At 34.6% G+C, this 72089-nt stretch overlaps 2 protein-coding genes across 2 annotated transcripts; both read right to left on the reverse strand.

The window, feature by feature from the left end:
• Positions 1 to 17269: 17269 nt before the first annotated feature.
• On the reverse strand, positions 17270 to 18790 carry LOC115879581. The gene has a single exon (XM_030896476.1). The coding sequence runs from the start codon at positions 18788 to 18790 to the stop codon at positions 17270 to 17272; it is 1521 nt and encodes a 506-aa protein (XP_030752336.1).
• A 735-nt stretch (positions 18791 to 19525) lies between these two features.
• Positions 19526 to 22788, reverse strand: LOC115879582. The gene is made up of 4 exons (XM_030896477.1): positions 22597 to 22788; positions 21183 to 21530; positions 19956 to 20096; positions 19526 to 19716 (listed from the first exon to the last, which is right to left on the reverse strand). Exons 1-4 carry the CDS (start codon positions 22766 to 22768, stop codon positions 19526 to 19528), a joined length of 852 nt encoding a protein of 283 aa, XP_030752337.1. The 5' UTR covers positions 22769 to 22788.
• Between the last annotated feature and the right edge of the window lie 49301 nt (positions 22789 to 72089).

Below are 72089 nucleotides of genomic sequence, written 5' to 3' on the forward strand. Positions count from 1 at the left end.
TGTAGTTTTGCCCTGATATAGCCATCACGTGCCTCTGGTCCACAAACTGTGATCTAAAGTTAACTTCTCCTTTAACTACAATATTTTTGCCTGCCTGTTGGCAATGCTTCTTCAAAGATATTCTCTTGGCTGCTGCAAACTGGAAATGCCACTGATTGGGCGGCTTTACACAAACCTCTATGGCTTTTTTCCAGTCGAAAATATAATAGTCCTTTTCAAGATCAAGTACGGTTGCATTCTCAGACAATATTTCTCGGTATTCCCTTGGATGAATGATCACCTCCTTTTTTTTTGGCTCTTCCGAAAACTCTGTCAGACGGCAGAAACGAATGCCCTACGATGGGAAATATCACGTGAATCTCTTGAACTGAAGATTCTGTTGAGTAAAGCCAATGCATAAGCATACCAATCATAATAGAGTTTTTGTTTTGTCCAGGGCATCCATCGCAAAACAGCTTAATACAGGTAACTTCAGCCAGATTTAGAGCGGACAATTTGTGATTAACTCTTGTTTCCGAGCTTAAATTATCAACCTGCTGCTTGATTGTAACAAGATCACTCAACATACTATGTATAGATTCGAGGCAGTCTGAACAGAGAGGGGAAAGTAGCCTGTTTTGATTAGTCAAGACTCTGATTTCATTTGACGAAATTTTTCTGCAATTTCTACAGAACACCGTTTTGCAATGATCACAGGGGGCACCAAACAGTTCCTTATTCTTTCTGCTCTTAGAAGTGTCTGTAAAATAACATTTTCATTTTGAGCAAGAAAGCTCATTTGAGGTTAGGTCCACTTTCGAAGCCATTTATTTCACTATCAGAATAGATTTTGAGCAAGTTTTTTGATTTAGGTAAAATAAACACTCTTCAACAGATTTTGATATATTGTAGCAATAATGTGCGAAAATTTGTAAAGAAATTGACTAAAATTCACGGACGCAAAATCAACACATGTGTCGAATTTGAGGTTCAAAAAAATGTCCTACCACTGTCAACCACTTTTGTACACCCTGTAGGTGTTGTCCGTGAGAAAGATTTCGACTGTTATATTTTCCGTGTGAAGATTTTGATCCAATTATTGGCACTTTAAGATCTTAAGATACCTTAAAGTGCCGAAATTGGAATTCCGAGAAGCACTGTCCTGGCTGCGTCGTCAGGGCGGGGCTACTCTGTGCTGGGTGTCAGGCCACAGCAATGTGTGTGGGCAATCAGGAAGCAGACAGACTCTCCAAAGACGGGGCCAGGGGAGAGGCCGTGGCAGATGACCCACCACTGGTGACGATCAATACACTGACATCGGGAACTTTCCAAAAAGCAGGAAATGCTTTAACGCAAAGAAAGAATGAGAGGAAGGTTTGGTACAACAATAATAGGGGTATCGCAATGGGCCCAAGGCCTCCGAGTGAGGGATCAAACATGATCCCAAACCCCAGCAACCTAACCTATCTTAACCTGATGATCTTTTAGACTTGCTCATGCTTAGCTTTTGGCAGCGTATAGCTTTGGGTGTTATTGATCAACATGGGTTACTTGACCCATGTTGACCAATTCATTCAACAGAAGATAAACTGTCTGGCTGAGTATAGCTCCTTAAAATACATGCCCCCATTGCAACCAACCTAATTAAACTCTCTCCTTTTAGTATTCTGTCGGCTGTCACATTTAGTATTTCTTTTGTATATTTTAATACTCTATTGCTCTTCCGTTTGTATTATTTAAGGGTTCATACTATGGTGTCCCTTATATGGACGAAAAAATGTTTTATTTCGAAAATGCAAATGCCGCCCCCTAATTCATTTTGAACTACCTAGACCTTCCCAAATACAGAATTTTATCTTCCTCCGTCAACATTAACCCATGCCTACAGGGTTGCGAAGTTTTTAAAAATTGTTGTTTTTAACTTATACCGTTATGTAGTTAAATCAATTAAAACATTTTAATTTTAAAAATTAATAATTAAATAGAAAGTCACTTTTTAGGGATTTATTTATTAAGAGAAGAAAAAGTTACAGATCAGAAACAATATTATATATTTTGAGGGACTTAAATAACTCGAGCGACGAACTCTATTTATAAAAATTTTATTTTCAAAAACTACTACAAACTAACAGCGTATTGGTTGGCAAAAGAATGACAAAGACTAAAATAGTTTCTTACAGAGAGGTTTAATCAAGACTGATGATTAAAGTATTGTTGCACTGTTATTTCCTAAATTTACTTTGCAAAGTGGCCAGAGATCAAGGTTTTTACTTAAATAAGCTAAAGTTTTTTGGGTCAGGCAAAATATTGGTAAATAATTAGATTATAGATCTTTTAAAAAATTTGAAGACAGGCAAGTGATATATGGCACAGGAAAGTGAAAATTAACTTTAAATATTTATAAAAATGCATGATAAGTGAAGTTGATATGTGACTTTTAAAGTACCATTGAAAGAAAGAAAGAAAGAAAGAAATTGCTTTATTGTCATAAAAAAATTTTACAATTTTGTTGACAAAGCTTAAAAAAAAAAGAATATAAAAAACATACAAAACTTCACTTAACAATAGAAAAACATATAAAACTAACAGCAAACATACAAAACTAAAACAATACTTTATACGATTATAGAAATTTATTTAATTAAATATTATTTAATTAAATATAAATAAAATATAAACATACATGTAAATAAACAACTGTATATAATGTCAATACTAAATTTAAATGGATAGAAAACAAAATCATTTCTTAAATTTAGTGAATGTGTGTTAAATTTAGAACCCTAGATACTAATAAAAAAATCGTTAACCGCGTAAAAGGCTTTCTCCAGTAAGTATGATCTCAAGGCTCTGCGAAATGCAGGAAAGGATGAAATGGAATTAATTTCAGATGGCAGATGATTGTGCATTTTTTTTGCATTGTACAATATGGAACTCTTTACTAACTCAGAGTGAGGGGTTGGCAGATACATGTTATGCTCTGCGTTCCTAATTGATAGCCATGAACTGGTCTCTAGAGAAATACTCGATACGTGCTTGCGAACTAGGCAGACGGATTCGAGTATGAATAGGGAAGGAAGAGTTAATATTTTATATCTTTTAAACAAGTCCCGGCAGTGAGCACGACTGGTTAGCCTCAGTGAATATCGCACAGCTCTCTTTTGTAATTTGAAGATACGCTCAAATTGAGTCGCACAACACGCACCCCAGAATGGAAGTGCGTATCGGAGATGCGACTCAAAAAGGGCATAATAGACTGTCCTAGATGTTGACAAATTAAGCACATTAGCAACTGATCTAAGTGCGAAACAGGCAGAACTTAATTTTTTAGCTAAAGCATCGATGTGCAAATCCCATTTTAAATAGTTGTCCACAACAAGGCCTAAAAATTTCACAGAATCAACGACGTCAATGGTGGTATTATCAAGTTGAAAAGGTAGCAACGTACTTTTATATGATAAGACTTTAGTTTTAGAGACGTTGAGACACAGATAATTAGAATCGCACCATGTTTTTATGTTGATTAAGTCACTGGAAATGGTTCTATGAAGTGCCGTGGTGTCCGGGCTGCTCCATGTGAAACAAGTATCATCCGCGAAGAGACAGATTTTACCACTGATGTCCAGACTAGCAATATCGTTGATAAACAACAGAAACAAAATAGGACCTAGCACTGAGCCCTGAGGTACTCCGCATTCTATTGGCTTGCAAGAAGACACAGTCTTATCAACCCTCACACGCTGGTTTCTGTTGTTAAGGTAGGACTTAAACCATTCAAGAGGCGTTCCCCTGATACCATAGTACTGCAATTTGTTAGTTAGGATGTTATGATTAACACAATCGAAAGCTTTCGAGAAATCACAGAAAATTGTTGCTGTAACGAGACGGTTGTTCAGACTGGAGTATACATTATTAAACAGCGAAAACATAGCGTCATTTGTACATTTGTTACTCAAGAACCCAAACTGAAAGTGGGTGAGTATTTTGTATTTTAGAAGAAATGATACAAGCCTCTTTTTAACCAGTCTCTCCATGATCTTCGATAACGTGGGAAGGAGTGCAATTGGACGATAGTTGGAAGCTTGCTCTTTATCACCTCCTTTATGCAAAGGAATAATTATCGCCGACTTAAGGCAATTTGGAAAAGCACCATCTTCAAATGACATGTTAATTAAGGCTGAAAGATGGTTTAATGTACATTCCGGCATACTAGAGAACATTTTAAGAGTAAGTCCGTCAGTCCCTGCTGAAGATTTATTTTTAATATCATTTAATGTATTGCGAAGCTCTGCCAACCCCACAGGCGTAAGGAAGAAACTGTGCAAATTAACATTATAGTCAGAGAGAAATGATAGAGGATCAAGGGAGGGTGAGATAGTATTCACTATATTCTTCGCCACATTTACAAAGTAATTGTTTAGGTCCTCAGGTGAAGTTGAGGTTATGTTGGACGAAGAAACCTTACTCCCTCAAGTCATTCACAATCGACCATGTTTCTTTTGGCAATATTACCGGACTCAGTCAACCTCCTATTGTAATAGATGTCCTTGGCGGCTTTTATAGTCTTATGGTAAATTTTCCTGTAAAGTTTCACGTACTCGTGAAAGAAGACACTATCCGAGAATTTTTTAGGTGAGATAAAGAGCGCATGTTTTTGCAGATGTACTAGGCCCTTAATAGTCCAGGGTTTATGATGTTTAATTTTGACAGGCCTGAGAGGAAAGGCTTTGGATGCCAGACCAGATAATGTTTGTGTAAATCTGGAAACTTCAGTGTCTACATCACCAGAGATGACATGCCAATCTGTTGTTAGACAAAGCTGCTTAAAATTTATAAAGTTTTTTTCCGAAAAAATACGTCCTAATTTACGAAAAGTGTTTCTACTCTCGGATTTTATGGAAAATTTTGTTAATACTCCTTCATGATCAGAGAAGCCTGAGTTCAACACAGTACAGTCAACCAATTCTGGATCAAAGGATGACACGACATAGTCTATAGTACTAGAACAAGTTCTAGTGATTCTTGTTGGTGCATTAACATGCATTACTACACCAAAAGTCTCGAAGATAGACTGGAGAGATTCCCGAGCATCACACACACTGGAGAAGTCAATATTAAGGTCACCACACAAGATCAACCTGCTATTCACAGGCAGGGACTCTAGCAAACTCAGTAATTTCTGAAAGAACATATGCATATCTGCGTCAGGTGTTCTATAAATACAAACAATATAGAGGTCATAAGCAATGTGGTAGATGATAGAAAATTCAAACATTTTCTCGGCTAATAAGTGATCAAATTTTGTTATTGCCGTAAGGTTTTTGTTGGTAGACATTATCATAGTACCTCCATGAGATAAATTACTTCTATTAAATCTAGCTATTGTTGTGTAATTTTTCACAAACACGGGCTCATCGGTATTTAACCAATGTTCCGTTATGGCAATGATTTCAGGAAATTTGAGCTGTTCCAATAAAAGAAATAATTCATCTGTTTTGTGTCTTAAGGACTGAACATTGATAAGAAAAATACCTAGCTTGCTATCGTCCGATTTATCAGAGGGTGCTTGATCCTCTGTTCGCGTCAAATGAATTAAAAATTTTTATTTTTAGATGGAGAGCCACTGGAAAAATACTTGCTGTGGCTTTCCCTAGACTTCTGAAGGTGAAATAGCTTCTCTGATGAGAAAAAGGTCCTGAAGGCGGAGAGATCTGCCTCAACCTCAGCCACGCCAATGCCATACGCGTCGTGGAAGCGATAAAACAACTTGCGCAGGGAGTCCATGTCGCATGGGAGACCTTCCGATGCTAGCGCCAACTTGATGCTGGTGTTGGTGTGTCCCTCAAAACACGCACTGGGGGGTTGGTCATGGAGGTACGCAAGGAATAGCCTGACAGCTTTCAATATCGAAGGGTCCCTTAGTCTCGCCAACAAATAACGTCCATTGGCCGTGTCCGATTCACGCGATAACCGCACAATAGGTGGAGTCATTGGGTCCAAACTCAGCACCTCACCTTCCCTTGGATGCTTATTGATAATATTTTTCGCCTCCTGCTGCCCAAAGGACTTACTCGCAGCTATAGCCTCCCTGTCTGAACCAATTTTAACGTATTTGACCTCCTTGGCTAGATCTGTAGGTAAATTGGAAGATTGTGGAAGGCTTCGTTTCTCCAAAGTGGAAATCTTAGGCTGTTGAAATCCCATGGCAGAAGATCTTGATTTTTGCGGCGATACCTCCGAGGGAGTCAAAGATGGTTGGACATTGCTATTGACTACTTCAATTCCTGGGGGCCACATACTTATATCAAGCAGCCGCTCTAGGTGCCTTATATTCTGCACTCCAACTTTGAATTTTGAGAGTGAACTGTCCTCACTATTAAGCATAGGAAAGCAACGAATAAAGTCCGAAGTTCCAAGTTTATCCTTGATATAGTGAGCCAGTTGGTTTGCCGTAAAGGGAGATGGGATATTGGACACAACGACATAATGCCAGGCTTTTCTAATGGAGGGTTTGTGAGGTGGGGGAGTACTGACTTTAGAAGAAGTGACACCCACTGAGGCTTGGCAATCTGTCTGAGTCGAAGTTGACTTTTTTATTGCTGGTGGGCTACTCCTATTATTTTGCTTGCCTTGGGCAGCAAACTTTTCTATTGTGGTTGCCATCTGATTTACGCTCCTACGCAGCTCACTGACTTCCTTCAAAAGATCTACCTTTGAAGAGTCATGAACCTGGACCCTAACAGACTCATCCTGAAAGTCCATAAAAATGGATGATAGGTTGAGTATTTCTTGTTTTATTTCACTGATCGAATGAAATAAAGATTGTTGACCATTTTCCGAAATTTTGGAGTGGTGGCAGTGAATATCATCCATTTTTTTGTATAAAGACTTCCATTTGGAGTCATGATAACTCAATATGTCATAGATTTCAGATATGACTGGAAGCAGGTCGTTGTTCCTTTTTAAACAGGTTCCCAGACCTTCAACCGTTTCTAGAGGGATCTGTGATTTCTGAAGCTGTGAAACTTTGTCATGGAGATACTTCATCGTGGGAGAATCACAAACATTGCAGAAAAACCTAATATTTTTGAACTTTTGCTGGTGGATCACTTTTGTGGTTGTCTTGTCCAGCCCAGTACAGGTCATACAAAAGTTGCGGCGGCACTCCCCACTACAACGAAGTCTATATTTGTCCTTTTCCGAGATGGTTTTTTGGCACGAATCACACTTAAAATCTGCCATTTGGAAGTGTAAAGGAACAGCAAAATCGGAAAATATTAAATTAAACAAGACAGTATAGTTCAATAATAAAAACAGTGTCAATGTCAACGAAGGTAGGTCACGTTTAAAAAAATATCTATATAAAAATAATTATATAAAATAAAGCAGAAACGCACGTTCAGCGAAAACTAGCGAACTGAACCGGGTCGGGTCAAGACCGAATAACAACACATGACAAATCCAAACAAAACAAAACAAAACAAACGTTCAATACCGGCGGTCCACAAACGAAACGAAAGCACGACCGTCTCGTATGACTGTTCGATCTGAACTGATGTAACTTGAATGTAAGCAAATTTGGTTGCTCTTATAAAATCAATGCCTCATTTTTTTCAATGTCAGTGTCTGTTATCGTAAATAGTGAAATATTTGGGCATCGATCCTGCATAGCACCGCAAAACTGTGTCAAGTTCGAAACTTCATGTTCCGAGGCCACTACCACTATCTGCTGTTCTTTGGCAAGTAGCCCCAACACCATCTGGCGCATTCTTACCGTGGCTATCTTCATGGTAATTCCAAGACCAACTGATAAAATCGGACCATATTTGGGATATTTTTCATGCCAGTACATGAGCTTATTTCGATATTGAGTCACCGGACCATCGCGTCGCTGAGGAAATGGATATTTTCTATGCATGCTGGGAATTCTTTTAAGACTGGTTGAAAGTGGGCCCAAATAGTAAACTTTGTGTAACAAATTGGTTGAAACCGTGCAATAGGACCTTTTAGAATTTTGCAGGTAGACAACAACACTATGAAGTGATATTTGCATTGGAGATCCCTCAAAGTGGTATGACTGAATCTCCTCGTTGTATTTTGTTCAATAATGCTCTGAAAAATCCATATGCACGACTACGTTTTTTTCAGTACGCGATTCCTTTAAACTTTTCATGGAGTGATATTGTAGTACGATATTTTTTTCATGGCCGAAAAGAGTTTTAATTCTGGGAGGCACAATCTCCTTAAAATTTTGGGGGGGGGGGAGATATTTCTTAATGAGGTCCGTCTTTACCTCCTCCTTCACCCCATTTACCAAAAGCTTTACGTAACGTGGAACTAACACCTCAAGAATAGGTTCAGAAAAGTTCTTCTCTTGAATCTCATCTCCTTCGAGAATAGAAATGATGTTTGTTTTTGGCCCTGTGTCAGGTGTTAAGGTGTCTGTAAAAACCAAGAAAAACAAGGAAATATAATATCCAAACACCCCAGGTTTTGCTAGGGAAAACTCGAAAAGGACTTTTTGCACCCATTTTATGGTAGTATGAGTCACTCTAGACTCAGGCTAACCTTAAAATACTTTACCACTTTAGATAAGTACAATTGTTACACATGTAAACAACTTTAAGCACATGAACCCATGTCACTCTAGACACAAGTAAAATTTTAACATGCTATATGTGTGCCACTCTAGGTACAGACCAACAAGGGAAAAACCCAGGAAACAATAATAATAACAATATTTCACAAAAAAAACAATTTCCCTTACCAGTACCTCCAGGAATAATATCATTCTTCTGAAAATTATCCCCGATTCGTGGTTCATCTTGACTCACAAACAAACTTTCATCTACCTTCTCCGTCGCCATAATCAAACTTGCTGTTGCTTCCACCGCTTCCTGTGTATTCACAATCACTAAAACTAGGCGAATAGGCCGGCGAAGACGAACGCGATGCTTTTGTTTGTGTTCAATCGCATCCAGTGTTCGCATTACTGATTAAAGCATAAATTTAATCTCAGCACCATTCACATCTGTCTTACCAGAACTTCTTGATCTTTTCTTCCCTTCGCCTGACATTTTACACGATAAACAATTTTTCAATTGACTTACGTAGTCATCCTCCTGTCCTTTTGTTATTTTTTTTTTTTGATTCTCAGCATTCCATGTTTTTTTATAGTTGATCACCTTATTATTGGTTTTCCACACTTTTCTTTCTTTCACAATAGGACTCAATAGGATTTCTTTCAGAATAGGAATCAACCTATTTGAAATTGCTTTTCCTTGTCTTGTCTTAAGATATTTTTACATTAAGCTACAGTTGCTTTAGATTATAAATAATTATTTAGAAAAAGCAGTTTGTAAAATATTATCCTTTTTAGGTTCCTCGTACAGAAGAAAAGTGGAAAACATTTCCTTGGAGTTTGACAAAAAGTGGAATTTTTCATATATTATCGGAGCTTTAGATGGAAAACATATTTCTATTCCGGCACTTCCAAACGAAGGTTTCTACTACTTTAACTTATTTACTTACTTACTGCCATTACTCGCTGACGAGTATTTGACACACATCAGAAGAGGTTACGCAAGGCGTTTTCTTTCATGACCTTTTCTGTGACTGAAAAGCCCGATGCATGATTTTATCTCTCTTCCGCACTCCGGACATTCAAAAATCTCATCACTTTGTTGCCTCTTTACTTTTTGGTTGTCGTTGTTAACTAAGTTTACAATTCTCCTCCATTGCGTTCTATCGTATGTTCCTTCCTCTCACTGATGCTGCATACTTATCCCCTTTAAGTTTTCATGGAAAACATCCTGGTATATTTTGAGTTGTCCATCCGTTCTACAAGTTCACCGTAAAGAAGAGATTTCGGTAGGCGGTTTTCTTGCATCCTGCTTATGTGGCCAACCATCTTAAGCGAGATTCAATCATGACTTCAGCGCTCTCGCAGCTTGCTTTTTCAAGGACTGATACGTTTGAGACATGGTTGTAAAAAAAATTATTAGCACGTAACTGGTGAGGTTGGGTTACAGAAACCCAGACTTTGTTAAAGCTCTCGTATGTTGCCAAATGAAAATAAATTGGATATATTTCAATGATAATCATTAAAGTGAGTATTACTTTAGCTACCAAGGTGTTGTAGATTGCAAGAAAGGTTGGTTAGTAGAGTTCAATTGATGATTTAATGAGAAAATCACATAACAATAGACATGTAGTTAAAAAATCGTAATTTATTTACAACAAAAAAATTATCAAATAAAAAACAGGTTTTATCTTGTATTCTAGATTATATAAAACAAAAAAAATATTCTTACTCTTTGAAATGCTCTATGAAAATAAAATTTCAAGTTTTATTGGACACATTCTCGGCACATAGGTACTATACAACTTCCGCATATTGGTGTCTGGCGCAAACCACAGGTTTTCTTTGTTTTCCGATCCAAGCCAACCGGACACTTCCTGCATCTCACTTGCTTGTTCAAGTCATGTCTGGTTTCTACTGGAAGTGGTTTCTGCAATATTCTGCCAATGTTCAAGCGTAATTCGCGAGGTAGACCTTTATTTAGGAGCCGTTGATTGAGATAAGGCTCCACAAGTTCTTTAGCAAGCATTTTAATGTATTGTAGTCGGGAAACTTTTGGATTTTCTGGGTATGCAGTGAAAATAACATAGCCGTTTACCATGCTAACATTCAACAAGGTGTAGGATATTGCTAGCAGCCAACGTCGGGTACGACGGCCTTGTGGAGTAAACTGTACACTTCTCATCTAATGCATCAACACCACCTTTCGTGGTATTATAGAAAGCAATTATTTCTGGCTTTTGCGTCTCGGGATCAATAACCTGAGTTTTTTGGAACGAATGATACAAGAGTCATATGCTTGATGAATCCGTAAAGAACATCTATTTTTTTTTTTCATTAGTTTGAAGGCAAAAATTCTTTTGGAACCTCTTTTTTATTCTTACGCAGTGTCCCCACAAATGTCAAGTCTCTTTAAGCAAGCTCCTGAACAAGACCAATCGAAGAAAACCAATTATCTGCTGTCACGTTCCGGTTAGTACCGACAATCGGTCGAGTCAGCTGTAATACAGCCTGTGTTGGTTTGGGTAAATTTTGTTCATTTTCGGACAGAGTTCTGCCATCACTGTCTTTTCCGGAATAAATATACGCATTTAGTAAATAATGTGTTTTCGCGTCAGTCAATGCCATAATTTTTGTTCCATATTTCCTTGGTTTATTCGGATTATACATGCGAAAGCGACATCGACCGCGAAATCCTAATAATATTTCGTCAATACAGGCATACTCCCCAATGGAATAGCACTTACCACAGTTTTCTATAAACTTCTGGAATACCCATGAAATGGCGGCTGTAGAATCTTTCTTTTTTCTCTCGTCTCTATCTTAGGCATCGTCAAATCACAGACCCATCAATAAAACATAAACCCTTTTGAGTGACATCGTACAACCAAAAATATCTCGCCCAGTACCATCTGTGGCAAACATAGCTTCGAGATCCTCATTATTTGATTTGAAGATAGCCGTAAACATGAGAATTCCCAAAAATGCTTTGAACTCCACCAAATCAGTATCTCTTTAGTCAGTACGACTTTTATCGGACAAAGTTTCTCGAATCATTGCCAGTTTCTGATTGGTTCGAAGTATTATTTCATTCAAAATTTCTGTACTGAATAAAAGTTCCCATGAAGACTGCGGTCTGCAAAAATTACCATGACCTTTTGCAGGACCAATTCGTCCTGGAAGGTGGGAGATAATGTAACGTTTTTAGTTCATTACATGTCTTTGATTATGATATATGATGTCTGGGCACAACCCTGTTATTGTTTGGCACAACCCTTATTGTTTGACACAACCCTGGTATCGCTCTGTGGGAGCGCGCGCTGTCAACATCGCTTCTGTCAATTCTCTGTGATCTAACTTCACTTTTGGTTGGACCGTTTGGCCTCTTAGACGCCATTAGTCCCAGTGTTGAGAAATGGTGGTCATTTAAATCTGGCTGTATTATCTGAATCAGCTGCCATTTCGAAGCTACAGGTAAAGCTGAGTTATTTTCCTTTTAGATTCGATATTATTAGTGAATATTTTTAGGGTAGAGTTACGGATGTCCCAACTTGTATTTGTATTTGGCTGGCACGTTGGCGTCCCTTTGCTTTTGTCCTCCAGAATGTCATTTGGAAGAAAGGACAGATTGTTTATTATTTATTGAGCCCTCGGAAGTATTTCGAGGTAGGTTCATTTTGTTTATTAGACGGTGTTTGATTTTAAACAAGAGTTTCGTGTTCTTAGGGTCTTACGGACGGACATTGTCTTACGGACAAGTGTCCAAGGTATGGACTATTTTTCAAGGTCCTAGTAGTGTTCTCTTGTGCCACTATCTTATGGACGGATGTCCCATGGACAAGTGTCCCCAGTAGGATTGATTTGTCTTACACATAGAGTGCCCCAGCGTGGATGTGGCTTGAGCCCCGTGCTGCTTCACCCCCATTTCTAAGCCTGGATCGCCGACAGACAGTACAGAGATGCTAGACCTCCTCGCCTGCTACTGTTTGAAGCAGGGTTACATAAAAGAACAGCTAAGTGTATATTTAAGTTCTAGTTTTGCATTTAACATCTAAAATGTTTTCAGTCTTAAACAGTAACGTACATTTTAAACAATAGCGTACAGACTATATTTAGTGGTTAGATTATTAAGGATATTTATGTCGATGCAGTAGTAAAAGTGTGATTTAGATTTTAGATTTCATAATATCACGCATTGTAATAGTATTACTTTCTATAGACATTATTATTACGCTATACTAACAGATGAATAACGAGATAGATTCTAGAATCTAAGGTTGCAACACATCTGATTTAACACCGTATAAATTTAACAATTTAAATAAAGTAATGCTACTTTTCCTATATTTTCTATAACGTTACACGCATTGTATTTTCTTTATAGTCTTTTCATAGAACGTATTTAATATTATTTACATATATAGTTTTACTCAACAAGTAACCACTATAATAATTATTTAAATTGTACAATGCTATTTACCATCAGAATTCATCACGAATAAATATAGTCATTAGTTTTAAGTATTATACAACTGTGTTTTCTTTCTCTGTACATGCCTGGCGCCCAATATCTATATATCTTTTGTTTATTATTATTGATTCATTTTCTCTCTAATGAAATACCTTATCCACGACTGCTCTCCGATGAAAAGCTGCCGTTCGCAGTGGTGGTTGTTTAAAAAACGCTTGTGTTTTCTGGTGCGAACATTTGAAGACGGTGCTTCTTTTGCCCATACAAAACCACTTCGGTACTTTACCTGCTTCCGTAGGCGTTTTTTTTTCAGTGGTTCATCATCATCTGACAAAGATTGGTCATCCGATTGGTAGTTTGGGAACGATGATGTAAGGCTTGATGGACGGCCAATGTATTCGTCTACATTGTGTAAAGAAACCGGAATGTCCTCATTCTCTGATGCTTCCTGGTCAGATTCACTCACGTGGTCACTTTCAAAATTTTTGTCTATAATATCTCCCTCATCACCACTATACACACTTTCATTGTTATCCAGCATTTTCATAGCCCATTCCTCAAATCCTGGGTCAGTTGGCTTCATGGACTGTCTCTTGGACGCCATTATATACACCAAAAAAGGCAATGACCGCTATAACAACTGTAACGTTACTGGTGAGGACGGGTGAAAAATACCCTAAATATAAAATAATTATAACATATACCCTAATAATATATACCCTACCTAAGCCTTCTTAGCTCCATCTACGGTAACGTGGATGAAGCAAGCATGTATAAAATAATTGTCCGTAAACAAGTAACTAATGGGCCAAGGTCGCACACGCACGCGATGAGGGAACTACTGACTGAAAGGTACATATGCGGAGAGCGCCTTCGCGCATGTTATTTTTTGTCGGTGGCGCTCTAAAGTTTTGCCCGGGTATTCTGCACCCGACATCACCAGTTACGGGTTAATGTGCTCGTGTGCCGGTGGTACTGCACCCAGGTTTCGCTTCCATATAACGTGGTGATTGTTACTGTTCGATACACTGCAAGTTTCGTTTTTGTGCTTAAGTCATGATTGTAGAAAACCCTGTCTTTTAATTTCGAGAATGCTCTTGAGGCGCTTCTAATTCTGTGCTGAATTTCAGAGCCGATATTTGCCTTTTCGGAAATCAAACTGTCGAGGTAATTAAATTCCGATCATCACTATTGGAATACTTTAACTACAAAGGTTTTCACAGTATCGTCCTCTTGGCTCTCGTAGATGCAACTTATAAATTTATTTATGTTGATTGTGGGGCCAGTGGAAGAATTTCTGATGGTGGTATATACAAAAACAGCTCCTTGTACTATGTCATAAATGTAAATAATAATCTATAATAATGGCATGTTGTGCTTTACACAACTATTTGCGTCCAGAGACGTTTGTGAACTGCGAAAGCAATACAATAAAAAAAATCAAATAATATCCGTAAAACAAACGAGCAAAAAAACAAATCAGGTTAACATTAACATTAAATGAAACATTATCAATAATAATTATACGATCGCCACCTAATCGCAAAACAAACAAGCAAAAAAACAAAATAACATGCAAAACGTCAGTTTTACTGATTCCGACATTGAATATCTGGTAGATCAAAGCCTCCAAACTGAAATCTGGACAGATTCCGTATTATCCCAAAAATATGTTGTGCTAATCCTAATGATTCGTTCCACTTACGCTGTTTTGCTCCTAATTGATCTTGTTTGATTTTGCCATTGTTGCAGTGATTGTACGAGGCACAGTTGGTGTATTATAAACACGTACACCGAAGACTGAAGGCCTAGATTTGCCTTGTATTATTCAACGAGTCCGTCAACATTTTGGACTTACACTTTGCGATGGTATCTTTCATGCGTTCATTCAGATTAAAACTTTTTAGGGCCATTTCAAAATCTTTAACGTGGGTTAACATGGTCATGTTAATAATTAATCGATTTATTGCTCCTTCGAAGAGGAATGCTACCAATGAGAAACGGTCGGTAATAATACTGAAACGCGATGTTTAGGAAGTAATTCCTTAGAGTCATGAGTCATGAATGTTAAGTTTGGTCATGTAATCTTCCGCAGTGTTAACACTAGACCAGAACATTTGTTAATAGAAATAACGTTTGTATTTAAATTGGAAAAACGTGGCCTTTTTAGTCGATGCATATTTCTGGAAAGTTAATTTAGCTACATTCAATTCAGTAGGAGATCGGATTATAGTTTTTTCAGTGAAGTCATAATTTTTAAAAGAAGAATGTATTTCATTTACGTAAGCGGCGTTTAAAAAGAAAGATGATCTCGGTGGTTTGATTTCATAAGGACTGTCAGAAATATTTGTAGAATATATATTCGTCTGATTATTCGAGAATGCTCTAGTGTTAGGTTCTTTAGAAGCAGACATTTTGCATCCAAAAAATCTTTCAAGTTAGCATACTCGACGTGTTCTAATGCCTGATGTAAATACTTATATCGTTGAACATGAGTATTTTGAACTTGATCCATTAGTAGAATTAAATACCTTTTCTATTCAAGATGTTCTCCTTCAGCTGGTTTCATAATTACAACATGTGTACGTCGGAACTTAATAAAATCTGGGACTAAATGATTAGAAATGGCTTCTGTCATTTCATGGATGGCAATGTTTACTGCACTTTGGCTCATTCCAAAGTTATACTCTTCTCCTATCATTCTTTGATAGGAGCCGGTGGCATAAAACTGAAGTGCCACAAATATTCGCTTTGTAACTATTATTCCACGCGCCGTTGTTCTTCTTCTAAGGTACGGCATTAGCCTCTCAATTAGATTTCTCACTAATCTTTTACTGAGTCGAAATAATTCGATGCACCTTGGTTCTGGTAAAGAGAAGGGATTGTGCGTCTCTCTTAAATTCCTCCGCACCGCAATCAAACGCCTGTTATTGCTGGCCGTTTCTCTAATTTCACTTTACAATTCTTCTCCTTACAATGGGTAACATTTTTAGAATAAACAGAAAAAGTCTTGGATATTAAAGATATTCACACACGATAATCTACTGCCTATATGATAAATTAATAGGGGAGCGGGGCGCAATGGCGCTCACCTAAGCAAAAATATGGTTTTTGTCAAAAATAAGAGAATGTTGAAAATTGGTTTGAGTAAAGAATAGTATTGTTTTAACATTTAGTTAAAAAAAATTCTCAAATAACGTTCTTTGCGAATTAGAACACAAAAAAATAATTAGTGCTTTGAGCGCAATTACCCACCCTAGTGGGGTAATACCGATCACTCGTTTTAGCCACCTGTAATGGAAATTAAACAGCTGCTGGTATTGTTTTTTTTTATTGAACAAATAAACTAAAACGCCAATAAACAAAAAATTAAGTAAAAAACAAAAAAGAAACCTTAATAATAATAATAGCTCCCGTATATAGCGTTTAACGCCTTGGGAGTGGCAAGGTACAGCTTGCTATACTAGAGCCGTTCGGTATACAAGGAAGGTAATGTGGCTGGCACTACGCTTCAACCGCCTATTATTACCTCAGGATTGTGAATCCCAAGTACTCATTTAAGGCTGAGTCGACCTAGGTAGGGGAGACCGGTGTCTGCCTGGTGATAGTAACAAAATTTGATTTTTGATTTTTCGTGGCTTAATCTTACTATTTGAAAACTGGATTTAACTGTTTTAGGAAAGTGCATAATGTTAAGAATAGCATCTTCGAATGCAAACTTATAAAATATTTACTGGTATAAAACTACAAAGCCATTTTAGGGACCTTGACAGATGTTACAATCGCCACCTACCTGGTGTCAAAAGTAACAAGGGCGGTGTTAATTGTAACAATGTTATTTGAATTGTACAAAAAACAAAACCATTAAAAATGCTTAAAAAATTAATTTATTTGTTTTACCGAAAATCAACTTTTTTATATCAAAGTAATTATTGGAACTTAAACTTAATCTAAAGTGTTAAATAATTGTTACACATTAGTCGGAGTCATCATCTGAGTTACAATTTCTGCAAATGTAGAATGGACTTTTGTCTGTGCAGTTTAAATGAGCCCACTGGTGGCAGCTTCTGCATTGCAACCAATCCCCATTGCTTACAGAATATGCTCCACAACACACTAAACAGAAAGTTTCATTATCATCAGAAGAATCTGATGTGGAGGAGTCTTTTGTTGGCTTCTTAATTATTGTCATTCTTTTTTTCGCAGTTTTTTGAGTTTTGGAACCTCCTCTTTTGGAATTATCTTGAACAATTTTGCGTTTTGCTGGATTTTTTTTTCTTTAGATTTTCTTCTTCAATTAAGTTCTTTTCTGGCGTATCGTTCAAGATTGCAGTTTTTCTTGTCATTCGGCCCCCTTTTTTTGGTTTAAAAAGATCTGCTTTAGGTAAAGGTTTTAGAATATCGGGTGTAATGAATATTGTAGATTGTGGTTGTGGTGAAGGAGTAGTTTCTCTATTTGTAAATGATAATGTTGGTTTATTTTTTGGTTCAATGGTAGTCCTTGGTGTTCCTGGTTGTGGAGACTGAATTAATGAACCTGGTTGGGGATCAGTTGATGGGTTTGGTTGGGGCGAAGAGGCATCCCGAGTGGTTGATGGGCCTGGTTGGGGCGAAGGGGTGTCTCTATCAGTTGTTGGTCCGGGTTCTGTTTGGTGGGTATTAAGTGGTCTGTCAGTAACAGTGGATGGTAGAAAATCGGAATCTGAAAATATTTCACGATTAAAAGGCCAAATTCCAGTGCACGCGAAACCAGCTTGGATATTTGATGGCGTAGTGGCCAAAGGAAGGGACGCTGTAACTATTGATGGTAAATCGTAGATGGTCATTCGTTTTCCAGGATTATTTTTCATCCACTGATCAGCAGCATTGTTGAAATATTTCTTAAAGGGACCATACACACCTCGATTTAAAGGTTGTAGTCGGTGGGAGGTGTGTGGTGGGAAAGACAATAGCGTTATGAAATTTGCTCTGCAATAATCAATTAAGTTGATTGATACATGTGACGAGTGATTATCCAATAACATCAGGACTCTGTTTGATTCGTTGGGCTTAGCATGGTTCACGATGTGTTTCATGAAGTCAATAAACTCACGTTCCTGCATCCATCCCGACTTATTGCCTGCCCCAACAGAACCAATAGGCCCATCTCTAATAAAATGATCCTTAAAATGTATGCGAGGAAATACAAACATTGCTGGAATTACTTTTCCAATAGCGTTTACAGCAACGCAGAGGGTTCCACGCTCTTGCGATGCTACTGATCCGACTTGTTTCGTTCCTTTTTTGGCAATTACCTTTGACGGCTTCTGAACAGTGGAGACACCAGTTTCGTCAATATTGTAAATATTTTGTGGCTCAAAACTATATCTTTCCAAGACAGTTGCCAGTTTATTAAAAAAGTTTGAAACGTTCTCCCTATTAAAATTCATGGCTCGTGCGAGGCTGGTAGCTTGAGGGGTGCGCAACGTTAATCCCGGATTTCTTCTGAGAAAAGTTGTGAGCCAATCTTCACTAGCCAGTTCTGCATCATTACATTTTTGAGGATAAGGAAGCCGGTTAGCAGATGCAAACTGAAATGCAAGTTTTCGGAGATCCTTTGTAGTTAATCCAAAATATAAATTAACAGATTTTTCGCAGTATTCGATTAGCTGGGACTCCTGTTGAACAGTAAACACCCTATTGTATGGGCTGTATCCTACTTTAGGCTGTAAGTTGTTACGTAGAGCATTCACATAGCGACTTAACGAGACATGGCACATTCCATAATCTTTTGCTGTTTTTCAGACTGATGATTGTCAATCACCTTTCTGGCAGCTTCTTCATAAATAACTTTGGGTATCAGTCCCCTTTCAGTCTTTCTAGGTCTTGGTTTTACCATTTTTAATGTTAAACTGTAAAAATAATATATTATTTAGCAAAACAGGAAACAGGTGTCAATAGTAACACGTTACAATCGACACCATGACATGTGTTACAACCGACAACCACATAACTTTAAAAGATATTGTTTCAAAATCTATATTTATTTACAACACTAATGAGCAAATAATAACTCAAAAATTAAGCCAAAAGAATACAAAAACCAACCCTTACCTTTAAACATTGTCAATTTTAGCATCTTGAGTTCTAAATGACAATTTGTAAAGCCACTTTTATTTACTTTTATCGGCTGATTATGAACATGTGTTTACGAAACGAGCGTTATGCACCCACACGTCTTTTAATGAAATACCACATAACCGCACAGGTGTCTGCTTTGTCTCATACGGCCGTTTTGGCATATTGGCCAGAGATGGCGCTATTACAGCTATTGTTACTTTTGACCCTTGTTACAATTGACACCGGTCTCCCCTACCCAAACTATTTTTATTTTAATAAAAATAGTCGGCTGATGAAATGCCGGGTGTGGGAATCGAACCCACACCTTGAGATTGGTAGACGAGAGCCTGTACCTCTACGCCACCGGGCACCAAAAAAACCTTTACTGACACAAATCACACACGTATTTCTTTATTAACTCTGCTACATTTTGCGTGCACCCAGCCTCCGCAATTTACGCATCGGAACCATAATTCTTGATCTCGACCAAACTCGCCGCAAAGAAGACAGACATTATTTTCTGTGTCTTGCATTTCTCCTATGTCGTCAGGTTCATTATCGTCAGTAACTCCAGTCATGCTGACATCTGAATCTTCACTAGAAACTTTCATCAAATTTTACCTTTCTTGCCTTTAGACTTTTTAAATTTTTCATCTTCTTTTGTTTTTCTTCTAAAATATCTTTCATTGGTGTTAAAGTGATAATTTCAGATTTTTGTTTCTTTCTAACTTTTATTTGTTTTGGAATTGACTGAGGAGGCTGTAAGGAAAGGTGAGATTTCTTGTAGTGATGTTTGAAGAAGTTGAACTCTTGCAGTGGCATTACCTTCATTATTTTTGCTATTTCCAGTAGGATCCGTGGTTTTGATTTTTACACAGTGGGCAGATGTTTCCATTCTACTAGTGGAGGGTTGTTGTTTATCTGTCATTTTATCCATATTTTTGTTATTTTCAGGAATTGCAACATCTGGAAAATCATTATCACTGAATACGGCAGGGTTTAGCGGATACATTCCGGCAGAACTGAATCCTTTAGAGCCAAACTACACGGGCGGAATTTCCGCGGCGTATTTCACGTGGCGGGATTTCCGTTGAAATTGGCAGCATCAAACCGAAAGCATTTTTTCCGTCGAGTACATTCACGTTAAACAATACAACTTATTTTTGTAGTTACAAAATGGATCCCAATGTGTTAGGTTGTGCTGTTGTTGTATGTGCAAGTTTATTTTTGAAGAAAAGGAAGAAGAAACGACGTTGGTGGGTCCATCCAATATTAAGAGACAGGTTATCAACAGGATATTTCGAGCAAAATTTTTATCAGCACAGAACGTATCCAGAAAAATTCTACTCATATTATCGAATGTTTGTGAGAAGCTTTGATGAACTTTATGGCCTTCTGCGCGAAGACTTACAGAAAAATAATACCAACATGCGGGTTGCGATTGGTCCAATTGAAAGACTTGTAATTTAATTTACATTAAGGTAAGTATTTTTTATTTATTTATTTTCATAGTTTGGTGACAGGATACAAATCAAATGGTGTAGAGTCTGTCATTTGCGATTGTGACATATACATATAAGATGTAGAAGTATTATTTGACATTGAATTTTGTACTGACATTTGCGATTCAAATAATGCATCCGATGCTGGTGTAGATGAAGACTGAGGCGCAGCAGGCTGAAGCACTACATAAGATTTAGAAACGTTTGGCATCGAACCTTGTAATGAACTTTGTGATTGAAATTATGCGTCCGATGTTGGTGTTAGTGGTCGACTTGTAGATGAAGACTGAAGCCCAGCAGATTGAGGCACCATAGAAAATTTAGATGTATTTGGCATCAAACGTTGTACTGAACGCGGAGACCGGTATAATCGAACAGCGTCCATTAAAGACACCCTGCAGTCGAACATATCATCTTCTGACATCGCATCTAATAGTGGCACCAGTGACATTAAAAATGCCTTGTTGCCAAATGTGTCTTTTTGGATGTTCTCACTTTGAAGTGCTAAATTGTCGGACAATAGCTTGGTCATTTCACGAATCTCAGTTACATCCGAAGAAACATTTCTTGGTCTTTTTTCTTTTAGTTTCCCTAGTTGTGGCTGCAGGTGTTGTCTGAACAGGAGATACATGCAATGGCGTTGTTTCATCTGGAATAGCCAGCTCACTATCATCACTTTGCACTGTTGCTTCTGTTTCACTTCTACTTGTATCATCAAGGAAGTTAGAAGCAGTTACTTTTGTATCTAATGCTGGCAATAGGAAAAGGAGGTTATCGAAATAAACATATTTCTTCTTTTTCTTTGCTGCAGATTGTCCACTTTGTGTTATTTTTGTCGCTCTCACCTCTTTTCGGAATTGATCCCTTAACGATTTCCATCGTGTTTGAAGCTCTTTTCCTTTAACAATAGAGAAGCCGTTTTATTTATTGTTAAAATATATATTTATTTATATTTGTTAGTCAATAGTACTTATTTTAAACACATTTTTTTATTGTTTCAATAAAACAATAAACTGTTTTAATTATTTTTCAATTGTTTCAGGTATCTTGCAACGGGAGCAGATTTTGCAGCTTTGGAATATGTATTTCAGGTTTCGAAAAGTACAATCAGATTAATTGTTCGGCAAACTTGTGTGGCAGTATGGAATAAAATGCAGCCGTTGGAAATGCCACAGCCCGATGCGGAATTGTGGACGAAAATAGCAGAAGAATTTTACAGAAAAAGTAATTTTCCCAATTGTTTGGGAGCCATCGACGGCAAGAATATCAGACTTGTTTGCCCTCCGAATACAGGGACGCAGTATTTTAACTACAAAAAATATTTCTCGATTGTTTTATTGGCAGTAAGCGATGCAGATTATTGCTTTACCGCAATTGACGTGGGAGCTTACGGCAGAGAAGCAGATAGTAATATTTTCAAATCTTCAGTTTTCGGTCGAAGGTTGGCACAAAAGAATCTTGATCTACCAGGAAACAGACCGCTTCCAAACACCCCAAATATTTCACTCCCTCATGTTTTTGTAGCTGATGAAGCATTTGGTTTAGGTGAAAACGTGATGAGACCTTATGCACGGAATAATCTGTCAATTGAAAAGAGAGTATTTAATTATCGATTAACTCGAGCTCGCAGATATGTTGAATGTACTTTTGGTATACTCGCCAACAAGTGGAGAGTATTTCACACAAATATACTGGTTTCGGAAGATTTTGCCACTGACATAACAAAAACTGCTTGTTTGTTACACAATTTTGTACGAAGAAGAGATGGAGTTGATTCAAACGACGAATCGAGTTGCCTGATGGAAAACATTCCAGCTATTGGCACAGGAGGGCCGTCTGCCGGTATTGCGATTAGGGAAAAATTTAAAGATTATTTTGTAAGCCGAGAAGGAGAACTTTTGTATCAGTATGACAAAGTGTAATTGCTGTATGAATTATGTAGGAAAAATATTCTGGGTACCTACCTAATTTATTTCTCTCCTGGATCGGTAACTCGTTCCAGTTTTTGTACATAACCATGGCCACTTCTTCCCACATTTTCGCTTTAACATCCTTATTGCTATATTCTTTACTTTTTATATCGTATATTGCAGGCCGCTTTTCAATTTCACAAATAAAAATTTCTGTGTCGAACATTTTTTTTTACTGTACCTTCAACGGATCCTTCGCACCGTCGATCGATCGCCTCGTCTAGTTTACTCCGTACTGAACAACCTGTTGCGTTGTGGCGGCGACGATATCAACGCAGTAGAAGGCGTTCTATACGCTCACCGTCGACGGAAATAAACGTAACGCGACGTATTTTCCGTTCGTCTACTTGCGCTCGTTTGATGGCACGGTTTCGATTGGGACGTGCAAATCGCCGCGTCGCGTCGCGTGAAATACGTCGCGGAAAATCCGCCCGTGTAGTTTGGCTCTTAATCGCCTTTTCAATCGACGCAACTCTTCCATATGCCTTATTAACCAATTCGGCAATCTCATAAGTTGAATTTTTTTCAAAAGGATGTGACTTCATATATAAGTCGCATTCACGATCACGAGCCTTTTTTAGGGGACCATAAAAACAAATATCCAAAGGCTGTAGCCGATGTGAAGTGTGTGGTGGTATAGAAAGGAGGACTATCTCATTTTCTCGGCAGTGGTTGTAGCAATCAAGAGAGATATGGCTGGTATGGTTATCGGCAATCAAAAGATCAGAATTATCCATTCTAGCCTTTGAATGTTTTGTGAAATGCCTCAACCACTCACAAAATAATTCTTCTATGATCCAACCAGATTTTGAGCATTTGAAAATTTGATCCAGGATGTCCATTTTTTTGTAGCTGAGGAGTCATCCATTGTTTTAATTATTATCAAAGTATAGAAAGTTTACCTTCTGTATTTTTTAAATTTATGCCATCAAAATAATATTCAATATTAACTTCATAATCGAGATGAGGTATCAGGGCATCTACTTCGGGTTGAGAATAAGGTGGTGGTGGTTTAGGCGGCCCGCCTCCTGTGGCCATCATTTCACGCCTCTCTTCAGCTAACGCACTTTTCCTGCTTCTTTTTATTTTATCCCATAATCTTTTTAACTGGATTATTGTTCTAACTAAAACAGACTATTATAAATGTAGCAACTAAAAAGATTTCTTTCTATTTCCTGTTTAAAAAATATATAATCTACTTTAATGCATATTTATCTCTAACCATAATAATAAATCCTATATCAAAGAATATTATAGCTACACAATCTAAATGTTATATTTACCTTTTCGTAGCTACCTCAATATACTCTAACGTAATTTTATCCCATGCTCGTCTCAATATTATATGAATTAGTTCTTTTATCTTCTATAATGGGATAGTTTATAAAGTATATTTTTGGTGTTGTGGCAGCATATTTTGGTGTTGTAGGTTTTATATTGAATGTGCCCTTTAAGAACCTCTTGATTGTCTTTTCGTCTTCAGTCTTAATGTTTAAAATTAACAACAGGGCTGCTTTGTGAGAATTTATTGTGGAGTATGCTGCCCCTAGGGATAGTTGTTCTCTTAAGAATTCAAGTAGGAAGTTAAGATCATAGGTAAATAGTTTGATTCCGATTTTTACAATAATTCCACCACTTCAGGTATGTGTTATTGTACTGTTTGACAGTGACGAGATGATAATTTCTATAGAGTGTTCTGTTAAGTTTTTCTGTGAAAATGCGTCTCTGATAATTTTCCGCCAACCAGGGAAATTTGCCTCCACAACTGGTGGGGGTCCCTGAAAGGAGAAATAAGTAAGTCTAATAATAAAGTAAGTCTTTTTTAGGTTGAAATAAGATTGGCTTTTCACGATGTTAACAAATAGAGGATACCATGGTTGAGATCCGGCTCTCCACGCCACTTTGTGGGAGTAATTTAGCCCTCAGCCGTACAAGACTTTTGCAACGCAGAATAAGACTACTATTACGTTAACCCTCACCAACATCGAGGTAAAGTAGGTAATATTTTCTCCTTATTTTCTCAGGATTTAATTCTGGAATTTCTGTTATTTTTTTTATTCTATACAACTTTCAAATTAAGATTATTTTAATTTACATGAAAATAACTATTTGCTTTGAGAAAAATTGGTAGATATTAGATACTTAAAATAGAGACAGATATCTCTAATTAGCTAGATTTATTGAGATTAGTTTATTTGCGTCTTTTGTGAACCAACGTGATCACGTCTGGGTGGTGCGCAATTGCATTAATGTGTATATTCCTTTTTTAACATTGAAAATGTTTCTGTTATCCTATAGAGGAAGATCCCAGAGCTCCCAGACGTCACTTATTTTCTGATGGACAAAATATATACGAGTGAGTAGTGGTGGGGTGTGCTATGATCATATGACTAGTTGCTACCTTGGCCAGACGGCCCTTTTTCAGGTAGCAATTAATCAAGGTACATAGAAATACTGCTCACTTCACTTAAATTCTGATAGCTGATTTTAACATATATTTCACACAATATCGTTAAAAAATACAGGAATTCATTACTCCCAGACACATGCGGTCGGCCGTTTTACCTTACAGACGCTTCAAAGCTATTAAAAAAATAAAAAAAAAAAAAAAAAAAAAAAAAAAATTATTTTATAATTATGTTATTCAAACAACATTCTTAAAGATCGTTTTGCAAAACTGGACCAGACCGATCCAAGGGGCCAAACATTCACCAGACCCAATTTTCATGTCGCTGAGAGTAGGGGCACGGGCATTATCCGTGCGCATAAGTGCGAGTGAGACAGACATGAGTGTCATTGCTTCTCTCCTTCTATTTGAAAATCACGTAAATAATCAAAGATTAACTTTGAGAAAAGTGCTCATCTGACCGCAATAATTATACAATTACCTTAAAAACTGTTTTATTAATTTAAATTTTTTTAAGTAAGTTAATTTAAATTTTTTAAAGTAAATTTTTTTTTTTTTTATTTTAGTATTAATAATTTTAATTAAATAACAGCAACCTTTTCAAATAAATTATTTATTTGTAAACGAAACCTTAAAAACTATCAAAAATCGACAAATATTTTTTACATAAGTTGTAAGATTGATTTTGTAAATATTCGACTGGCTTCTAATCTTCATTGTCATCGTCGTTGAAGTCAGGTAATTCATCATCGATCCTATCTTGATATTGAATATCTAAATCATCATCTTGTTCATCAGTATTTTCCTCGGGCGTTTTCGCTGTTAAAAAAAGTAAAAACAAACCAACCAATTAAGATTTGGAAAACTAAAGAGACATCAAAATTATGAGAAGCTAAAATAAATTACCAATTCTTCTCCAAGGACTGACTGACAAAATCCGGCAATTGATCTCCATCAAACCAATGAAAAATTTGATATTATCAGCTTTAATGGTCCAGCCATAGATTTTCGGGATTGAAGATATTAATCATTTTTTTGCACTAGCATTGTTCCAAACACTAGCAATATAGTTAGCTCGTCGAAACTGTTGCCGAAGTTCGCTTTTACAAGGTGGTAAGTTAGTAGCATCGAAGTTTTTCATATTTTTTTGCATAAATTTTTCATTAACATCACATACCATATATGTATTAATAAACAGCTGAAGTCTGGCAGCATTTACATCCATTACTCCTGGTACGTTATAAACATCACATATAAATCTTTGTACTATATTGAATACACGTTCTTCTTCGTCTACATCATCGATCAAATTCAACGTGCCAAAGGTGAGAAATGCTTGTTGGTATTCTTTATTTTTTTAAGAATACTAAACGGCCTTTGTTTTCCCTTTTTGAAAAATGCGGGATTATAATCGCATCCAGTAATAGCATGGAATCCTGGTAGACTTCGACATAACGACGGTCCTAACTGTTTGTAGATACTGCTAATATCAACATATCGCTGATTGTTACCAGTGCCGGTTAATATCCACACGTGTGAATCATCATTTTTTAAATGATGCATGATTTCTAGCATTATCGCTGCAATATCCGTATCTGAACATCGTATCACAAAATTAGCTCGAGCATCAGTGTTGGCAAAACATGATAAAAACAATTCTTTTATCAGCTTCCTCATGCTGGGGACACGATAAATCTTCATTGATTTCAGACATAACTTTATTATTACTCACGGTGAAAGAGTGACATTGTCGAAAATTAATGTAAACTTGATTATTACCAATGAATGGAATCATCTCCTCACTAGTCCAGTGCAATATGAAGAAATCAACGAGAGCCTGTTTGAATGGATATTTTTTTAAACTCTTTCAGTTGAAATTTTGATGGACGAAAACTTGATCTGGCCCAGTAATGTTGAATTCCAGTAGTGATGATTCATATCGGCGAGATCTTTCATAATCTTTAATGGAAGGGGAAAAATACTGATCAAATATGACATCATATCTCGTGGCTTTCAACTGTGTCACCATTTGTAGCTAATTTTTTATGCGGATATTTCCAAAAGTTTTAGGCACATTATTCATAGTATAGAGCAGAAAGAAACCATCAATTTATCAAAATGATCAATCTGAGAAGGTAGGTTGTGTTGTACGCCTTTTTCCAATGATTTCATCAGAACCGACTTTTGGGTTTTACAGATGCCACCGTCGAAATGACACATGGATAATGGCACTGGCGTTATGGGGTATGATAAAATTTTGGCTATATCGACTTTGTGATCAATCGATATTCCAAGCATCCGCCCAAACAGATCTCTTTGAGTACGTACTTCTAGCACTTTACCACCTACCTTAGTTGTTGTTGTTTTCTTAGCATAATCTAAAGAAAAGTTTTCCAGTGGCACTTTTTTTATGCTCTTTTCGAACCTATATTCATCGTTTTTACATTCTGCGATGAATGTTTGACGTCTTATGTCTCATTCTTCTTCAAACATTTGAGAAGAAATTTTCTACGACCTCTTGAGGCTGCTTTCCAAGATGAAATTATTAAGCAAAAGATCTTGTGGTACTTCAGGACTAAACGGATTGATGAATCGATCGAATTCGTCGATAAATTTTTGTAATTTGTTTGGTATCATTCTTCATATTATGATTAGACACCTCGGCTGTAACATCTTGTATTTGTTGTAAGTCTAGATCTTTATAAACAGAACTAATTATTGTTGATCGTATATCATGACTGCGAGCCCATCGTTGGCGTGCTGATATGGAATTGGTGAATTGGGATTATTCCTGAAAAAATATAAATTTTTTTTTTTTTTTTTTTTTTTTTTTTTTTTATTTTCATATATTCTGACATTTTTGTTTAATTTTTTTTAATTTTATTAACTTTTTTGACATGTATAATTCATTATTATAATATTTATTTTTTCAATTTTTCCTTTTAATTTTATTAATCATTAATGTTCATTACCTGTGAGTCTCCTGGCTGCATCTGCATTAATGGTTTGTTCCAGGACTAAGTCAATCGGTTGCTTAGAAAAAGGCTTACTAGTTCTTTGAATGCAAAAAAAACCATTTTTGAACTGTTCATACAAGTCAGGATGAGTTTCGGCAACTTTTAACAAATTATTACTGTATTTAACTGTCCAACGAGCATAATTCTGTTGATTGCATATGAAAAATAAGTTAGTAATTTTTGGCAGTACAAACTTAAATAATTCAAAATCTCCACAACGTATGCTTCTTGCAAGGTTTTAATAAATGATGACATATGAATTTATATAGCATATACAATAAAACTGTGGAGTTTTACCAAACTCGCCATTGAGGGTTTTTTGCTTATAAATATCATAATTCTGTAATAATGCATTAAGCTCGTCATCCTCAATTGTAAGTGAAGATATTGAAGACGTTCTTAGTCGTGTGATTTCTTGGATTAATTTGATCACTGATTAGTAATATTATTACTTCTCCAAAACGATTTAAATTAAAAATTTCCAAAACCTACAGCCATCAAAGGGTGAAGCCTTTTACACCTATTGAAATGTTTTCCCTCCAGAAATCCATTTACAGAGCCGGATGCTAATAAATTACTCTGTACCATGACGTTTGTTAAGCCACAATGCATAATTAAATTTTCCTATAGTTTTGAAGTAAGCCATCATTATATGGAATGGCCCCAAATGTATGAATAAATTATCAAGATCTGGTTTGTGGCTAGCTTGAATTTGTAAGGCTATTTTTGCAATCGCAAGATCATAAGTAACTTGGATGGATGACTGCTTCACTTCTTCACAAATTTGTTGACTCTGTTTCATAGTCTCCAAAACTACTGATTTGTTAGTAGGCGATTGATTTATTGGAGTTAGATATGAAACTATTTGTTGTGGGCTATTATTGTCAACTAGAAAAGAATTAAATCCAACCCACATTGGAACATTCGGTAACTGGAGAGCATGGCTAAACATCCACAGCGTATCGATCGTTTTGTACAGTGGTAAATTTATAGGTTCTGTATCTTCACAAGCTGACGCTTCTAGATCTTTATCTTCCATTTTTTTTAACCAATGGTTCTTCACTAATTTCCATAGAAATAGCATCAAAAGTTCTCCGTCTCCTTTTTTGCGAGTTGATAGATACTTCGGTATGAGCATCGGTGATATTTATTAATTGCGGTTCATCTGGGGTGTTCATATCAATATTCTGGTAAATAATACCAACTGTATCGTGCAATGTATCTTTACCAGTCTTTGTCTCCACGAAACGATCAAAAATTACTCGAAAGCAATTGACCTGTGCAAGATCTGCGCTGATTTAATTGTTTCAGGACATACACTTGATTTTTCAACTGATGTATATGTTGCTTCTGTTTCGAGCTCTTCCACTCCAGGATAACTGATACAATGCCCATATCTATGTATTATATCAATAATTTTGCGGCTACTTGTTAGACTTTTTAAAGCCATTCCGAGCATAATATGCTTTGATGTTTTTATTTTTCCATTTGTAAATGCTATAGACGACATCTTCACAATATGACTTGACTTGACGGATACACTTTTGATTATTTTTACGTCTTCGATTATTACCGGCTATCAAAGTAGAATAAAAGTCCAGTAGATCTTGTGGCACAGATATTTCTCCGTCCTGCAAATGTTGTATTGTTAAGTTATGAGGTAACTTTTTTTTTTTTTTTTTTTTTTTTTTAGTTTTTCTTCAATAATAGAGCAGCTTTTTAATAAAATATCTCATGCTTTAGACTTTCGAGTGTTTGCTCATCAATAGCCACTACATTTTTCGGCGCGGACAATTTTTTATTCTGAAATAATAAAAATAAAAAAAAAAAAAAAAATATTTTTCGTAATTTTTGATTCCAAAATGTGTGCTTTAAAATCCCCTCTAATTCCGACATCATTATTTTCATCACTTTCATCTAATAATCCGATATAACATCGACAAATATAACTCAGGAAGTAACACCGTCCTTTTTGAAAATATATTTTCTTCAATAAAGAACATGATTTCATGAATAAGCTTGCTCGGTGTTGTTCACGAAGACTATGCCAATGAGTTGTAGTAGTTTTTTTGTTTGATGAAGTTTCATAGAAAAGTTTAATTGACAGATATTGTGATAGTGTATTTTAGAATGTGGATAATTTTACAATTTTTTCCAAGAATTCTGTATGATTTTCATATTGATTTTTAGCTTTAGATAGAAATACATTTTTATCTGACGTAATTAGAGGCAATCGTTAATTGTGCTTTTTTAGTTTTTTGATCACAATATATACAAGTTAAGATATTTGGAGAATTATTTACATCGATATCAACTGCAGTATTACTGTCAGAAAGTGAATCAATATTTTCAGGATGATCAATATATTCTTCTAATCTTGGAAAATCCGGTTCGACCAACTCAGGTAAGACAGATGGGCTAGGTATTGTAGTAGTGTCAGGTATAACAGCTGCTGCTGGATTAAAATGTTGAGACGTAGATGCTTCTGGCTGAATACATTGTGTATCTAATTCAACTGTCGTTGAGATATCAGTGGATAAATTTTCTGCAATGCTTAATAACTTTTCTGTTGAATTAGCTTTCTCGGTTGCCGTATTTTTGGTAAATGTTACTTTTTATTTAACCCTGTAAACGATTTGTAACAGTTTCTGTGATAACCACTTTCAAATAGTTCTGACAAAACAACGTCTTTGGAATTTTAGATTATGTTCCTTTCTATGCTGTAAAATCACTCGACACTTTTTTAATGTCTCTTCCGTAAATAAATATTAAATTTTCATCACAATTATTGCAAAATACACAATTTAACAAATTAGCCATTATATTTTTTCAAACACTGCAAATATTTTATTTTTTATACAATTACTTAATCCTAACACAGCTGACGCACTCAACAGACGCGATACATTAACTAGTGGGTAAGAGTAAACCGAATAGAAGGAGAGAAGCAATGACACTCATGTCTGTCTCACTCGCACTTATGCGCACGGATAATGCCCGTGCCCCTACTCTCAGCGACATGAAAATTGGGTCTGGTGAATGTTTGGCCCCTTGGATCGGTCTGTCCGTTTGCAAGAGACGTTTTTAAAATAGTTGTTTGAATAGCATATAAAAATCAAGCATCAGAAAATAAGTGACCTTAATTAATTTTTTAATAGCTTTGAAAGCGTCTGTAAGGTAAAACCGCCGACCGCATGTGTCTGGGAGTAATGAATCCTGATTTTTAACGATATTGTGTGAAATATATGTTAAAATCAGCTATCAGAATTTAAGTGTAGTGAGCAGTATTTCTATGTACCTTGATTAATTGCTACCTGAAAAAGGGCCGTCTGGCCAAGGTAGCAACTAGTCATATGATCATAGCACACCCCACCACTACTCACTCGTATATATTTTGTCCATCAGAAAATAAGTGACGTCTGGGAGCTCTGGGATCTTGGACTACTATATAAGGGAGCCCAAATCGAATTAAAACGCTACATTTGCCACACCATGACGTCATATATACAAGGGTATAGGAAATCTCGGCACAGCAGCAGCTTGATCCGGCCAGACGGCGCAAAAAACATTATATCGCTAATTGTTTATTGATATATCTTTATTAGTTTAAAAAGCAAAAATATGGGGTTTGCTTGATACCTTGTCAAGACATAAGCGAAACTTTTAAATTGTTTCTTTTTCATTTAGGCCTTCGTTTTCGTTAAATGAAAGTTATATTAAAAAAATCTATTTTTTAACCAAATTTCCGCATGATTGAAATGATTATTCATGTTTAAAAGTTTTTTTGGTCATAAGCGCTAATGGAAATGTTTTTTTTTTTTTTTAATTATAAATAATTTCTCCCTACAAAGACTTTATTGTGTACTGGATCAAAAATAGTATTTGTTTTTCTCTATACAGTGGTATTAATATATCGATTTTGATGATAGTGCCCTTTTACTCGGTCTAATTTTGTACTACTTTCGGAATAAGGTCCCCATATCATGTACTGTACTTCCATCCCTAAAAATTCAGCTTGTGACACCGATGTGAGAGGTAACGTCAAAATAAGCTTTAATCACCTACATCATAGGAAGGTGTAGGTACTCTAGGTATATTCTACCTAGACAGTAGCTGAACTAGCTGACTGTAGTAATTAATTTGTTATCCGATAAGTAGTTGTCATTATATAAGTTTAATCATCTTATACCTCCTATAACAGTAGGTTTTGGATTTTTCCTGATTGGTTTGTTAAACAAAATTATACTGGGTATATAAATGTCTGTTACAGGTTAATTCGTTAAAAAAGAAATATGTTACACACATATTATTTTAATAATAGTAGTATAATAATGGCCGCTATATTAGGTTATAACACATACATATGTATTGAATGTACTTATTTAACCAATGCATTGTTTTTGTTTTTAATAAAAAAAATGTTTTATAGTTTTTATTATAAAAAACAGTGATTATACAATTTATTTGCACCCCTCACACTGTTTTCTGTAAGGGGTGTAACCAGGAGTATGTTTCGTAACCTCTTACGATATAAGGGCTAAGTGTTTTATTACTTAATGCTTAAAATTTAATAATATATTTGTACATAAAATAAAATAGGCTAGAAAGTCAATTAAGTAATACTGACAATAATTATAATAATTGAATTCTGTTTCTAATTGTTGATATTTTAAATCCTAATTTATAAAGAGATATTCATATTTATTTTACTCACAAATAAATGTTTATGGTTTTTATTATAAATAATTAACCCAAGCCTGGGAGGATATTTCAATGACCTTTAAATTATTTAACAATAAAAAAAAAAAAAAAAAAAAAAAAATAAAAATGTCTCATTTTTACTCCAACAGAACATGCTATTTTTCTTAAAATTTTATCAAAAAACTTTTTATTAAAATACAAAGGAAGTAAACCGATGACAAATGTCTGTATACTAATGCCAAAATGTACCAAAAATTCAAATTAAATACCAAAATTTCTCATACAATGCCCCACTAATGCCAAGCTGATTCCAATATAATACCACTAATACTGAATAATATATAAACACATTTGTTTCACGCATTAACTTGTAACAATACTGGTAGGTGCATTTTAGATTTTCTAGAATAACTTAAAAATTCGTTAAAAATTAATTATATTCCAATAAAAGATATAGTTCCAACAAATTACATTATGAGGCCAATAATGCACAAGTAATACCATTAAAATTTTAGCGTTTTTTAACTTGTGTAACATATTTCTTTAACAGATTAACCGGTAACAATAGTGGTAGGTACGCGCACAGATTTTTTCGCTAGGTAACTATTAAGTCGTTAAACAGGCCTATAAAGCTATAACAACATAGAAAACTAATATTAAAAAAAAAAAAAAAAAAAAAAAAAAAAATAAATGTTTTTACTGGTGTATTTCTGAAGTGTTCATTATTAAAAGTAGATATTCTTCAGGATTATGCGAAGTATTAAGTAATGTTTCGGTGAGACCGCGTATATTTCACCGGATTCTGGTTAGTATAAAGACTTTTCTATAGAAGTTTTTCTTTTCTTTCAATAAGACTAATTTCTTCTTATTCTTTTAAATATTACAGTGTTTTTTTTTTTTAATTTTAAAAATTATGTAATTTTCCTTAAAAAATAAAAAAAAAAAAAAAAAAAAAACGTTATTGAATAAAGTTTATTCATATCACTTTACCATAACAAAAAATAAAAAACATGTCATGGCGGAAGATATTCAGGTGGCATTTCACACGTTTATCTATTAAAATCGAGTTTAAAATAATAAACTTGCGTAACATGTTATACACGAGATAGAAAGTTTCAGAATCGATTAATACACAATACGCTACGCAGTCAACTTATTCCTAAGCGCGGATGAGCGTCTTCAAGACTCTTCCTTCGGGTCACGACGCCGCCGAAGAGGAATCGGCCTTCGTTTGGCTAAACAGGCTGGACACGGTGGAGTACGATATTGGCGAGTCTGAATATTTATAAAATTTGCAAGTAAATATGTTGGAAAATAATTAATCCCGCACATATAAAGCTCAAAGGGTTTTTTGTTGCATCCATCCGCCGAAACCGCTTTACCAATCTTGATGATTCTTTTTTAAATAAGAAAGGTATATATGTGTAGATTTGTTATGAAGTATTTTATGTAATAGACTGTTTCTTTATTAATAAATTGACTAAATACTAAAACATACCTGAAAAACACCTACACATACCCTCGAAATAAATTATTTGTCATTGTCGGTGATTGTGTCATTTAGATTATATATTACGTTTTTGGATATTTTAGAGTGAGTTCATGCCGCCAGCTTTAGATACATAAATAGTAGCACAAAGGTTCGTTTAAACATTAGTGAATTAGCTACACAAAGCGATTTTAGGAAATTCTCCTCTTGAGGGAAATTAATTATCTCGGAACAGTTTGTTTGTATGAAAATTCCTTACTATTTGATCTAAAAGAATGAAATCCTACAAAAATTTCTTCTAATTAAAAAAAAAAAAAAAAAAAAAATTAGTAAAAATTTATATAAACTTATTGACCTCTGGGTTATACACATAAAATGGGCAAGGTAAAGCAGATTTATGAAATTTATACCCTTAGGGGTAGAATCAGGAATGAAAGTTTGCTGTACAGTAATATTATAACAGTATAAGCCAGACAATATAAAACATACAGGTGTTTATTTAGTGACATCACAACGAAATATATCTTCCTCAATTATCCTTCAAAGAATAAAAAATAACCTATAAAGAGTATTAGTAAATAATAATCTTAATAAATAAAAATCTCTCTTAATAAATAAAAAGATGAAAAATAAAAAAACATCTATGCTCACTGGCTCTCTATAAAGAAGTGAAAAATCATTTAAATCAATGCATGAACGATTCGAGGTGTAACGCGAACGTCGTCGCGAGAAAAAGCTAGTAATTTATTAAATTGTTTGTTAACAAGTAATTTTCATTGAAAATTTTTGTAATTCGCCACTATATTAGTTAAAAACTAACAAACTCATATCAAATTTAAGTTTTGCGATTTTGACTTATACTTTTTCAAAATCTGAACACATTTAAAAGAAAAAAAAAAAGTTTTTGATAATATTTATTGTAGATTGACTACAAGTTATATAACATAATGTCTGACCGGTCTACCTAGTGGTCTGCAGCATCGCCTTGGTGCAAACGTGGGCCTATTAATCTGTGACGTGTTGCCTAGCAATAAAGAAAGAAGCGTGGCTAAAATTTAGTAATTTAAAAAAAAGTCTTTTAGATACAGTATTAGGTATTAAAAAGTTTTTGTGTTTAAATGGGTTTGCCTTTAACAGTTAAAAAATTATATCGTAAAAGTGTAACTTTCGTAAAATTCTTTTTTTGCTTACTTGTTTTACGGATAGGTGCGATCTCATAATTATTATTGATAATATTTTATTTAATTTTAACATTACTACTTTTCAGTGAATCTTTAAATCTGTTGTTTTTTGTTAAGTTCGTTATTTAAACATAGGTATGTAATACACTCATATTAACACTAATAATATTTTTACGTTTTTATTCATCATTTTCAATGCCCCCCCGGTTGCATCTTTGTAAAGGACTGTGAATTTTTTTATTGGTAGTTTCTCCAAGCTCTTACATTTGCTAAGTATTTTTATAGTTATCAATATTTTTTTTTATTTAAAATAAATCATTTTTTTCTAATAGTTTAAAATAAATCATAATTGTCTAAATTAGAACTTTTATTGGACCTGTTGTTGATGGCTTTTAATATTATTTAGACACTTATTATTCGTGATTAGAGTAAGTGTAGAAGTATTTTTTTATGCTGATTGGACTGTAGCGTAATGACGTGGCGCTCAAAACTTACACCTCACCCCGACCCGTCTCCACTGTAGAAAAGCTGGCGGCCGCTACAGCTCCAACACTGGGAAATATTAGAGTTGGCAACTAGGACATTATATAACGCCACCTTGGGTGAAAAAGTTTATAATGGGAATTCAGGTACACCAGGTTCCGTTACAAATAGGTTCCAGCTAGCTCAGTAAATAATTAAGTAAAATATATATGCACAGAACAAGAGATATCAAAAGGGAGGTGTATGGAAAAAGTGTACTGATTGAAAAGTCTAAAATGTACTGAATTCGTTTAATAAATATTAAATTTAAAGTTAAAACAAATTGCCAAGATCTATCATAAAATGTAGCAAATATTTAAATACGAAATAATGAAATATATATATATATATATATATATATATATATATATATATATATATATATATATATATATATATATATATATATATATATATATATATATATATATATATATATATATATATATATATATATATATATATAATAAATGTGGTATAATATCGGGAAGCGGTTTGTTTCAATTAAACTCACTTTAATCTAAATAGCTCTATATTTCGACATCATTTATGTCTTCATCAGGAGCGTCAGCTAAAACGTCGATGTTGGTATAACTTGGAATAAGTTTTCATTTAAAATACGTTACAACAGATTAATAAAACAAAACAAAATACTACTTACAATTAGGAGTCAAATTTACAAAAAAAATACAATGTAAAAATATTTGATCACCTGACCACCATTGACAACGTGCGTATATGAAATAAAAACATGGAAGTGTATTAATATCAAATTCTTTCGCTTTAGTGAAGAGCGAACGCTCAAAGAAACAAACAACTAGAAAAAATTATAAAAGATTGTAAGCTGCATATTTGCAGGCATTGCATCCATCATTTTTACTGTATATTCAATGTATGTGTGTTATTTTATTTAATTGATTTATAATTCCCTTAATAAATTACAATATATGGAACTAAGGCTGTCAATATCCGATCTTGAATTTATAGAGTTTTTGTTGTTATTAATGTGAACCATTTCAAAAAAAAATTCTTTTTCGGAAATTGCCTTCCTGTTCCAGTATAGATGCACTGTCGTAATCAAATTGATGATCTTGGTTCTGAAAATGAATAGCTAGTGCACAAGACTTTTTTCCGAGACGGCAGTCACTCTTGTGTTGCGTAATCTCTGTTAGATTTTGCGATGTCTGGCCTGTCTCTTTATTTATCGCATTGCAAACACGGAATATTTATAAACAATATTACTCCTTTGCAATATTGGTACCCTATCCTTAGTCCTAGAGAAGCAATTTTTAGATGTTAACGAATTATATTTAGCAATTCTAATATCATATTCTTTAAATATGAAATAATGTATCTATTATTCTATGTAGTAATTTTTATAAACAATATTCAAACCTTCCGTGGTCTTTGTTGGTGTATACGGTTTACTTGTATTATAAATTAGTTTTCGTAATATATTTTGGATAACCATTATAACGAATATATTAAATAACTTATTCAAATTTTCTTTATGAAAACATGCATCTGATATACAAATTTGAATACATATATACGCCTGCCATATATATATATATATATATATATATATATATACATATATATATATATATATATATATATATATATATATATATATACATACCTATATATATATATATATATATATATATATATCTCTCTGCTATATATATATATATATATATATATACAGGGTGTCCCAGTGCAGATATTTTAAGAGATGGTGGGTAGATCTGGTAGATCTCGATAAAAAAAAAAAAAAAAAAATTCTCTTTACCGTTTTTTAAAATAGATTGAAAATAACCGAGTTATTTAACTTTGAAAGTTAAAAAAATTGCATTTTGAGAGCCGCCAAATCTCGTGGATCCCCCGGCGCGGGGGCTCGCGGATCTCGGCCCGCTGTTACCACATCGACTAGAAAGACTTAAAAATTACTTGCAAAATCCCACACCACCCAAGAGGTTCTGCAAAGGTGCGTTACTGTTTAGTGGGTGATCGCCAGTAGCCCTACTTCCACATTCCACAAAATAAACTAAAAGAAAAAAACTTACCAAACAATAAAAAAAGATATCCCTATAGTAAAGAGATACAACTGCAGAGCTTTCTTTTTTCATTTTACCACTCTTAAAACTGCACATAACACTATACTTAATAACATCACTTCACTACAATTCTTAACAACACTATGCAAATTTTCAACTGTGGAAATATTGGCTCCCCTATTAATTTTAGGGCTAAATCGTAAATGGTTTTAAAGATACATTACAAATTTGCACAAAGGGATCCAATATCTCGACGTTCAAAATTTCCATGGGATATCCTATATTTCAAACGATGATGCACCACCGGTATACCCTTCGCTTCTTGACTGCATGCTATTATAATAATTTCAAGCACCTCCGAACAATACATGCTCTTCTTCTTCTGAGCATGGAATTTTAACGTTTTGCAGCAATTCTTCGTTGCTTTTCACGAATCCCTCAAATGCTGAACCGTACTTACAAAGGTTCGAGAATTAGGGATTTGTCTATTCGGGTACTCTTCGGAATAAAGCTTCCGAGATTCTACAGCGCTTTTCCCTGCCAGAAAGTACCTATGCTCTTAGCATATCCACCTTCTTCGGATTTCTATACTCCATCGTGATTTGCCTATACCGATACCGATTACCGACACAAAAATATGCACTAACGAACATTTCACAGCACTTTAAACACAATCTCCGATCACTTTCTCTAATTTTAAAAGCTCGATAATAATAGAAATTAGATCGATTTCTAATAGTGTACATGCTTGTGTACATGCGATTAATAATGTCGTTAGTCGTTAATATAATACGAGAATCTGTAATTTTCTCCCCACCGCCCATTTCAATGGAAAAAACGGCGGCAAGTTTTCTACTTTTGAAATTACGATCGATGGCATTTTTATTGTGTAAAAGTGGATGGTAAATGGCATCGATCGTAATTTCTCAGGCAATTTAACGTCTTAGCAGGTATACTTATTTTTTATCAAAAAGCTTTATAGAAAAAAAAATAACTGAACATGTTGTAGTAGCTTTATTACTAATTAACTATTCAAAACATGTTCTGATATTACTAAAATTTAAGTAAAAAATATAAATTTATAGTTTGAAACTTGACATTATAATTAACAATAGGCAAATGGAAAAAATTACCTAACTTCATATTAGAGACATAATTCCATACCTAAAAATACCATGTGTAAAGTCAGAAAAAACGGCGTCCAGAATGGCTTAAAAATAACGGTCGGTGACATTCTCCATAAAATTTTACACATATGTAAATTGACAGCGATCTTTATTTCATAGCCCTCGCTGACGGCGTTTTTTTTTTTACTCCTATTATATTCATGTAACTAAATTTTCTAATATTAATAACTCTCTGATAATAAAAAACAAGAGTGTGTTTTGAAAAAGTAAAGCATAATTACTGTGTATTGACTTTATTGTGAAAAGCAACCTATTTGAAACACATTTACATACTTCCAGAATAGTTTAAAAAACTTTCACACATGTTTTTTAGTCTATTTTCTTTATTATATTTGAAAACTACAGTCCCCCTTCCAACACATAAAAACATTTATATTCAAATATACTCTAGATAGAGCTCCAATTTTTATATGAAATGAGAATTTGTTCACATAAACTACCGTATGATCGAGAAAAAAAGCAGCGTCAACGATGGCTATGAAATGAAGGTCGCTGTCATTTTATATGTAAATTTATGTAAGAATAATCATTGATCGTCATTTCCCAGCCAAATGGACGCCGTTTTTTTTTTTTTTTTTATTTTTTATGTATTTATTCTTTAATTTTAATTACTACAAATGGTCTTGATATTTTCTTTTGAAATACATATATTCTTGTTACTCTCTTTCATCTTTGTCTCTAATATACAGATGCATTGCAATTTTGTTGTTAGTATATTTATGTAATCATTTCATAAATCCTAAAAATAAAAATGGTTATAACATGCTTTCCAGATATCAATATCCACAATATTCTGTGTGTAAATATGTTCAATTTTAATAACCACTAAATCAGATTGTGAGACAACATACAGGTAGCTGCATTTAAATAATTTTCAAATCTTTGTATGTAATAATAGATTTCACATATTATATGCATTACACAATATGCATTACCTGCAATAATAAAAAGATATTTCTTTACATAATTCTATCTAACACACTTCTAATAAAGTATACTCTGACTCTTTGAACATTTGTTTCAGCTTCTAATAATTAGGTATCTCAATAACTTCCTAAGAAATTTTTTTAGCACTTTTAGTTAGTTTACCATTTTCTCAATATATTCTGCAGAATATAATATGACTCGATACATTCACCTAGAATAAAATCAATAATATCATTTATGAATAAGAAAACTACATATATAACTTTTCATTAATATTTTTAATTTCAGACCAGAACTTGTCTGAATAGAACTTTCTTGGTTTGTTTAAAATATCTTACCATTATAACATAAATTTACATCTGAATTAATCTAATCAGATCAAATTTTCTTCATAGTATAGAAACTATTTGACTGGTAATCGAGTTATCAATAAGCTGACACTAAAATTTAATGAATTAAATGGGATAATTATTTTCATATAAAACAAAACTTTATACTTAATACAACCACAGGAAGTATTATTTTTTTTTTTTTTTTTATATTTTGTAATAATTTAATGTAATGACATTTGTAGATCTATTGTATTGTGATTTACATTACCTTCTATCCCTTGTTATTCTAATTTAAGATTACTGATTTTCTAATACATGATTAAAGTGAAATTATTTTACCTACTGTTCCATAGTGTTCTTCCTACCATTAGGTAGATACCTGAAAGTTTAATAAAATTAAAAACGAAGTTAAGTAAGACATTTAAACTGTTCCTCATTTCTCACACTGACTAGTATATAAATATTAAAAAAATATTCTTAATTGATATTTCATTTGAATAATAAAAGTACTTTTTACAGGTTTATTTGGCATTGTTTGCATTGTTTTTGTTGTTTTCTGTTTTGTTTTGTGCGAGTTTAATAACCCACGAATAACCTTAAACATAACCTTAAACTACACACCATACTAAGGATGTACGCTGTTTTATCAAATCAATCAGTTTTCTCAAACGATTTTTGGTATAATCAGTGCTTTTTTTCAATCGAAGACCGATTTTGTTATACAGTTCAGTTTATTTATTTAGATTTACAATAGAAAAACACTTTAATTTTGTTGGAATATTTGTTTGCAGTGCATACCTAGTAAAAGGCCATCAGCAATGAACTGAAATTAATTTATGGTTTTCGCTGCGCATGCGCCGATGTTGTTTATCACTTTGATATCCAGGTGTCAGATTTTTGTCAGGGCTTCCCATATTTTATATTTAGATAACGTATTCTTGATTTTTTGTAATTTCTGTACTTTGTTTTGGGATATCTCGCCATTAAACATTTAGAAAGTTTAGTTTGTCTATCTTTATACAACCACCAAAACTTTGACCCATAATAGTAATACATCAGTCTAGTAGAGGACGCTAAGTCAACAAATTCTAAATAAAAATTTGGTTGTAATTCCTTCAGTGTTTTCGAAATCGTTGTCGGGGTTGCGTCGGTTTTGAAGAAATGTCGAAAAAAACCCCGGACTGTCTACCATCAACCTCCGGATATAAGTAGTTATTAAAAGCAAGTTTTTAACATTTGTGTATTTGTGAGTTTAGTGTTATAGATTTGATTGTTATCGTAACAGAAAAAATTTTAAATAATATTTTAAAAGTGGTAGGCATGTGATAGGTTTGTGATGTTCAGTTTAATAGATATTTGGTGTGTATGTGTTACGTATATGTGTGCTGGATAAAAAACACTTTCATTAAAAGGGTAAGCTCTAACTAAACATTAAAGGTTATAATTGTTTATTGAAACGATTGAAAATATTTCCTAATACTTGGCAAAAAAAGAAGCTATAATTGTTAAGATTTATTTTTTCAGTTTACTCCACTGTAAAAAGTATTTAAAATATTGCGCGTTTCTCTAGAATTAGTAGAACAATCTACACTAATATGAATAAAATTAATTTTCGTATTTTTTCTGTAGCAGCAAAATAATTGAATTTTTAGATAAACATGCAGAATGGGTAATGTAGAAGGAGGTGGCAACGGTGCATTCTCTCCGACACTCTCTATGCTCGGTAAACGAATTTCCCAGGGAGTGAACAGTGGCACTCAAAGGTTTTCGGAAAATGTCAGAAAAATATAAAATTTTCAACATTTTTTCACAAAAAAAACCTCATAGGCGTGTTTCTGGGGTTGAACATACTGCAATTAAAATATCTGCACTCATTTCTGGGACACCCTGTATATATATATATATATATATATATATATATATATATATATATATATATATATATGTATATATATATATATATATATATATATAACCTCTCTCTATATATATATATCGATAGATTTGTAGCTTCTGAATAACAGTATTCAAATTATGGTTTTCAGGAGAGCATATTAAAGAATATGCGTTACACTTTTAAATTTTATGATAATAAAAAATAAATATATTCAATTTTTCTGTTGTAAATTTGTTGCAGGGTACTTTTGCTAAGATATCATAAGAATGGTATATGAGAAATTTCAAAAAATAGTACTTTTTTTCGAGTTGTGTCATTGTTCACTCACAAAATCCTTCACTTTCGACTATAATCTTATCAACGTAACTTTTCTACAAAAAGTGACAAAAATTACAAAAAAATAAAACTTTATTCTTAAATGAAAACAGGATTCACATACAAATCACAAAAAATGGAAACTTATTTATTCCTAAAATACAACAAAAGTTTCATATTACCCTTTGTAAATCTAAAGGCTGTTATAAAAGGAAGCATAAAATTTTGGTATTATTTTTTTCTACTAGCTTCAAAGACCATCTTTTCTTTTAGTCAAACCTACAGGCTTATCCATATAAACGATTTAAGCAAATGGTTCTCCTGCAGTAGCAGCTCCTCGAGTGTTTCGCTTTTGAGATAATACAAGGTCAATTTGCCGGTACTGTTCGATATTTATACTTAAAAATATTTTGTTGATTTATCTTTTTCTACTCGGGGAAACAGCAATATCACTGGTACGAACTCCTTCGTTGCTCGAGTCTTTAAAGCCGCATGCTTTGATGTTGTTTGACAAATCTTTGAAATCCAAAAATGAGTCGTAACACAGTTCTTTTACTGCGTACGGCGATCCCTTCTTTTTTGCAGATCTCATAAGTGTTACATACTGTTGAGGAGTATAGATGGGCCCTCGCTTTAACGATTTGGTAATTTCTCGTTGGATGGTTGCATGGACACTATCACCTTCATTCTGTGTGTGACCTTTGACTAAAAAGTTGTGTGTTATTGAGTTTACAAACTTGAAGCTGCGGACGGCATACTCATACATCAGAAACACACACCGGTTCTTATTTTGTCCACAACAGTTGTCTGAATAGAATATAATATCAATCATTTGTTCCATTTTTGCAGCGTCCTCATCTAGTTGTGTGATATACAGCCAAAGACATGTCGCAATCTCATTAGCACCTCTTCTTCCTTGTGCCTCATCCCAAGTGTAACACTGAGCATTATTTGTTGCTAAATCACAGACAGTAAAGTTAAAGGCATTGATTTTTGACACGTAATAAAATGCCGAAGTATTTCCTCTGGGGCATTGCATGACTGCCTGAAGATCGTAAACTATAACTTTGAGTCTGTTATCTTCCTTTGCTTTTTTTTGTCGTCTTCTTTTTGTCCTCGAGATAAAATTTTCTCTTTTTGATGCTCCTGATATTTTAACTCCAATGCGGCCTTTTCGTCTTCAACAGCATTTTCATATTGAGCACAGTCCTCGCATTGGTCCTTTTTAGGTTGGAAAAAGGAAATATTAAATCCATTATTGAAAACTTTGGCATAAATTTGGTAGTTCGCAGGCTGTGTACTGTGTTGCATCTTCCAAAGCTCGACAAAGTCTCTATATAGGTCCATGATTGTCCGCCCTCCTTCTATGTACTCCTTCTTCGTGTCTTTACGACAGTAATGACTCTCCATCCTAGGTATGGAATTGATGTGCTCCTTAATGGCTTTGAGAACTTCGGCATCAGTTTTTCTGTGTTTCTCATGTTTTCCCCTGCAGTCAAGACCAATCATACCAGAAGCGGATGAACCCTTCTTCTCGAGTACTGTTCTCAGAAATCGATCCGTTATTGCCAAGGTATTTTTGAAGAAAATTTTGCAAACTCTAGTTTTTGTTCCATTTATCGTTAAATAAAAAATTGACTTCCAGTTGCTGTTCTCTCGTTTATATTGATATCTAGGCTCAATCGCTTGCATGCAAGATGAAACAAACTCGCGTTGTCTTTGTAAGTCGCCAGTCTTCCAAAAGTCATCAAAAACTGCCTTTCGCTGATCCTCCGGAACCTTTGTAGGACATTTGTGACGGCACTTTTTGTCATTACACACTGCGCCAAGTGCTTTTGCTTTCACTACTTTTTCACTCTTAGAAATGTACTCTTTCCCGCTATTCCTCAGTCGTTTCGCCACTGACCTTTTCCATAGGCCAATGTGGCTTTTTCTCTTTCTAGCAAGATCTGTACCCTTGTGTCCATTCGATGAATCACCAGTGTCACTTTCATCCGAGCTCTCGGCGCCAACTAATGATGAAGCACCTTTTTCTGTTTTTGGTAAAACATAAGTTTTATCTGCAATATCATCGTCGTCATCCTCTGATACAGATGAGGTAGATGAGGAAGATGAAGATTTAGACGAACTGTCAGAGGAACTATCACTAGATGAACTTCCAGACGAACTCTCAGAAGGATTTTTTATTGCTGGTGCACCCAAAACTACTTGCTTTTCTGAAACTGAAAAAAATAAATGTGTGATAAGTTTTTCAAAAACATAGCTTTAACTATCGTTTACCATTTGCATTTGGTTCAGCAACCACATGATATTCACATACATTTAGTAGGGGTGATTTTTTTTTGATCCATTATCAATAATCAAATGCCCACCGCTTGGAATGGCATTGTCTGAAATAAATATGCAAAATTATTAATGATTTAGAAAGAAACTATATTATTTTTAAAATAAACAAAAATATTTTTTTATGAAATATATTATTTTTGTTTACCGTTTTTATCAGTTCGGTCCAGCAATAAAGCTATCTCTGATGGATTTGGGAAGTTCTCCTTCTCTTCAGGTGTTTGCAGATTGGTGTCGTCTTTCTCAAACGGTTCAATCGTGAAGGATATAGAATTTTCTTCCGGGTCTTCCCTCCGATTTGCTAAAGCTTGCAAAATCTTGTCTCCTCGCGTCGGTAGACGGCGACCGTCTCGTAACATCGTTATAATCTAAACGGAATGAAGAAACTTTACTAACTTAACGACATAAATCAAAATGAAACGTGAATATACAACCGAAAATAATAACGAATATCGACACAATAAACTGTTATGCCAACATGCTTTTTATTCAATCCGAAAATTGCACTTACCTTATTAACAATAAGGACTTAAAACGAAATATGTCTCTATTTCACTAGAACTGATCTCAAGTCGGTGGTGCTTCAATATGGAACAACGACACAACACAAAATAAGTCTCTGTTTCACAATAAAAATCTTCCAGTCGATGCAACTTAAATATCAAACAACGGCACAACACAAAATAAGTCGTTATTCAACATAAAATGAACTATAAATGGGTAATTTTGATTTATGCCACTATTACCGAAAACTAATACATCACCCTATAATTGTAGCGTCACAACTGTGAGATGTGTCGCTATTCAGTAGGCGTTAGAGCGAATGTCATATTTTGGCCAAACGACACAACTGCGCCCTCTATTAGTAAAGCTCGTAATTCAAGAAATGTCGGTATTGCACATCATAGATATGGTTGATATAATAGTAATCCGCCATTAAACCAGATAATTCAAAATTTTGAATTGTGCCGTTATTGCAGAGGACCATCGATATATATATATATATATATATATATATATATATATATATATATATATATATATACTAATATTTTTTTTTTTTTTAAAATAAAATAAATCATGAATAGTATCACAAAATATTGTTGTAACTGTGAACAACCCTGATGTGTATTTGTGGTTATGATTAAGTGATCTATAAAGAATAAATGAAATTTTTCTCATGTTATATCTCGACATCTAAATTAATTTTTAAAAAAATATTTAATGTAATAAATTTTAATCAATCATAATCGCAATAAAATAAGAGATGATTAAAGTCTTTTCTGTCATCCAGTGGTCGTTCCAGTCAGTCCATGAGAAAATTCAGGTGTCTGGTCTTCAGTATCCCAGTGGCATTCCTCGTCACAGTGGCATTCGCGTCACAATGGCATTAGTTGCAGTACCAAATTCAGTACAAAAAATTGATAAAATCTTAAGCTAAATCATCCATCACTAGGGTAATAGCCAAGGAACAAGATCCCTTTCCACCATGCGGACCTTCCAAGACAAGATGGCGTCTCAACGCATGTTACTCCATGGAAAAGAGTTCCTTAGCTGTCCTCGTACTCATCCCAGTACGTCCACGCACCCATCTACAGCTCCTGTCCTCCAACCAACAAAGATATCCCTTTTCAAGGTTTTCTCCGGAATTCCAACTACACAGGCCAAGCTCAATTTCTTGCCAATCGGTCTTCTCGACCCTCAATGAATTCCAAGACCGTAACTGAATCTACTGAACTGTTCTACTGAACAATCCCAATATGGAACGGCGACCAGCCAAAATTTCATTAGAATTTCTTTTATTTTCGGCAGAGATCAGAAGGCTTCCCCTGCTTTCACCAAGATGGTTCAAAGTCGAAAAAGGACGCGTGTTTGCAAAATCCGCAAAAGACGCTGGACTCCAAGATACCAACCCAAAATCCAACACTGGCAACCAGTAAAAAGACCAAAATAAACGTGTAAAATTTTATTTAATGCATACTAATTGAATGAAACATTTTGTACATCATAATAAGAGTATATTATAATCCATATATGAACATATCTTCGGAAAATTATTAATACATTTTCCAATCATATATAAAACCGTTTAAAAAGGTCGAAAACCTAATTTACAAAGATCCATCTGTCAAACTTCAACGACGGTGTCACACGATCAGCTGACCAACAATTGAAACGTCAGTCTGTAAATCGTAATATAAACAAGATGAAATTTAGGGAATAATCAGCTATAATCAGGTAAAACCAATTGATTACACACAGGAAAAATACATAATAAAATCCTTAACCTATAACATATTTAGACCCAACATTTCCACTTGTTGCGTTGAAACAGACAAAAGATAATCACATCAAGTCTATGTTCAGGAATCCTCCGAAGAAATATGCCAGGAAATTATTCTAACACAAGCATAGGAATAAAGGGTAGTAACCACTGTTGAAAGAAAGGTAGGTTTTAAGCAGACAAATTGATATTTTTATTAATGAGGTTTATATTACAGTTATCGGAGACAACTCAATCCCAAGAAATTGTTGTGGTGAAGAGACTTAATAGATAAGATATTATTAGAAGGTATATGTACAGTTAAGAAGTAAGCTAATTAAACGTTATTATTCAAGTTATTCAAGTAAGTTTTAGTTTTATTCCTAAAAATAAGCAAAATAAGTAAAATAAGTTACGGTGAAATTTTAAACCGTAACAATTAGTTTATTGAATTTAATTTTATTGTTGTAGAGCGTTACAAAGGGACCATTCCTTCCTTACTGGTCACGTACTGTGTAATATATTTTCGATATTCAACAGCTGATTGTTTTGAGTTTCTTGACCCTAGACAATGACCTATTTCGATTATGGGTCTTAAAGTGGAGGTAGGTGGTACAGCTCGCCGCGCCGCCACTCTCCTGGGATTAAGACGCCGTCAACTTCCCTGTCTATAAAGGATGTTTTACAATATGTTCGTTGTGCTGCAGGTAATCTTCCTTCAAATCTTTTTATATAATTGTGAAGACACACGTCAGTTTATCCACATTTTCTGCCCTCTAGAAAATGGTGGTATGGTAAATTCGAAAACGAGCTACCATTATGCCAAAGGCATTTTCGATACACCGCCGTGCTCTAGATAATCGATAATTAAAAATACGTTCTTCTAATGATAAAAGTTTTCCTCCATAGGGTCGCATTATACTGCATTGCAGCGGGAAAACTTCATCAGCAACAAAATAAAATGGTTTTTTATCATTTCGACCCGGGAAAGGAATATCGGTTGGTAATTCTAAAGTGCCGTTGTTCAACTTTAAACTTAAAGCGGATTCCCTCCGATGTCGACATATGTAAAACAATATTCGGAATCGCACACAGCAAGAAGTACTACGCTGTAATGTTTTTTATAATGGTAGTATAAGGAACCGCTATTGTCAGGCGCTCTTATTGCCACATGTTTGCCGTCGATGGCACCCACACAGTTCGGTCAATTCAGGGCACTAAATGTCTAAAATGAACGAGTTTTCTATTAAATTAGCTAAGTAGGTATATATGTATACTTCTTTTATCTTAAAATCAAACACAGGCGAGCTCCTCGTTCAATTGCTTCTCGATAACTTACTTTTCGAAGGAATGGTCCAACCAAAGACAGCAAATGATCGTATAGTAAACCTAATATAATTTAAAAACATATCTCCATCTCCCAAACACATTTCGTTTATTAAATTATGAAAAGCACCCTGCTCGCGGCGACTTGGTTAATAGGCCGTACACTCCAGCGCCTTATTTTTTGTCCTCGTCGCTTTAAATAATATGCCTAAATAATAAAACTTCTACGTTAATTGAAAACACTAATTTATTCCACTAATTGCGAGGTTCTCGAAGCTTTAATGTAATTAAGCAGATAAAGGATTTATTATTACTATAATATTTATTAATTTCAATTGGACTTTTTACGATTTACCGAAGGTATGTATTAATAATTGTAGCGGATATTTCACTAAGAATATATCTGGCTGTATCTCGGAACGGAAAGTATTAGCAATAGAGTCTGCGGAAAAAAAATATTTATAACTGAAGAGGCCATGAGAAATTGCTGGAAATTATTTTCAAGTTTGTAGAATTGCAACCGTTCAATTGAAATGACCTTACTAAATTAAACCTGCTATACATCTTATTTTAATTAATTAATTGATTACGTTGAATAACTAATTATTAATAAATTATATATTATATTATATTTATGTTATTCATTATTTGTATTAACAGAATGGCTGCTGGTCTTGGTTACCTAGCTGTGAATTTAATGTACCTACAGCATCAATCTGAAATGCAGGAGCGTCGAATTGAAAGGAGGGTATGGAGAGAGGAAAACAATCTGTTCGAGTTAGACGACGATGTCTTCATTGATATGTTTCGACTAACTTCTGATTTGGCGATGGACATAGTCGAGGAACTGCAGCAAATATTGGAAAGACGCCGACCAACTAGTGTTTCAGTTAAACATCAGGTTTGTGTTTTGACTAGAATCAGAGAAAATTGTATCACTTGATTACTCACTGATTTTTCTACGGGCCACAGGTTCCTGCAGCCTTAATATTTTATGCAACAGGTTGCTATCAAGCAGAGGTGGGTGGTCAATAGGATCTGGCACTGAGCCAGCCAATAGGTGCCATAGACTGCACTTATGTGCATCTTCTAGCTCCAAGACAGCATCAATCATTGGGATGATCACACACTCAATGTTCAAGCTGTAAGTTTAATATTTCATTATTTCAAAATAATATTATATTTATATAATATACTATAATAGTACTAATTTAACATGGATACTGTAAGATATTTTTTTCATTTGTTACCTAGATAGATATGTGATCCTGAATTAAAAATACTAAACATCAATGCAAGGTACCCTGCCACAAATGATGCTTTCATATGGGCAAGCTCAACGGCAAAACGGGTGATGGAGCGCAACTATAACCGTGGAGAACGAAATACTTGGGTGATTGGTATGTGGTTATCAGTGAATTGAAGTTGCAGTAGCAACTCTGCTACTAGAACTTTTCAATTGCTTTTTCTAGAAGGTTAGCAAGCTTGCCAAAAACTTCTATTTGTTTTTTTTTCATTTTGAGCATGCAGCGAAGCAGCTTGCTCCTGCACTGAAGCAGGCGGAGGCTAATCTAATCTAACCTAACCTAACGTAGCCTGAGCCAACATCTGCAAAAGTAATTTTTATTTTTGTGTTTCTTTTGTAATACAATGATTATTTTCCACAATTTAAAAAAAATATATATTTCAAAGACTGACAAAGGCTAATTTTTTGTTACCTCCATGGCCCTGTTATTAGCGGCGCATAACTCCTGGAAACTCGTCCTCGCTTCTTCCAGTTGGCTTCCTATTCGAAGTCGGCTTGCCCTCCTTGTTCATAAACAAATATAATGTTGTAGAAAACAGATTCCATCCCATACAGTTTACTACACATTACAATAAGATTATTTTGCAATAGCTTTAGTTAGATGACGCCAAATGGTCTGAAATTAATATTTTGTTCACAACAGATATGAGGTGGCGTGATAATGTAGTTAGTAAAAATATGGCGTGTTGTTGATGGCTTGTTGCCAATTTAATAATATATTGTAATTTTTGAGTTTGTCATTAAAGTTTAATAATAAAATTTCTTGTTTTCATAATAATAACGACAAATAAATTAATATCCTCTCGTAAACTCACTATTACATTTTGGTCAGCTCCATCCGCTTCTAGTGCCGGAGTTAAATTAGTACCATTATCCTTGTTTTTAACAACCATATTATCATCTAATACTGATTTGAAAACAATATCAAATTATTATTTTGTCTTGTTAAGATTGTTGACATTTTGGTGAACAATTTTAAATATAAAAATATATCCTACCATAATATGTTTGTAAACCCTCTGATGATTCCCCATTAACATCAGTCCAGACTTATATTTGCTTTTTATTGTCATTACGGTCGTAAATCTCGCATTTTTTCGTAGGCTTTCTACACAAGTATAATATTACTACTGACGTCTTATCCATTTTAAATCCTTACCTAATTTTAATAAAATAGCATATCTAAAAAATCAAGTTAGAATGCAAGTATCTTGCTGTAGCAAAACCCGCAATATGCATCATACTCGAATTAATTTTTTGTTTTTTTTTCTCTTTAAAAATTAAATATTAATTTTCATTTCTAGAACGAGAACGAGATACAAAACAGTTCAAGTCAATGGATATGCTTTTTGTAAAATAACGCTTGAAACATTTGCTAAAACAGTTTTTGCATATTATCTCGAGATAATGTTTTTGGGATAAGACGGGTTTTGCAACTTGACACCTCGTTTATATTAAAACTTTTATAAAAAAAACATTTTCTACAAAACTTTTTATTTCAAAACATAAACTAACAGTAAGTAAACATAAAAATGCTAATCATGTATTGCTTCCACAAATATTTCTTGTACATCAATATTTCTTTTCTGTACATTAACGATTTTATTAAGCATTTCGGGGATAAACAAATATTTTTTTTTATATTTTGAGTCTGTTGTATAAAAAGAGACTTTTTCAATACACGACAGAAAAGAGGTCAGTACGGTCAAAAAGAGGACTGTCCTCTGGTATAGAGGACAGTTGGCAACTCTAATTTAAAGACGCGTTCCCCAATGAGGAAGATGCATATATTTTATTTTTTGCCAGAAACTGTTCAATTTATTAGAATAAATATGTGTAAATGCAAGAAAAATCTTTTTTCTTGAAAGCTGTACCACAATTTTATAAAACGGGCCATTAAAATACTATGGATAACGCAAACGACGCCTCGCGAATTGAAACGATATTCTATTGGTCTGACGTCACCCGCCGTTCTCGTCGACGCGCGATGGCCAGCAGTAGCCAGACGTGTTCCGTTTATGTACGTATTTAGGTGGCGTACTAAGACATTTTTGTTGCTTTTAGCGTTGATTGAAGGAGCTTTTTATGCTTTTTTGTGCAGTTATTATTTGTATGTGTTCTGAGAATTTTTTAATTAATGACAGATTCCGGGTTTGTAAAAGCACAATCAGATAACTTGCCAAAAGTCGATGCTTTTATGTTGGCTGCTTTTATAAATACAAATTCCCAATTTATTGGTGCTGAATTACGAGGAAAAAAACAGAGAGATATGTAACATTTATTCTTTGTAGTACTGAGGCATATTTAAGTATAAGTAGGTACCTACTGTTACGAACTTTTATATAGTTATAAATTAATGTTATAAACTTATTTTTCAGATCAGGTAGGGAGACGTATGGAGATAATGCTGTAGGTTATGTGGAAGTGAAAAGAGACAAAAATATTTGTTTAGTACGTGGAAAAATAACTCCAGAGCATAGCGTGAAAAAGAAAGTTTTTTTTTTATATATTGACACCCCCTTACCCTTGTTATTTTTAAAGATTGTTTTTTTACGAAATTATAGGAAATAAATTGTTTATCAGTAATGAAAATATTATACAAGGTGTCCCATAAGCAAACGCCAAAATTAAGTTACTTTTTTAAGCGAAACACCCTATATATTTTTGGATTCTTCGGAAACGTCTAGATATTCTAGATATATTTCATGTATAATATCCTATACCTATCTTCAAATGTTTACGAAATATTGACAGTTGAAAAGCGAAAAATACCTACAATTTTCTGCACCACCTTTTTTGAGACACCCTGTATAACTAGAATTAATTTTAAAAGAGAGTATATGAAAAACCATGCAACTTTTTTATTTAATGTTTTCTTCTAAAACTTGCAGTTAAGGCTGTATGTGGGTGTCAAAATATAATGAATAACCATGTACATTCAAATTTCATATACGTATGTAAGACAATATACATAAATATATGAACTTACATCAAAATGATCTTCACAACAATAAATCGTAAAAATAGAGGATAATTTAACGTTTTTCTTTTCATCTCTTCTCATGGCCTTGGACCATTTTTTTTCTGTTTTCGCTCATCCATTACTATTTATAAATATCACTAATTACTAATTATGTATTAATCAACACAAATAACTAAAATTTTGACTCGGATTTAACAGCGTTTAAAAGCAAACTGTGTAAAATAATCACGCGTCTGGCTCCACTCAACCAGAAGAACGGCGGGTGACGTTACAGCGGCAAGGCGCGGTAGAGAGCGTTTGCCCGGCCATTTAAATTAACAATATTTAATTATTTTATATTAGAGGCATTTCTTAACCGATATCAACGATTTTTTTTTGTTCAATTTGTAATTATATGAACTATTTTTTAAAACTATTATTTAAAAACATGCATTTTCCTCATTTAAAAAAAACGGTTAAATTATATTTTGTCATTCGGAAACCAGCCTCCCAGATTCCTCCGAAATTAGGCGCACGTGGAGGAATGAAATGCTATTGCACTCCGTCTTTAACTAAATAACCCTCAATTTTTAACATTTCTAATTGCAGAAATTTCGTTAATTCTGAATCAGCTCCAATGAAGGTTGTCGTATTATCCGAAAACACGTTTGAAAGCTTTCCTCGTCTCGAACAAAATCGTTTAAAATAGGCTGAAAACGATTCACTCGTCAAATTAGTTACGATTTCGAGGTGTATGGTCTTAGTTGATAAACATATAAATAGACATATCCAGGCTTTAAGAAATTTTGGATTACGAGTATAGATCCTGCGCAATCGCATCCTGTGTAACAAATGACAAGACAAGATTCACCCTTTCCTGAGGTAAGTTATCCATTAAATATTCGGACGCTTTTGGTTAGGTTTTTTTTATTTATCTAACTATCTGCTTCGCTAAACTGCGACCACAATGTTGGATTTGAGACGTGTTTAGGAATTAAACTGTACTTATTAATACTGAACTTAAATATATTAGAAGTAAAATTACAGAAACTTTAAACAAATGCTACTTTTTTATTCGCGCCATATTCTTAATCTCTATTTTTTTAACTGTCTCTACTACCTGAAAACTGTCAAGTCTTCTGTCTAGTTCCTCTTGAAGTGATGTATTAGTTTGTGCAGCAACAGCACGTAAATTCAAATCCTCTGCAATCATAGAAAGAGGCAAAAGTTATCTTCGTTTAATACTGTCGTATTAATCTCTGCTTGGTTTGTTTCTTTACGATATAATCGTGTGATTATATTTTTAATGTCTTTCCTTATGAGATATTTACTTGGCAACTGAAAGGTCTTGTTAGATTTCCACCATGAATAAGAAATCACAGTTTCACTGTTTCTATTGCAGTTATAACCGGACCATAATATTCATTCAATGATAATAATGAATGACAAACCTTGTCTGACTCATCAACCTTGGACCCTACACTCTCTAGTTCTCTCATACCTAACATCAAATTTTTCAAAAAGGTTCTTCAAGTTTCTCGTTCCTTCCACATTTCATTGTCAACAATTTTTTTTCAAAGTTGACTTTGAGAATACACTTTTCCTTTGAAAGAAACCCTCTAAAGATTTCATCATGTGCTTCGCTGTTGCAGATTCTTTAAAAATATCCAAATACTTATCAGTAACACACTGAATATTGATAGACTTAGCTTTGGCATCGTTTATTTTAAAATTTATCTTATCTTTTTCAACTTCAAAGTCAGACTCCTCTTTGGTTAATGTTTCTTCTAGTCTCTTCTCTTCTAGCAAAGCAGATACCCTGAATTTCCAACTGTGAAAATTATCGGAATTTAATTGCAGTGTAATGAAGTTCATAAAATTTCTGGGCCACCCTGTATATTATATTAATACTATACTAGAATAATAGAGACTTGATAATGACAGGCAGGGTATTTTATTGTTAACTCATTATTGTAATGAACTTCATTAATGTTTCTATTGTTGAATTAAATAAGTTAAATATTTAATTGCCATTTTGTAAGAGAGTTTTGATCGGTTTTGGTCGCCGTGGTTCGGTGCGAGAAACCGAGACGTTTGCGCCGCTCGCCCTACCAGTGCAGGTTGAGTGGAGGGGAGCGTAGTCGAGTACCTCGGCAGTACTGGCACGACAGAGTTAGTTGTGTGGTCGCACGTGAACAGTGAAGTTCGAGTCCGGAGTGCCCTGCCAAGTGTCCTGCTGCCAGCTGCCAGCCGCCTGCCGCCGTATTGTATAAGGTAAGCACCCACCGCCAAAGTGATCGAGAGTAGGTCGTATTCTTTTTATTGTTAATACCGTTTACTTTACTGCCTTGACGCGTTATAGGGATAAGGGAGACAGAGATAGTTAGAACGCGCGATCGCAAAGGCCGGCAAAACTTGTGTTCGTTCAGGGCCAACTGTCCTCTAGCAGGTTGGGGAGCTGAACGGATCACGTGGACGCGAGGAAAGCGCGCGATCGTAAAAGCCGGCAAAACTTGTGTTCGTTCAGGGCCAACTGTCCTCTAGCAGGTGGGGGAGCTGAACGGATCACGTGGACGCGAGGAAAGCGCGCGATCGCAAAAGCTGGCAAAGCTTGTATTCGTTCAGGGCCAACTGTCCTCTAGCAGGTTGGGGAGCTGAACGGATCACGTGGACGCGAAGAACGATTTCTTTTGTTAGGGGAAAGAAGGAGCGTGAGAGAGATAACGAGCAAGGTGGTACAGTAAACGCCCGGGTCGCGAATGTTCTTGGAACTAGGGCAGGATCTCGTCTATTCCGCGACTGGTTCTGTAGTTCCCGTATTCTCATCAGGAGCGCCGTGGGATCTCGCCGACATCCCGAGGTGGTCCTGACCGGGCGGTGTGGACTGTGCTTATCCAGACGACTAATCGAGACGCCGTTTCGTTCTACTGCGAACGATCCAGGCTCGCGTTTGTTTATCCGGGACGTCTGTAACGACGTCGCCGACGTTTAGAAAGTCGGGTTATAAAATAGTATATCGCTCCGGTACGTACATGTCTGTGTTTACTAGGACGCCGTTAAGTTAGACGCCGGTTAGAAACTCGCGTCGTTTTATTTACTAGAACGTCATGTCAAAAACGCGCTTTGAATTCGCGTGATAAAATCGGACAGTGAGTTGCATATCGAGATTATACGGTCAAAACTCTAGAGGTGCTCGATTGTTGTTGTAAATTTTATTTTACGAGTCATTAACTATAAATTTTCTTTCACTTTCACTACAATGTAAAGTCGTGAAACTTCCTGGGGTATTTAGCATATAGTTAATTAATTAAATAAAGCCTTAATGTTATGTTATAGTTAACTGTGTGTTTTTTTCTTTTCATTTCAACACTCCCTGGTATCTCCACTGTATAAAAGCTACCCGTATTGGCGAAACGTGGTCCTCTTCCACTATAAATAACAGAGGTGGCGCCCGAGATATTTAAATTTCCTACTGTACGCCAGTAAGACTATTTATTTTTCACTGAACCAAAGAAAAATAAATTGAGACTCTTACAGCAGAAACACAGTTGTAATACTCATCTTCCTTATTTTCTGAACAATTTTATTTTATTTATATTATTATAACCTTTATCACTAAACACACATTTCTCTATGCCTTATATGCTTTACGTCTTGCATGAATCTGGGCCCATAACCTGTTTTGAGACGTGTTTAGGAATTAAACTGTACTTATTAATACTGAACCTAAATATATTAGAAGTAAAATTACAGAAACTTTAAACAAATTCTACTTTTTTATTCGCGCCATATTCTTACTCTCTATTTTTTTAACTGTCTCTACTACCTGAAAACTGTCAAGTCTTTTGTCTAGTTCCTCTTGAAGTGATGTATTAGTTTGTGCAGCAATAGCACGTAAATTCAAATCCTCTGCAATCATAGAAAGAGGCAAGTCATCTTCGTTTAATACTGTCGTATTAATCTCTGCTTGGTTTGTTTCTTTACGATATAATCGTGTGATTATATTTTTAATGTCTTTCTTTATGAGATATTTGCTTGGCAATTGAAAGGTCTTGTTAGATTTCCACCCTGAATAAGAAATCACAGTTTCACTGTTTCTATTGCAGTTATAACCGGACCATAACCTTCATTCAATGATAATAATGAATGACAAACCTTGTCTGACTCATCAACCTTGGACCCTACACTCTCTAGTTCTCTCATACCTAACATCAAATTTTTGAAAATGATCTTCAAGTTTCTCGTTCCTTCCACATTTCATTGTCAACAATTTTTTTTCAAAGTTGACTTTGAGAATACACTTTTCCTTTGAAAGACACCCTCTAAAGATTTCATCGTATGCTTTGCTGTTGCAGATTCTTTAAAAAATATCCAAATACTTATCAGTAACACACTGAATATTGATAGACTTAGCTTTGGCATCGTTTATTTTAAAATTTATCTTATCTTTTTCAACTTCAAAGTCAGACTCCTCTTTGGTTAATGTTTCTTCTAGTCTGTTCTCTTCTAGCAAAGCAGATACCCTGAATTTCCAACTGTGAAAATTATCGGAATTTAATTGCGGAAACACAGTTGTAATAGTCATCTTCCTTATTTTCTGAATAATTTTATTTTATTTATATTATTATAACCTTTATCACTAAACACACATTTCTCTATGCCTTATATGCTTTACGTCTTGCATGAATCTGGGCCCATAACCTGTTTTGAGACGTGTTTAGGAATTAAACTGTACTTATTAATACTGAACTTAAATATATTAGAAGTAAAATTACAGAAACTTTAAACAAATTCTACTTTTTTATTCGCGCCTTATTCTTACTCTCTATTTTTTAACTGTCTATATTTTTTTTCTCACCACAGATTATAACACTTAACACACAAGTTGGCGAAAATTGCTGTCTAACGGAGTATATCTGCTGCGGACCGCAATGCAACAAACGTCGGTATTCACTTAATAAAATCATCTTAGTTAAAATATGTTTATGGTCTAAAACTATTGGATGTTTTTGAGTACTTAAAATCGCGTTCGCCTGCTGAATTCTACCACCTACGTTAATCAAATTATTCTCAAAATATGGATTCAATGACTATATAGAATTAGATTTGGATATTTTACAATTAAATTTCAACTTTCGGAAATTCATTTGGAAAAGATTGTATTTGTGCTAGAGAAACAAATTTTTACGGTTCAAAACTTCACCCTAACTTATTTTACTTATTTTGCTTATTTTTTTGAATAAAACTAAAACTTACTTGAATAATAATATTTAATTATCTTACTTCTTAACTGTACATATCATTTCTAATAACATCTTATTTAGGAGTTTCATCATCACAACAATTTCTTTCTGAAATTGGATGTGCCTATCGAAGTGCACAACATGAAGTTACAACTTCAAGTCCATATTTTGTTAATTAATCATGAAATGGTTAGGCATGCTAACGAGTATGAGGGCCATCCGAAGTACTGACTAGTAAATCCGTACTACAACTAAGCTAGTTTGTTTTTCCGTAGACACCCCAGCCAAAGTTTTCTTTAATTTCCTTAAAAATACCATAGGCTGAACTTTCCCATTGGGCTGAAAAATCAAATTGAACCCTCTTGAATAATTCTCGCCAGTTTAAAATATGAAAATTAAAATTGCTTACATTATTTATAGAAGACTGTATATGAGGTTGTACATCATCAATTTTTTTTTCATTTTTATTCTCTAATTTTAACGATAAATTTGCAACAGCTTCTTGCAATTTTTCCGTATCTAAATTAAAATTTGACTATTCCCATCTGTAACATTATCATCTACGTCCAAATATTTAGTGTTCTTTTTAGCTTTCCTTTTTGGTTTGGTTTGTATTGTACTAATAAGCAGTATTAATAAGGCATTGTATTAATAAGATATTATCTATACTAATAGGTATATAAAATCCTTAAGTGACTGACTCACTGATTAATCACGATCCTGCTCAAACCACTCAACCTAAGAAGCTTAATTTTGGCATACAGGTTGATTCTAGGGTGTAGAGTAGGGCGGGCCGAAAAACGCAAAAAATCATTTTTTTTGGAAATCTGAGTTGGTATAGTAAAAAAAAAGTGGTACGATGGGTAAACGATTAAGGCAATTTTTTTTCAGAATTTTCAAAAAAAATTAGACTCGCCCTAGGGGCGCTAAAATTTTATTTTCAACCTCAATATTTTGATCTGGAATAGTGTAAAAGTGAAACATACTACCTTACTTACATTGAGGAAAAAAATTGGAAAGAATATTTTAATATTTAGCCGCGCCCCTGGTACTTTAGAATAATTATTTTATTTCTTTGCAAGGTTTTGAGGCACCCCAAGGAACAAAATTTAAGTTTGCAGCTCTTTGCTTGACAAAAATAATGCGAGTTGCGCCCGCCCTCCCGAGTGCCACAACAAAAAGAAACTCTGCCGAAGTTCACGAATTAACAGTTCACAAAATTTTGGGCACTATATGTATATAATATCATAGAAATTTTTGAATTCATTGGCGTGTGTTTTTGGATGGTTTTTTTTAACAAACGGAATCGAGTATCCAGAAACCCAGCTTAAAATGGTTGGGTCTGAAGTGATTCTTTCCCAGTCGCTACGAAAAAGTTTACTAATACGATAACTGTCTACCTATACGATAACTGGATTGCTGACTGTTGCGATATTGTTGCGACTGCTTCCCCCCTGTGTTTTTCCTGTCATATTTCTTCATTTTGAATCTGGGTCTGTTGCCCTGGCGCCCGTAGTTTAAATTACTTTTCTTCTCTTTTTTGTATCCTGACGGACCCGCTGCTTTTAACTCCCAACTGGTTTTCTTCATTTCCCTTGCCGTCTTGTATTTATCTTGAAAGTCTTCTCCAAATAAAACCCCATCAATCTTCGATTTTATTGCTACTTTTTGGACCTCCAGATTCAAAAGGGATACAGTTCATGCTTCCGATGGTAGGATAATAGATAATGGGCTTCGCAGACTAGCTTGGATGAGTCAGCTAAAGCAGTTTTTACGCTATCTTCCAATTGAATGGCGCAATCTTGGGATAAAATATCATTCAAAACCGATCCTTGTGCCGCCAGAGCTTTACCCAATTTATTTTGGATAGTCATGGAAAACTAGTCCTTTTTTATTTGAGCTGGAGTCAACGACGCCTCAATTTCTGGATTTAGTTTCGGGCATCTAACAATGGGCAGTTTTCTGGCATCTTATATTTCCTAGAGAGAGCCCCTCTGACATCCTTTTCTTGCCCCGCACCCAAATAACTGGACCACCGGTTAACCGAAGTCGACTTCGGGTCATCCCCCAAAATACCACTCAGGGACACTTCTTCCTCATCTCTTGTCCTATCGTCATCTGATGAGGTCTCCGATTCAAGGTCTGAAGAGTCCGAGTCCTGACCTGAAAAACCCATTTTACTTAGTTTAGGGTCTAAGAATATCATGTACCCAATTTAGGTTAGTTTGGGTTAGTTAAGTATATTTATTAGTTGTCCCAAAAAAGAGGGGCCATCTTAAGTTAGTTTGGGTAATAGTTGACTAATAGCAAAACAACTATTATTATATTTTTGGTTGCTCAATAAATGAGAAAACAACACAAAAAAATATCCATTAGTTGCCCCGAAAAATGGGGAAAACAACTGATTGTTTAGTTGTCCACATTAGTAAAAAAACAACTTAAATATTCTTTAAAATACACATTTGTAAAATTAAATCCTAGTTTTTTGTCGGATTGGGTTTTCAGTCATAAACATTCTTATCTCGCACGCTAATGTGAACAATTCGCTGCGCCGCGCGCCGCGCCGTCCGGCTATTTATTATTTATTTTTAAATACATATCAGTAACTTGATATTAGGTTTGTTCCAACCCGCCGCAGAACCGTCACCGAACGATCACGCTCTGCGCAGTAATTCTAATGTGTTCCAACCGAGATTTGACGGTTAGCGGACGATCCTATTTGCGTATCAACCTACCTTGAGATCGTTTAGTTACGATTTCAGAACTGTAATTTCGGTATATGGTCCAAATTGAGAACTATTTGGGTTGACTTGCGCATTAAAGCATATTGGCAGGGATTATCGATTTTTAACAGCTGATTCTGGTCCGGCGTCCTGCTGATGCTTCTGTCTTGGTTATTTTTACGAATTCGAATACCTGTGCGTTATACTTTTGCTTGTGAGTTTGTGTGCAGTAAAGCTTGATTTTCATGCATCCGTTGTCCGACGATACGTTGATACGATATTAATTTCATTGGTTGTATTTAAAGGATTCGATTGGTTAGAAACGGTTAACCAATCGACGGCTTTAAATTCAACCAATAAAATTAATATCGTATCATCGTATCGTCGGACAACGGATGCATGAAAATCAAGCTTAAATCGTTCGGAAATTTTAATTATTTTTTTATTTATAAAATAATGTTCAAAGATGCAATGAAATAACAGGAAACTACGCATAACAGGATCATAAAAGAGAGGATAGGTAAGTGAGTTAGTGAGTATACAGTTGAAACAACACTTACCAACAATTACTGGATTCTGATTCTCCATTTCAAGAATAATAATTATTATTATTGCAAATTGAAAACAAAAATAATAGGGTTATGTTACGAAATTCTAAAAAAAAACAGATCAATACACGCACGCTTGACACTTTTGACAGTCCCGAAAACAATCCACAAAGCGTTCCAACGTTGATACTTTTTGCACCGTCACAAAACTATTCGAAGTCCGCGCATGCTAACAAAGTGCAAGAAAACCGATTCGAGTACGATTTCGAAACGATCCCGGAATGGTGGTTGGAACAAACCTTTTATTATATTATAGGACCTTAAAATCTGTTATTACTATAATACTAATATGCCTAATATGCATAATTAATTTGTTAGTTAATTATTAATTAATTTGTTTGTCATAGTAAACATAAACCACTTGACTTTTGAAGAAGAACTTTCCATTGATTTTTCAAACTTCTCCATTTTCTCCCTTAAATCTTCCAACAATCGTTTCCTTTTAGCTTTACTCTTGGACTCCTTATTCTGTTTTCGCTTCATCGTAGACAATCGGAGCACACTAACACTGTTGTCGTCGTCGAACACGAAACAATAATGACGTATAGGTGTGCCGATGAGAGGTATGCGGACGGGATCAAAGGTATCTAAATGGGTAGACAGAACCCTCCATTCATAAAACTCAATTTTTTAGAATCATACATGGTTTGACACTTTTATGAGAGTTAAAAAGAGATGGGTACATAAATATGACAACACGGTTGAGTTTCGTCTATCTTTCTGTCATTTGGCTCTATCAGTGGCGTGACGGTGGCGTGATGTTTTTTTTATCAAACATTGATGAATTTTATCAAAAATTGATGAATTTTATGAAAGATTGATTGGGATTGCCTCAGACCAATTTTCCAATATAACTAGTTTTGCCTGAGGTCTAACTGAGTATAATTTCACAATCGAAAGCGCCAACAAATAAGAAAATATACGTATTTTTGTCATAATCTACTCATAACTAAAAGGGTATCTAGATACGCTACTGTAAGCATGGCTAAAGGTAAAAAAACGTAATGACACTTACCGTCGAGCTATCAATTCCGGGTTAGAATAGTCCACCTTTTTACAAACTATGCACTGGCGAACCATCGTAGATAGTTAAAAATTACTTTAAATAGTTTTCTTTGCAATAAGCACTAATAATTATTAGAAAGTTGTTCAAAAGCTACAAAAACTTTCAACTGCCGCAGAAAACTCACAACCGCGCGCTGTGAAATATAAGTAGAATGAAAACAAATGAAAACGTCAAATGTCAGCGTAATTCCTACCGATTTCGACAATTTCGTAGTAAAGATGAATCCGCAGCGATGCTGCTAGTTGTCATTGTAATTTCCCTAATATAATTTAATTAGAAAACTAAAAATAATTTCAAAGGTATAATCCTGGCACAATCTATATATATATTAATTAAAATTATATACCTATAAAAATATTTAGTTTAACGTTTCTATAGGTACCCAAAAAACATTAATAACAATAATAACATTTGGAACTCGAACCGTATTCTATCACATACCGTGTAAATCTGTCGTAATCGATTTTTGCAGAACACGGTTCGTGATCGCGATAAAATGTAAATTGTTTTGTCTCCCTTTACTTAGATGTCTTTGGGCGGGATACCCAGTGCTTCTCATTTTTAAACAGTGTTGTCACTTCGTGGCCGAAACATTATTACAAAACATTATGTTCCGAATGAGTTTAATGAAGTATAATTATTATCTGACTCACCTTTTATCCTTTTTCAACTTTCTTCCTAACGGCTTCCGAATTTTAACCCTTGATCCACTATTACCATCTTTTACAGAGATATCAACATCCATATTATTCATATTCAATATTAAACTTATTTCCGAGAAACATACAATTCTGAAATCGGTCAACCAATGATGTAACAATGAGATGAACAGAATAACATTACGTAGAAATAATCGCCCTATAGTATCAATCTCGGGACAACTAGCAGAACTATTATAAAAATAGATTAATGCGTTCTGTTTAATCGCAATAATTGGAAATATCGATTTTTGCTTAACTAACCTTCGGATTAATCGACTTTTGATTAGCCGACGAGTTTAGATATACATATACATATACAAAAAATCATAAAAAATAATAAGAAGTCACTATCAAGCAATGTGTAGTTATTACTGATTTGATTCTCCACAAATTTTATACATCTATTCAAAAAGCACATCATTATGCATATTAAAATGGACATAATATACAGGGTGGTCCGAACTGTATTCCGGAAACTTCAGCAGCATATTCCAGATAAAAATAAGTAAAAAAAATCGTATTAATGTAGGTCCTAAAATCCCTAGTTTCGGAGATACAGGGTGTAGAAGTTTCATTTCTATTTCGAGTTTTTCCAAATAAATTCTGAAATAACGTCAATATTTGGATGAAAATTGGTATCTGGGAGTTTTTTGACATTAAAAATTTGATTTTGTTGTCAGTATGACTCCTACTTGTAAAGGGCGCCCCCTACATATTTTTTTAAATAGTTTGAAGTGTAATAACTTTTTGTCTGTTCCTGTATAAAACTACTGAGTAAAAAGATATACATTTACGATGTTTTTTACGTAAAAAAGTATAATGGTAAAAATCGCTACAAGTAATGGTTCTTGAGATATTTGGAATTGAAATTATCAATACCTGTCATCATTGACATAAATTAAACATGTTGACTAAATAATTATTAGACTGAAATCATAAATTTGAAATGTTTTTGTGGTAAAAGTTCAACAGAAACTGTTTTATCATAATTTTTTCGCAAAAAATATGATTAATTTAAAAAAATAAAAATTTACCAAATTTATTATTGCAGTCAGATAACTATCTACTCAACGTCTTTATTTTTTGGTCAATAAATAAATAAATAATAAATAATAAATAATGTTTATTCAAACTGATCCAATTACAAAGTATATACAAGACTTATACATAACTTACGAATACAAAATAGTGAATAAACATAATATCCTCTTAAGGTAGAACCTTGTCTGAGGAGTTTTATTTCTACAACAATAACTACAATATTTTATACTAAATTCTTAACTATATCTAAATGTATCAAATTAATATATTTCATTGTCCAACACTTAAGCACGCTAAAAAACAAGTTATTACACAGCGGTCTTATCTCCTATATCTAGTATTTTATAGGAATAATTTAACGAACATTTTATAAGTACTACTACTCCATCATTTTTATTTAGACTTCCTTCATTATATATAATGTTGTATCCCGATATCCTATATAAATCAATATTCCAAATTTTAAAACTTTCAGTAAGTACTATACAATCAAATTCAAAATCTATTCCACGTAAAAGAACAAGAAGCTCATCAAAATTGTGATCTATGCTACGAATATTATTATGAAAAAGTTTAAATGATGATAATTCAATGTCAAATTTACATATATTAATGTCATCCACCACATCTGCCTCAATCAACCTTGTTTCAAAGTCCCTAATATATGAATTCATTGTTATCTTATATGTTAAGCTTTTAAATATTTAACTTGCAATCTGACCCATATCGGAAACACCTAATTTTTCAAAAGAGAATAAAAGATAAAATATATATTTTTTTGTTTTACAATATACTCCAAATACCTTTAATAAAGAAACAAATAATCTATATTGGTTTATAAACGTCCATGTATTTACTATATATTTAAATATTAATAGTCTATTTATTTTTAGCCCAACACCAAATTAAATTTAAACATATAGTATATTTTAATTATTTAAAAGTCCCAAAAGTGCAGAGTCAAGTCGCGATATATGCTTATATCTCCAATTAGACTAAAATTACAAGGAAATTGTAGCCGCGCACAAACGAGCGCCATCAATGTATATAAATAATTCACTAACGTTTTGTTTAAAAAAAAATGTCTCTTTACACTTGACGACATCTTCATTTCTATACCGGCTTCGAGTAACTTCTTGTTGCTGGTCTTCCCTTATTAGTTGAAGGTAGGGATGCGGTTATAAGGCCAGCCGAACCCCTGCGAGTTTGCGTAGTCGATGCTCCCGGATTAATGGTAAATTCAATAGTACTGGTCGGCTTAGCTTTTGGATCCGGATAGTGAGTTTCTTGCTTGTGACGCTCTATAGGTTGTACAGGTTGTTCGTTGACGGGTGTCCCCGGAGCACTTAGGGATGGTCTAGATGGAATATCGGTAAAGACTTCGCAATCAGATTCGTTACCTTTATTTCCTCTCTCCACCAATTGTTCGTAATTATAAGTTTCGCTGCCAATTACAAGAGTATCCCTTTTAATGTACGCCCTTAAACCCTTTTCCTTTGCCTCTTTTAAATTTTGTTTGAGTACCTTGTTCACCACTCTCTCTTTCTTGGAAAGATCGTGGTTAATAAAAATGTTCTTTCCCTTCAGCTTATAGGCGCTTCGAAGAATCAATGCCTTTTTTAAATATGAATTGAGTTCTATACGTAGCGGTTTCGTTGAGTCGTTTCCTAAGTAGTATAAATTGTTTATATCGCTTATATTTATATCTACTTCTAACAGATTTCTTAGTTGCTCGGTTACCCAAGTAGCTAATTCAAAGTCCTTTAGGTTTCTGTGGTCCCGTAGCCCAAATATTATCAAATTGTTCTTCCTAGCTAATTTTTCTAGTGCTTGTACCCTGTATTCTATATCGTTTAATTTACTTTGTATTACAGTAATACTCTCCTTTAGAACTTCCGTTTGAATTGACAAATCCTCTCTCACCGTTTTAATGTCTTCTTTTAATTCTTTTTTGCTGTTCTGTATTAAAGATTTGATTTCTTGAAATTGTTTGAATATGAGCGTATCTACCATTCTTACGGTGTATATTATATATTATAATATCTGTTACTCAAATAAAAAATATTGCAATTGGCAACGACGTCCGCTGTACTTGTCCAAAACTAGGTCAAATAATTATTGTTAATCGATTTATGTGATGGTTCAAAGTCCAAAGTTATTGACCACGGCGGGGCGTTTTCTAACAAATTTGCCTTTTTAAAGATGATTAGCCGTTCTAATTATGGCACTTCTTTATTTAAAGACTAAAGACTTACTTTGTCAACTACTTGTAACACTGTATTTAATTTATTCTAGCTAGGAACCACAAAAAACTCAAAAAATTTCTCCGCGATTACAACATTAATGACAACAACTTTGTTCTTGAATGACATGTATTTACTATTTCCATTCTAAATATCTGGAGAATGGTTGCTCGAAGCGAACTTTACCAAGAGACATTTTTTACGTAAAAAGTCACGGAAATGAATATTTCTTTCACTAAGGGAGTCATCCACATTAGTTTGGATCAGCAACATCATCATCACCGCTGAAAGGTTCTGACTGAGATGATGATGGTTCAGTCTCTCCTGAACTTACTTTATCCATGAGTTGAAGCAACCTTTTCTCTTCTCCAGGCTCCATTTTCCTGAAACAGACACACAACTGTTATAACTGTACATTATTTTTCTCTTTGTACCGGGAAAAATAAATAACGCTAACAGGCAGGTGATCCTGTAAATATCACCACCAAAAAGGAATTTTATATTATCGTCTAATGCCAAAGGATATGTGTGCCAAATTTTAAAAAAACGATCTAGTGGTTCCAAAGCTATTTATTTGTATAATTCAACGCCTCTTCCCGTCAACATGCCACCCCCACCAAAAAACAAAATAACTTATTTCATCGTGTCAAAGAATGTTTGTGCCAAATTTTATAGAAATGGGTATAGCGGTTCCAGAGCTATTTATTTATAATATGTATTTGCACACCTTGCAACAAAAGTGAGGTTAGCTTGCCAGTACAGTGATTTTGAATTGTAATTTTGGCATTATCAAAAAAATTTAGCACTTACCACAATCAAATATAGGTATGCAATAAATATTCATTTATTTTGCAGTGGAAAATACACTAAAAATTACTAAAAACTGCACCGTTTGACGTATACACGTGTCTTGGAAACTTGTCACAACTAATCTGACCCTGCAACTTACCACTGGACATTTTTCAAAATATTTCAATTTCTGCTGGGACAGAAAGTTTAATAATTAACTAATAATAATTATTAAAACATTAATTTAACATAAAATGTAAATCTAAAGTTCGTCTAAATCTCGGTCATTATCTAATTCAGACTCTGGAGCGCTGTACCTAGAAATAAAAAAAAAACAAATAACATATATATTTTTAAGAATATTGATAATGTTCACACACCTCTGATTAGAGCATTGTTCTTTGCACTTCTTGCATGCCAAGGTGCAGGATAGTTGATACCGACGGCAAGAACATTATTGACTTTCACAGCCTTTGTACCAAAGGCTGTGGAAGCCAGCTATGTGGCTGCAATGAATGGCTGCACTCCACAGCTGTCTAGAGCCCTACATTCACTCCAAAACTCTGGAAGAAGAGTCCAAAATGGTCCTTTTCTTTGACCCAACCCCACATTGTTGAAGAAGGAGGACTATCTGGAGGAGTGACCTGCCTGGTACGCACATCGTTTAATGTGTTGAAGCAGTGCACCGCTTGTTGGAGGAATTGCGTTTATGTGTTTGCTTTCAGTTGCGAATAAATGTTTCGTTGCTTGATTAACCCTTCTGCAGTTGTTTTCATCCCGTACACCATACAAGGCAACTGTGTATTCTTCCAACTGACTTTGCTTCTCCTAAACTTTCGGCAGTGGAATGGACACTAATGTATCGGCGATGATTTCCAAACCCGAAAAGTGTGTATAATTCCCGCAGTCCCTTCCCTTTCAGTTCGAAAAAGAGTGAAACTGCTAGTACTACAACATCAGTATCGTTGCTCTGAATCACCACACATTCAGCATCGTACGACACCATATCCTTCGTATGTAAAATGAGGCGGCCATCTGCTTCCTCCATATGGGTACATAGAAAACCGTGTAAATTGCTTGAACCTTGTTTCGACGATAATATTTTATCGCCTACGTTTGTCACAATATGGATATCAGAACTGTCCTAAAGCGATTGGGCTAGATAACTGAACAATTCCCCTTTATTCAGATCATTACGAAGGTAATCATCCCTATTACTTGGCAGGGTTCCTAGACAGATAAATTAACATTACATATATTTAAATAAAGGCGAACATTCGAATATGAAACCTTTCTTTGGAAGATCTTGACGACGAACTCCAGAACCTCTGCTATTGCGCATAGCGCTCTTAAGACTTGTTTCTAAATACATGTGCCATGCTATGTCAGCCCGCTTTGCTCCTAAATTTTTTGCAATTGCACAACATATTCTTTGAAGCTTTTAATACCAGAACGGGGCTTAACACTGTGGGCCAGTCACCATCAAGTATCAAAGAGTCATAAACATAGGAAGCTGCTGTTTGAGGTGCAAGGTTTTCAAGGATATGCACAAGCTGAGATTTACCTCCGCTACTCATTTCTCCATTTAGTAATAGTGATGGAGGGCACGTCTGATTTTCATGAGCAAAGAAACTGCTGAGATCCGTAAAATCGTATACTGCGAATTTCATGACAAACGGTTTTGCAGCTTTCCTATTTTTTGGAACCACACTTATAACTAAACAATATTTCCCAAAATTGCTACTAATGGCTAAAGGTCGTATTTAATCGTATTTTTATAATTACTAACGTATTCAGCGACCCCAAAAACTTATAAAATGATACCCAACACATTAATGTTTCCAGTTATCAAAAATGTTATTTTTTAGTCGCCATTTTGAAAAATGGCGGTTTAGCTCGACTCCCGGGGGATATTTGTGTGTTTTAACATAAGCATTAAGTTCATGAGATAGTATATTACGTTTAAATGTGCCTTTTGAGCTTTATTTACACATTTCAGTATTTTATAACCCGAAATTCACCCCCCACCCCTCAAACTCGAATCCTAAGGGATAAAAATTTAGGAACTACGGGTTAAATCATTCTATTAAGTCCCTACAACACCTCTGCAAAGTGGCTTGCTTGTATCATTAAGTGCAGATTTTTGATGAAAATTTAGTTGTACCGCTAGCACTACTAGCCTTACTTGACCAATGCACATAAGATCATAGAAAATACTAACTCCAAGAAGAATATCGATTTTGTCTGATTTGTTGAAACTAGGATCAGCCAAACGAAGATTTTTTGGAATATTGAGGTTGGAACTATCAAATGATAGCTCAGGCACAAAATTGTTGATAACTGGCATTACTAAACATGAAACTTCTGCTTTGAAAAAATATGACATAGATCGCAAGGAGATCTGGCACATACAGTTTACGTCAGATATTGGTTAAGGTTAATTCCTACTACCGAAATATTTACCCTTGAAGTCTCCAATCCCAACCTATCACAACATTCTTTTTTTACAAAGTTAGATTGGGTTGCCGAATCTAGCAAAACTCTACATTCTTGCCACTCCCCCGACCGTCACAAGACTTGAATTAGAGCCGTAGACATCGCATGAATTTCGCCTATTTGAAGCGCAATTAAAAACCTTTGTTTGATCTGTGTTTCTATTGTCCCCAGTTCCTGTTTTTTCATCCCCCCTTATTCTGTCACCTGATTTCATTTGCAAGTGTAGCAACGTGTTATGCCGACACCTGCATTTCCTACAGTTTCCAGCAAAACAATTTTTGCTAAAATGATTACCACGCAAACAATTTATGCATAATTTAAGACTTTTGACCTTTTCGATTCTTTTATTAACACACAGTTCAAGAAATTTTGAACAATTATGAATAAAATGAGAGGAACTTTTGCAAAAAACACACTATATATTTTTCTGAGAAGCGGGTTTTGCATTATTAGAAACTTGTTGGTCTGTTTCGTACGCTAAGTGTGTGGATCGTGAGCTCTTTTCTGGCTTATCTGATATTAAATTTAGAGTTTCTATAATCGGCCTTTTGTTTTAGAAATTTTTTGGAAATCTATCAATTAGTGTAACTTAATGCTATCTGAACTCGACTGGCCTTGACTGACCAGTCAGAGAGTAAGAGAAATATGGGCAGATAGGAACATAACTAAAAACACCAAAAAGACCCTTATTCGATCTTTGGTGTTCTCCATATTCCTATACGGATCTGCGTCATGGGGTGCCCGGTGGCGTAGAGGTACAGGCTCTCGTCTACCAATCTCAAGGTGTGGGTTCGATTCCCACACCCGGCATTTCATCAGCCGACTATTTTTATTAAAATAAAAATAGTTTGGGTACCTAGGTTGACTCAGCCTTAAATGAGTACTTGGGATTCACAATCCTGAGGTAATAATGGGCAGTTGAAGCGTAGTGCTAGTCACATTACCTTCCTTGTATACCGAACGGCTCTAGTATGGCAAGCTGTACCTTGCTACTCCCAAGGCGTCAAACGCTATATAAGGGAGCTATTATTATTATTATCTGAGTCATGGACCGTCAAGAGCGCTGATGGACGCCATACAGATGCATTTGCGATGTGGTGCTGGAGGAGAGCTCGAAGAACGAACCAGTGAATTCTCAATGAACTCGGCATCACAGATCGATTATCCACCATCTGCCGTAGGCGCATCCTGCAATACTTCAGTCATATAACTCGCGAGGTGAAGACAACCTTGAAAAACTCATATTACAAGGCAAAGTAGAAGACCGAAGACCCAGAGGACGATCACTATCAAAATGGCTTGACCAAATAGCAAATATTACAGGTCATCCATTTCAATCAAATCTCCGAGAGGGGCGGAAGACCAAAATTACCAGCTGCACATAGCCATAATGTCACGATTCTTCAGACATGAAGAGACGACGAAGAAGAAGAAGAATAATATAGATTTGTAGCGTTTATTATAAACATTACCACTGCGAACGGCAGCTTTTCGTTGGTAGAGCAGTCGTGGATAAGGTATTTCACTGGAAAGAACTAATTAACAATAATAACTCGAAATTATAAATATTGGGCGCCAGGCATGAACAGAGAAAGAAAGCACAGTTGTTTATTACTTAAAACTAGTAACTATATTCATTCATGATGTATCCTGATGGTAAATAGCATTGTACAATTTTAATAATTATTATAGTGGTTATATGTCGAGTAAAGCTATGTATGTAAATAATATTGAATATGTTCTATGAAAAGACTATGAAAAAATACAATGTGTGTAACGTTATAGAAAATATAAGAAAGGTAGCATTACTTTATTTAAATTGTTAAATTTTATGCGGTGTTAAATCTGATATGTTGCAACCTGTAGATTCTAGAATCTAAGTCTGGTTATTCATCTGTTAATATAGCGTAATAATAATATCTATAGAAAGTAATACTATTACAAGGCGTAATGTAATGAAACCTAAAATCTAAATCATATTGTAACAACTAAATCGACATAAATGTTCTTAATAATTTAACCACTAAATATAGTCTGTACGATATTATTTAAAATGTACGTTAAGACTGAAAATCGACTGAAAATCAGAACCTAAATCTACACTTAGCTGTTCTTGAGGCAATCCTGTTTCAAAGAGTAGCAACGTGAGGTGGGCTCATATCTCCTGTACTGTCTGTCGGCGATCTTGTTGGCCAAAACAACAAAAGGGGCCAGAATGAGGACACCAAGAATCAATACAGCCGTAGCTACTGACTAGGCTTAGAAATGGGAGCGAAGCAGCATGGGGCTTACGCTGTATCCATACTGTGGCAATATGGGGACACTACCCGTACCTTGGAACA

The sequence above is a fragment of the Sitophilus oryzae genome, unplaced genomic scaffold (genome assembly GCF_002938485.1).
Source record: "Sitophilus oryzae breed Bouriz unplaced genomic scaffold, Soryzae_2.0 scaffold_1582_pilon_pilon, whole genome shotgun sequence".
NCBI lineage: Eukaryota > Metazoa > Arthropoda > Insecta > Coleoptera > Curculionidae > Sitophilus > Sitophilus oryzae.

Bases quoted from the DNA above. Each gene is read 5' to 3' on its own strand.
- LOC115879582 (XM_030896477.1), bottom strand. From the start codon at position 22,768: ATGTTCGACACAGAAATTTTTATTTGTGAAATTGAAAAGCGGCCTGCA. The intron at 21,531-22,596 runs GTAGGTACCCAG...CTATTGTTAAAG, and splicing joins CCAGGAGAGAAATAAATTAG to GAAAAGAGCTTCAAACACGA. The intron at 19,717-19,955 runs GTAATGCCACTG...GTGAAGATTCAG, and splicing joins AAATAGCAAAAATAATGAAG to ATGTCAGCATGACTGGAGTT.
- LOC115879581 (XM_030896476.1), bottom strand. From the start codon at position 18,790: ATGTGCCATGTCTCGTTAAGTCGCTATGTGAATGCTCTACGTAACAAC.